Raw genomic sequence first — 72089 nt, forward strand, 5'->3', positions numbered from 1 at the left:
TAATCTTCTTTCCCGATGCCGATATTACCAAATTTGGTTGTTAACACCATGTCATGAAACCTACTGCAGAAGATAGGGTTTGCATGCAGTTGAATGTAGAGCATACTATATACATACCAGCATCCAATCCGTAGGAGTTTGCTTTGCTGTCTAGAACATGGTACATTTGCGAACATATAGATAACTCTTTGATGTAAAACAAATTGTGAAAATAACTAATATAATGTTATGGATGTTGTATGCTTTGTCAGAATGGAAGGTATCGGGGATAATCACGATGCATAGGATCTTCTTGGTTCTGCATCTCTTCCATAACCAGGAAGTGCACACACTTGAGCCATTAGTGTCACTTACAACATTGGATAGAACAAGAAGGACGGTGGAGACACAAGTACGTGCTGGGTGCATCTCTATTGAAGAATAATGAAGCAGCGGCAATAAGGGGGAACTACCATGATTGGAATAACAAAAAAACATTGCTGACTACAAAACTTTCCATGGCCAGGGTATATATATGGCTTCTAAAATTGCCGGTGACATTCGAAAGCGATGCATCAGCCAAGTAGGGCAGACGACCATCGAATCTACCACACGAGGCTAACCTAGGTCACTGGAAGAATACTTTCAAGTCTTGGCCATCTCTCGAAAAACCTACTCCTGATAAGAGCTGGACCACTTGGTACCAATGCGTATCGGCTAGTAAGAAAGTTCACTGGGTTGAAATTGGAATTGGCCAAGCACTCGCTCTCACCATAGCCAATTCTGCTAAGGATGAACCTCTGATGGCTGCCGCCACCTACTTCTGGTCCAACACCATCAATGCTTTCTTATTCAACCAAGGGCCGATAACTCCAACTTTAATCGACATCACCATGATTACTGGATTAGATGTAACTTCATCAGCTAACCCTATGAGCATGAACACCAAGAACCAATTCGACTTCAAGACCAAAAGCATAGGTGGCTGGTCTGGCTATGTGGCAGCATATATAGGCCAAGGGTCTGTTACCCCTCGAGAGCATGTAGCTTTCTTGCTCATGTGGATGGAAAAGTTCCTCTTCTGTGGATCCAGTTGTGGCCCTACAACCAACTGGCAATTTGTAGCCGAAGCCTTAGAATCAAAGAAAGAATTTCCTTTGGGCAAAATCCTTCTCGGCTATCTGTACCAGATGTTGAACAATGCATCGGCTAAAATAGCCGTTGGCTCAATAGTTGGAGCAGGTGGACCATGGTGGCTGCTGTAAACTTGGTTAAACCTGATAGTCATGAAGGTTGTCAATCGGTCCTCTGTGACAGAAGCTGAATTCCCATTGCTAGAGCCGATTGTGAAAGATGACGGAGAAGAGCGCACCCATTGCAGATGCATGTCATATGGAGAATATGCATCCACACCAACCGATGCTAGAGCGAAGCTATCGGCTGAGCTACTCAAGGACTAGTTCTGCAGCTTCTACGAATGTTTTAAGAAAGATGCACGAATCTGGTTTCCCTACGAAGACTCCGCAGACCTTGAACTTCCATCAGACTTTAGATTTGTAGACATTAACCATGCAAAATTCCAAAAATCCAAAGAAATTCTTATAGCTGCAATCAGCCCATGCATCCTCCCTGTCGGCATTCACCAAGGAAGAAACATCCAAATCTCCTACGAGTTTTATCACCCAATGAGTTCGGCCAGACAACTTGGATTGGGCCAGCTCCCAATCGGCTTATTCTTTGCCGACAAGATTCAGTGCCGAGGACAAATCACTTCCACTCTAATGATGGAACGGCTACTTAACCTACCAGGACCCCCTCTGGGCAGCATTGATAATATTGAGTTGGCAGGATTTAGAAGCAAAAACTTTGACAGATGGTGGGGTGAATGGAAGCTGCATCTATTTCATCAATCGGCTTCAATGTATATGACAGATCTATTCCTTGATGTCATGCCCCAGGTAAACTTTGTCATTACTAAATCGCATAACCAGTTAGCCGATTCATTACTTGACTAACCTCTTGCTCCTGTTTTGCAGACAACAGAGTCCTCCCCTCCTCATCAAAGTAACAGTGGCAAGAACATTGGATATGCTTTAGGTCTAATTCCGAATGGAGGTGGATTATCTCCCCCTTTCATCGGCTACCATGCCCCCAAGACTTCAACTCTCCTTCACAGCCTAACTACGGAACCAGCCGATGCAGGCAAGAAAAGGAAAACCATATCATCAACCATGATTATCTTAGCCTTGGCTCCAAAGAAAAAAACCAAATTCAAGAAAACTCAACCACAACCAACTGATATGTCGACTGATGATTTGCCCGCCTTGGATCCATCTATTGAACAAGCATTAGATGAAGAGGAAATTCGTGAAGATGTTGACCAAGCTGTAGCCGAAATGAGTGACACAGAAAGAACACCATCGGCTTCACCCAAGCAAACGCCTCCAATTCCTGCTGCCCCCGTTCATTTTACAAGAGTAAGTACCTCTCTCTGACTTCTTCTGAAATTACCTCACTCTTCGGCTAATTACCCATAGACTTTGTGGTTGCAGAAGAAGAAAACTTCTGTGAAGAAAAAAACATCATCAACAATTGTTAAATCGGCTCCACCAGTAAGATGTCCTTAATTCTTTTACTTAATCAATCTCAACCGATTCTTCTTCTGAATCGAGTAAGATGTCATAATCGGTTGAGATATCCTAATCAATCATACATCGAGTTGCATTGTCGGAATCGGCTGCATCGGCTTACCTAGCCCGACTCAGACCCAGCCGATCCTAATCGTAGCCGATCTGGACTCCAGCCGATTCCTGCTCTGTTTCCGAACTCGATCTCCGCTTCCGACTTTGCTTCGATCTAATCTTCTTTCCCGATGCCGATATTACCAAATTTGGTTATTAACACCATGTCATGAAACCTACTGCAGAAGATAGGGTTCGCATGCAGTTGAATGTAGAGCATGCTATACACATACCAGCATCCAATCCGTAGGAGTTTGCTTTGCTGTTTAGAACATGGTACATTTGCTAACATAGAGATAACTCTTTGATGTAAAACAAATTGTGAAAATAACTGATATAATGTTATGGATGTTGTATGCTTTGTCAGAATGGAAGGTATCGGGGATAATCACGATGCATAGGATCTTCTTGGTTCTGCATCTCTTCCATAACCAGGAAGTGCACACACTTGAGCCATTAGTGTCACTTACAACATTGGATAGAACAAGAAGGACGGTGGAGACGCAAGTACGTGCTGGGTGCATCTCTATTAAAGAATAATGAAGCAGCGGCAATAAGGGGGAACTACCATGATTGGAATAACAAAAAAACATCGCTGACTACAAAACTTTCCATGGCCAGGGTATATATATGGCTCCTAAAATTGCCGGTGACATTCGAAAGCGATGCATCAGCCAACTAGGGCAGATGAACATTGAATCTACCACACGAGGCATCTGCAGTGCCCGCCAAAATGGCTGAGAGTTGTAACTTCCCTGTGGACTACGCTTTGGTGACCTGTGCTCTACGTGCTTGATGAAATGCCACACAAGAGTTGTGCCATTTCGTTCCTGCATGCGGCTACATGGACAAACAAGTTCCCCGTCCTTTTCCTTCCCCTGCACTCATTCTTGAGGCTTTAACATCCGTGATCAATTGAAAGGACCAATTAACGAACAATATATCCTTAAGGCCTAGTTCACATGTTTCCCTGTGTCAGCCTCTCCTTAGTTTCCATTGTCTTTTGTTTCTCATTGCTTTTAATCAAGTATGCATTTCTTGCCTAGCTAAAAATTTCAGATTTATCCATCAAAAGCCTTGAATTTTACAACTTTAATTTTTGTTGTTTGATGGATTTATCCTTCAAAATTTACGGCACCACATACAATCATTTTTTGACCACACATTAATGTCAACTTTTTCGAATGTTTATGAGTACTTGAATAAAATTGTTATAAATAAACTATGCCAAATCATTTATGCAATTCATTGGTATTTTAGGGAAGGACATGAAGAGTACAGCTGCAACCATTTGATACCTCTTCTCAATATATAGAAGGCAACCATTTGAAATAGAAGGTAATGCACAACATATACATGTGCGAATGTCCATATGATTTAGCTATTGAGAAGGAAAGAGCCCAAAAATATTGCTTGATCTGTTATGATGAAGCTACTTAAGCAATATACAGATATATTTTCGGAATAGAAGGCGTTGGGAATTGTAGTCACACTATCCCTATTCATGGTTCTACGGGACTTCAGCCGTTGTGTCGCAATCATATATGAAAAGCCACCACAACAAACAACATCACCCAGTGTAAACAAGGTTCGAGGAGCATGTGAAGTTGGAGACATCTCCAAAGTACTAAAGAGATTATGTAGAACATGTGTGCTCCAAGGATATCTAGCAGAACAGCTAAAAGATGTGCATGCAGTTCCGGCTTAATTAAGCGAGTTTGGTGTTGTGACAAGCTGGTTGGAGTACTCGTATTTGATGAACATCCTCGTTTTAAAATTTTAATGATCAGAAGAGTGAAATATTGAGTAGATGGCAGCATGGCTATGCATATGTGCTCTCTTCCCATACTTAAAATTAATGGCCTCTATTGCATGTCACACTACCGCTGTTGGTTAGGGAGTATCTACCTGGTAATAAACCCTTTACGACAAAGATGAGTTAACCGCAACTAAGGTATAACATGTTCCTTTATTAGCAAGCTTTCTAACATGTCCACATAGATGATCGTAGTTAACAAGAACGGAAAAGGTATCGAAGAGACCATGTTGTGTAACTGCTTTTGCAATTACCTTACACTTGCCTGAACATTTTACGGAGCAAAGAAGAAGCACCTACATAACCATCAACACTACCTAGCTCACACCGCTGCCCTTTTTGATGATGATTTCTTGCATTAATTTGATCGAGAAATTTTTAATATTTTTTATGGATTTGTCCATCAAAGTTCGCATCATGACTTGGGACCATAGTTCGGTCACAGATTTATTCCTATTTGTTTCAACTGATCATGTCATCATTCTGCCAAGCATCACAGAAACAGATTTTCCTGTTAATTATTTGTTCGGATAATGTCTGGTTGGTGAATTGACTATAATGCCATCTTCAATGCAAAATACAGACATTGGTGTTGATAAAAGGGTTGCCACATCATTAAGAACCTATTGCGGCGCAGATAGGTTGGTAGCTAAAGGAAGAGCTCGGCATACATATATACGAGCATCCACCAGAGTTTGCTATCTAGATTGTACAACGAGATTTGTCTGCCAATGAAGGAAAACTGCCTTATCCAAACACTTTGAACAGATGATGATGTAACGTATGTTATTTACTTATATCCACATATTTTTTGAATAGGAGGTATGGGGGATTTTAGGCACGCATTGCACACTCTATGGTCTGCAGCGTAGTTCATCCACTGATAGGCTTCACCGATGGACGTCACTGCCAAAGACAATATAGGAAGGAACAAGATTGTGACAAGAGTAGGAAATTTTCAGACAAGAGTAGGAAATTGTCAGACAGATTGTAGCTAACAGAAATGTAAAGCAGCCAAGAGACCAGATGCACCTATTTTGGTCCATGTTGTGTTATTGTTTTTGAATGGATCACACACTTGCCTCAACATTTTGTGCCTGAGAGAAGAAGCACCAACATTATCATCAACACTAGCCAGCTCACACTATAACTATTATGAAACCCCTAATAGGGGATGCCCTCGTATGGTCCAATTTATCTAAGTCTTTTCCCACTCTCCTGATCTCTCACACGGTTCTAAAATTAAAAAGAACTACGTTATTCCCCGCAAAAAAAAGAACTACGTTATTAGTATCCAATTTTAATTTTTTTTAATAAACTGGCACTTACATGTGGGATATAAAGGCAAGTTTCTAAATAAACCGACAGCTATTTCATCAAGCAGAGCTGACCAGGAGCAGACGAATCGATTTTATTTACCAGCATCTACAACCCCTTACTCTCTCTCTCCCTCCCTCTCTCTCTCTCACTCAATCTCTGTCTCTTCTCGACTTCTCGTCTTTCTCACGCTGTGCAACTACTGCCACTGAATCATCCTACAATCCCGGCATCCCTACCGATGAATCCATCTAGGCAGTCACTACCTTCACCGCTCTTCTCTTACCCAACAGAATCAGCAACATTATTTGGTTTTGTGTCCAGGTTGTTGATCAAGAATCCAGGCAGTGTGGTGATGGAGAAGGACACTGAGTTGGTCGCAGTGAAGGCCTTGGGCGTGGGGATGGAGGAAGCCAGGCGCGCATGGGAGATGGCATGGGAGACCATGGCTGTCGGTTGCTGTGTCTTCATCCCTACACTGTATGTTCTTGTGATGTGTGACATTCTTGATCTATGGTGGATTAGGATATTACTATGATGTTGATCTTGATGTGTGGATTGGGGGGATTCTTGATTTTTTTTGAAAGGAACACAGCAGGGGAGGCCCCCGCTGTAAAAGATTATTATTAAAAAAAGAAATAAGGTTACAAAACAACAAATTACAACAAGAGGATCCATTCTCTGACTACATCTTGATCACTCACTTTCAACCTAAACAGCAAAAGAAGGAAGTCCCCTTTAAGAAGTTGCCTCCAAGAGGAAAACAAAGGTAATCTATTCTCAAAAAGGAAACCATTCCTTTGTTTCCAAATATTCCAAGCCCCTAAAAGGAACTTTTCCATGAATCATTGCACATTGTAATCATGTTTAGCCTTAATGATCATAATGGCCAAACCGAGAGAAGTATCCCACAAGATACCTAAATGATTGCAATAAGGGGATTCTTGATTTTTAATGTTCTTGATCTGATGTCGAGGAGTGGATGTGGATTCTTTCATCTAATGTTGCTGATTAGGTGGGGTGACAGTGGGGGGGGGGGTGGATGAGGGTTTGGGATGCCCGAAGCATCAACTCGATGAGCCAGCTTTTTTGAGCCGAGAAGGCCCATCAGTGCCTGGTACGGTCCAAACTGATTGACCCAAACACATGTGCAGATAATTATGTAATGTATGTCATATTTACATATTCTTGGAATGGGAGGTATCGTGAATTGTAGTGACAAATTGCATCCACTAGTTCGTGCCACGTAGTGCATCAACTGATCATGGGGTTCAACAACGGATCACCATGGCCAAAGACAACATTGGAAAGAACAAGATGTGACAGGTGAAGGTGGAGTGGTTCAGGTCCCAATGGGTCATGTCAAACGGCAACAATCAACGACAACTACAGTGTTTGAAGGTGACCCTAACCTAGCTAGCTATGGTTGTCCCTGGCAAGTTGTTTGGCTGTAACACTGTTGACATCCAGTGGCCGATGTGCTAGAGGGCTTCTGACATCCGCTTAAATGCATGGTAGTTACATGTGTTTGATGAATTGACACATGTGAGATGTGCCAGTCCATTTCAGCATGAAGCAACATTGAGGAACACATCAGCTATTACCCTTTCCCCTTTCTGTCTTTCTCTAGGCCATAACTTTCATAATATATATGAGGACTATATAATCAAGGAAGAATTTCCATAAGTCCATGACCATACCCATCTAGTCAAGCGATTCTCTGTGTGTTCTTGTTGCTATTCTGTCAAGTTGCTAGACTACCATGGCTTTCTGAGGTGGGCGGCAATAGGCAGCGACGGTGGCGTAGCTTGTCCTCAATCAGAGATGTGCACATATGTACAAAGTAGGATAGTGATGAGCCTATGTGTACAAAGTAGGATAGCGTCGTGACGACGTTCATGTTTTGAGGCTTCCGATATTCGATCGTCACCTCGCAACAGCTACACCCACACGTCTAATTATTGTAAACTATGTTCTCAAGTATATAGTTGACCTAACCACGAAGGTTTTATCCCTACAAGCAATCAGAAAAACTCACAAGAACAAGAAAAAAAACACAATCTGAATTGTAGGTAAATGATTAGCACTCGAAACCGAGGTTCCACAAACGGATCTTGTCAATGGCAAAACTATGGCATATGGCGGCAGCCTAATCTAATAAAACCTTACTCTAATGATGACAGCTACAAAATAAATATGGCTAAGGACGTTCTAGGGTTAACCGTAGGGTGCACACCTCCACAAGATTATCCAACGACACAATTAGCTAAAATCAGACTCGAATTGGAAGATGTAAGTGACTTATTTTGCAGATTCCCGGTAGCTTTGGAAAAATTTTGACATGGGACCTGAACCATTTAAATGTAGACTCCATAAGCTTTCTAACAAGTACCCATGGGCCTTGAGAGTTCTTCTGAATCAACAGCTAGATCCATTTGAAGTTGATACTATAAGGAGGCCGGAATCCTAAATCCAAAACGTGCAGAACTTCCGCTCTTGTTTTCTGTGGACCAAAAGTGACATGGTGATGAAGAAGTGGACTTGGAGAATGTCTCATTTCCAATCAACTTATGTGATCTTCCATACATTCCTTGTTCTTGGTCTCTTTGCCTTACCCAAGTAACTACCTCTGTAAACGAGAACAAGAACAGAGAAAACAAAAGGTGCAGTAACATTTGATTAAATATATATCATGTAAATCATAAAATAGAAAGCATGCATCTTCGTTTGATGAATACATCAGGTAGCCATGGTCATATCCGAGCTAATGATGTCCTCATTAGATCGACTGCTACCTCCTCATCTTCCCTATTGTTAGCTATATCGATCTCACCCTCCCCTTCAACGGAAACCACAATGACCATACTGCAACACAGCCTTTTGGTGCCGGTTGGGAAACCCCCTTAGGTGTCAGTTTTTCCAACCGGCACCACGGAGGCGGCACTGATGACATTGGTCATCGGTGTCGGTTCTAAAACCGACACCTATTACACATATAGGTGCCAGATGAGAATCCCACAACCGGCACCAAAAAAAAATGGCTCAAAGCATCGGCTCGATTCGCCGATGCATCGAGCAGCTCCCCATCACCCAAATCCAAGAACACATTTCTCACAACCAAGAATCAAGAATAAATTTCACATTTCTCACAATCAAGAATAAAGAATAAATTTCTCACAATCTCATCACCATTCGTCCCAAATCCAAGAACGCACATTCATCATCATCCATATACCAAGAATTAAGAACATATCTCACAATCTCATCACCATGCATCCGACAACAACACAGAGAGGCCGAAATTACAAAACCAAAAATCAACAAGGAAAAGAGAGTAAATCATGGTTAATCCTCCCACCAGTGCGTCGACCGCCATGCACACCAGCCCGATCTGGCCGCCCGCCACCACCGTCAAGGCCGCTCACCATGGGAGGCCGCCGGCCACCACTCCACTGTGAGGTCACGCATTGACTGCTCGAAGGAGAAGGTGACGAAGCGAATCCGTGAGACCTCCCCGTCTCCCTGTCGTTGATGATCTACATAGAACCAAAACAAAAACACATAAATCCCTGTCAAATCCACGCAAAACAACCACCAAATCAAGCTCTCGACACAGATCTAGTACCAACGAAATCAGAACAGTATGAGAAAAAAAAACTCCAGGATCACAGATCCGAGCAAACCAAGAAAAACTAAACCAATTCAGCACAGTTCCAGACCCATCGAAATCGAGAGAGAAGAGGGAGTGAAGGAAGGGAAAGGAAAGAAAAAACAATGGGAAGGGCGACGCCGCCGCGCTTGCGGCGGTGTGGAGCACGGCGCGCTTGCGGCGGTGTGGAGCACGCCGCGCTTGTGAGTGGGGACGAGAGGGAGAGAGTCGCGGGAGTGAGAGGGAGACGACGAGAGAGATCGAGTTGCGAGGGGATAAGGACGGGCGGAGATGCGGAGTGCGAGAGAAGAAACCTTATCTCCTCGTGTCGCGAGTCATGGTGGGGCCCGCTGGCTCAGCCCCGGCTCGGATCGATTCCTGGGTGTCGGTTCTTTTAAAAAAACCTTCACCTATAATATCTTATAGGTGCCGATTTTTAATTAACCGGCACCTATAAGATATTATAGGTGCCTTTTTTTAAAAGAACCGACACAAAATAAAATAGGTGTCGGTTTTTATTTAGAACCGACACCTATAATTACTTAAAGGTGCCGGTTTTTTTCGATTTCAACCCGTGGAGGTGAGAAAAGGCTTATAGGTGCCGTTTTTAGCACTACTGGCACCAATAATGGTGACACCTATTTGATGTTTTGTAGTAGTGTGAGCTGATTCCCAGCGGTGGTACTAATTTGCCATGTACATATGCTAGACCCAGATTTCGGTCCAAGATATAGTAGATTGGAATGGATAGTTTTATTCATGCTTTCATTGACTTAATTATGAAAAATGAAGCTTTTAAAATCGCTACCAAAGGTGTTCTATTTCAAAACGGGCAACATAGTATATATATAATTTATAATTTCGGTCAACATTGAAATGGCTCTTTTGTGTTGTCTCTCTTTTCTCCTTTTCTTGAATACACAAGTGAATTGCTTATCATTTCGTTATAAAGGGAGTGAAAAACAGGAACGGGGATGGGAGCAGCGTGCATGTACCCTTACTCAACCACACACAAGCCTTAGCCTTTACATGAAAAACAACACAAAGTGAAAACTCACATAAGCGGGGCTTGCAACCTATCTCAAGCAGAACTACAAATTTATGTTTGGCAATATCACATATTTGTATTGTTAGGGGGGTGGGGGAATTGTATGGGTTCATCTTGGCTTAAGCGAATTCGCTTATGTGGACACACTTAGAAAACTCACGCCACACTTGGTGGATATATATATATATATATATATATATATATATATATATATATATATTCGGGAAGTGCAATCAAATAATTTTAGCATATTTTTATGACAAACTTTGTAGTCCATGTGTTGTAACAGGAGGTACCAATTTCTTTATTGTCAATTTTATGGCACCGATGTACTGAGAGATACTAAACATTGTAATATAAAATATATGACACCCTCCTGATAGCTCATCAAATGTAAAATCACTCATTTTTTATACCTATAAGTTCCACCTGCTTATACGAACACAAACATGCAATGTTTTGCTGGCCTAGGAGGTCGACGAAATGTTGTGAAGTTACATTAACACTCTGATACCTGGGTTTGCATTAGTAGGTACGGTCTGTTCCCATCCTAAAACTTCTGGAGTACATGGACATCATTTTATTTTTGTAAGGAAATAGGTATATTCAACATGATGTAGCTATATATGCTCACTAAAATTCTGTCCTATATGATGTTTGGCTGATAAACACCTTCTATATTCAATCCGTATTGAACAATACAAGTTATAAATAGCAAGTGCCTATTTGATCCTCTAGTATACACCACACATATGTAGCACATACTACACACCAATCACACATAATTAGATGCCATGGTCGAATGAATATTCCTGTGTTGCACTATACGATGGTGCATACACGCCTAGCTATTAGGAGTAGAAGATATCAGTGATTTGAGTTGCATTAACCTCGAGATTTGATCCACATGTTGTTCTACCTGAGTAGTTGTTCTACAAGCAATTAGAACCCGAACTTAACCTGGGCCAGGTTTTATGCGGGGTAGTTATGAGAAAGCAACTGTAGAAAAGCATGACCAAGCGCGTTGTATGTCCTGGAGTTGGATAACCAGCTGATTTTAAAGTGCTTCATGATGTGGACATGCATCCTATCGAGGCTAGACGGGCACGGGGAATTTCGCCTTTTTTGGTCTTCATAACAATGGAGTGACAGTGCCCGCACCCAATTTATACTTAATGTAAATTTGTTGTCACTATATATATCCCTCGTAATTTAATACATAATATATATTTGCTACACTGATTTCATATTTTTTTTCTTATATATATGTGATAAGATTAGAGATACAGAGTATCTTTTATGAAAATAGAGATGAACATATAATGTTTGGTTTTCTAAAATTTAACTTTTTTAGCTTAATGGAAATATTTGATCAATCAAAATTTTCATAGCACCGAATATTTCTTTCTTGGTTGGGTTAGACCTTACTGTCCCCAAAGAAACATACTACATACACATACATAATATTGTCGAAACGACAACTGCATACGTCGAAAGACGTGGTTACTCAACAGTGGTTGGAAAAGAAGTAAAGTGTATTAAATTAAGAATTTTTCTCGGGATCCCCCTATTACATGGCCCTAGGGGGCTATTTATAACCCCATTACAGGTCCTTACTACTAGGGTTTGGGTTATATAGAGGAATTTACATGGTTGCCCTTATGAAAGGGACATTTACATGGGTATACAGCGTAATTGAGGTATATGGGCTCTTAATGGGCCGTCTGGCGAATGCTGGCCCAATGGCAACTGGGCTTGAGAGGCTAGGATGGCCTCCTCGGTCTTCATGAGGCCGAACTTGCTATGGCGAAGCCACCCTCCTTCGTCATACACTCTTCACCTTACAGTGTTCACCCAAGACGCCTCTGTCCTTGCGAAGTACCAGCGCGATTCCCCGCCCTTCCCCGTCTTGGTTTCATAGTCTTCACCGTGGGGGCTTCGCCCCAACGAACTTGACGCCTCGGGCTTGAACCCTCACTGGTTGCATGGTTTCGGCAGGTTTGGTCGAAGGGCCTCATGCCATACCGCCAACACATAATATGAATATTTCTTTCTTAGTTGGATTAGTGCTTGCTCTGCTTAACTAATCGTGCCAACATGGTGGTGAAAACAACATGAAAATTGGTCGCTACACTCTGCAGAAGTTTTACAATGCAGGCCAGTTATCTGAACTGGTGGCCAACTTAGCATAGCAATTTTCTGGAGTCCTTAGAAAATTAGCCAGCTTGTCCCGATGACGACTAGAGCACATACATGCGTGGTAGAAGTGAAAAGGGTGGACTGACTATTGACATTAACATGAGGACAAACATTGTTTTTATTTCGGCTTTAATTTTGATGTTGTTGGTACATTATTCATGGCCGAGTGAAACAGCGCCACTACTAGAAACTCACCTAGCCCTGACAGCCAAAAACCGTCAGCGAAATGCATAATCACGTCAGGAAAATACATCCTGACTTTGAAACTGTCAGGAAAATTCCGTTAGAACTATCATGAAAATTCTGTCAGAGCTGGCTAGCCAGCGAGAATATATATGCTAGCAGTAGCTAGCATGTATAATAACTACCAAGCTCGGATAATCTGCCGTAACAAGTTCGAGTAAGAGATCAAGGTAGGATATCGTGCATATTCTCGGAATGGAAGGTATCAAGCATCCCAACGGAACAAGCGGACTAGGAACTACTATGCTTGACAAGTAGCTTCCACTAGCTGCCGATCGAATTGCAAAAGCTTCATGCGTGCTGAAAATTAGGATGATGAGGTGGAATTGCGAGAGGATAAGACAAGTGCAACTTGTGTAGTTTTAACCTATGCATTGGATATTGGAACCTACCAGGATCTATTGTGTAGTTTGTGGACCGGATAAAGAAAGAAGGTAGGGTAACAGCCAAGCTAGCTAGGTTGTTAGCATTTTTCAGCACAGACTATTACAAACTCTGTTGGAGAATTTGAGATATCGAGAGGAAGAACAGAACGAAGAACAGAGGAAGAACATAGTATCTTGGGAGAGAACAAGAAGAGGGTTTTATTAGACTTGAGTTTTATGATTCAATTTGATACCCACTCCTTCTCTCTTGCGGTATTTATAGCATATACCGGTACAACTCAGAGTTAAGCCCACTCGGGCCCATTTAGTCGCACGTTGGGCCTTGGAACACACTTAGGCCCCTTCCGCGCCATCACCTTGGTACGATTGTTGTTGTCAAGTGGAGCTACAATATGAGATGGCGTAACACTAGGGGTGGAAACGAGCCAAGCCGAGCCGGCTCAGCTCGTGAAAGCTTGGTCAAGAACAGGCTTGGCTCTTCTCGGCTTGATAAAGAGAACGAGCAAAAAAAAGCAGCTCGGCTTGGCTCGCTTCAAAGCTCGAGCCAGCTTGTGATGTACAGTTGCAAGTAAATACTTCAACAAATTGTTGATTTATTTGCCTCAATCTTTCTGTGATTGAATCATTGATAATAGCACACACTACACACATGCACATCAATTCATCACGCATATACTACATCAATTAATCACGCATATACTACTGAGCTACATGCATCACAAAAATGAGAAAAATACATAACGAACCTCTTCATCTGCGGTAGCACTGGGGTCGAGTGTTGCTTGGCGGCTGGGGAGGGAGGCCAGAGCCAGCGCAGCCGCGTAGGCCGTATGGGAGGAAGGTGGCGTAGGGGAGGGAGGCCGGAGGCGGCTGGCCGGCAGCACAGAGGCTGCCGCATCGAGCAGCATGCCGGCGCGACCGCTGGGAACTAGGGAGGGAGGCAGGGCAGCAGGCAGCAGTGCAGGGGAGGGAGGCGGTGGGCCGGTGGCCGGCAACTCCTCGCACCACCCAGTCGCAAATCGGTGCCGCCTAGGGGAGGGACTCGATGCTAAGGAAGGGGAATAGTTTCTGTCTGTGCTAAGGTAGGTTAGGGTTTCTCATTGGGCCTGGCAAGGGGAATTGTTAATGGGCCAAAGTCATTTTTTCACAAGCTTGACAAGCCTACCGAGCGGCTTGCAAGCTAGCTTAGGCTCGACTTGATTTACAAATGAGCTCTGGAGGCGCCTAGGGCTCGCCTCGTTTAGATTTCGAGCCGAGCCGAGCTTTGCGAGCTCGAGCCAAGCCCGAGCTTTTTGTCCACCCCTACATAACACAGGCTAGAGTGCGAACTCGAAAGGTTTCGTTGATCCGAAGCCCTTGACACAGCCGATCAATTGACCAGGGATACCCTTCATGTATATCTCCATGCTTTTCTTGTCATTATATTATAGAAAACCAGCATCCTAGCTTAATATGTTTTTTTTTTGAGAAAAGGTTCATATGGTTTGGTTATACTTTACTCCGAATTGATATGTTGGTAGTAATGAAACAATTTGTGATATATTTCGAGTCTTAACTTGAACTCTTCTGGCCCGATTCCAATTGAAATTATGCAATTTAACGAAATAAGCTGAAATAATACAAATTTCCATGATTTTGTTATGTACTTAATACTGTTGCAATATACAGGTGTAAGAGGGACGAGGTTTAATTTTACATCCGTAGCAAATTAATGGGTGGCTGGTGACCTCTTCCTATATTTAGCTGACAGCAACTCAATTGAGAGTTTCAGACATCAGTCTAAGCAGCAACCGCACACATAGAACTTGGCAGTGTACGTACAATGACGGAACAACCCAAGAGATATTGCTTTCGGATCATAGTAGCCGACAATGTCGGCTATATACGACCCGTCGGGATGAAAGGTATCAGGGACTGCTCATAGGCCAAAATTAGAAGTTCAATAATGCCTTCATAAATCCGTGGATCTTGAACAATTGAATGCAGGATTGTGGCAGATAAATTCTGATGTACTACACATGAGGAGCTATACTGATCTAAATGAACAGCTTGAGGATTGATATGGACTGGTTCACTACTGGATTAAGGTTGTGTTCACCATCAAGGGTTGGAAACCCTTTCTCGATTGCATGCAAATTGAAACGGTGGATTACCGCATGATTATTTAAGTACTAAAAAACTTGAAAATGGATTAATATAATTTTCTAAAGCAACTTTTCTATATACTTTTTTCCAGAAAAAAATAGTAGTTCGAGAAACACGCTTGCATCTAGAAATTGAGAAGATGGAGTAGCACTACTACATAATGGGTTTTCTTTGACGGCCGACACCACTGCCAGTAACCAAAGGTTGGTGAAAATATAAACTTTTTGCTGTCGGGTGCCTCCCCGTCTATGAAATTCATTTTTCACAAGTGGCCCGCTTACATTGGCCATCAATGTAAAAGAAACTTCACTGGTGGAGAAATTATGCTGATAGCCTGTGATAAAGATTTTTGGGAAAAAAATTACACCAAAACTGTCCAAATTCATATTCCCATTTCAAAATCTCCCCCAAAATTCCAAATCCACATTCCTGAAAAAAAAAACAAACACAAAAATCCCCAATCCCAAATAACAGAAATTGTCATCATCGTCCTCTGCCCATCGTTGTTGTCATAGACTCGCCGAAGCCATCGTCGCCATCCTAAGCTCCGCTGAAGGAAGGTCCACCTCGTCCAAGTTCGATCAAAACCCTTGCCACATTAGCCGTCTCTGTCCTGCCCTCATTGTGGCCGTTGTCATCGCCCGCCGAAGCCCAAGCCTGAGCTGAAGCCGCGTGCACGACCACCACGGCCACTGCCATCACTGCTCGCACCCTCCCCACGCTGAATCTGCTGTCCACACACTGCTGGCTGCGCTCATCTGACGGCCGGATCCACGGCCTGCACCCCTCCCACGGCGGAGCAGAAGGAGGCAGTGCGTCGGGACGGAGGAGCAGGGGCAGTGAAGGTTGCCCGAGAGGAGCGCAGCGGCCTGCGTCTGCGTGGTGGATGGCGGGGACGAAGGTGCGGGCGGTGGTGGTGCGAGCCATGAGGTCGGCGTCGGGGTTGGTGAAGGGCCTGAGGTCGGAGGCACGGCGAGGGTTAGGTCGGATCGGCGAGGTAGGACATGAGGCCATCAGGGAGGTAGAGGTAGGTCTTGGACTTGGTCCACGACGGCTAGGGTTTGGGGCGATAGGGTTTCCGCCATGATTGCGGGTGGGAAGGAATGGGAGGAATGGGAATAGTGGACTGGTAGTGGTGGTGGTGTTGGTTTGGAATGAAATGGACATAATTTTTTATATAGCTATATTTCTTTTTGTAGTTGACCCCCTTAACAGCCGTTAGCGGCCACTAAAGAGGTCCACTTGCAAAAAAAGACTTTTATTTTTTAAGTGGATCTCTTAATTGAGAGTTAGTTGATGTCCGGAATACCTCTAAAATACTTTTACAAGCATGTGTTTATTAAACCCATATGGCCAAACTATAAAGTTACTGTGAAGTAAATTTCCGCCGCTAATTCACTGTACGATCTACATCTGGCATTGGCTACCATGGCGAGTACGACCTTCAGCTTTTAGTTTGACAGCCTCGATTATTGATGCGTACAATTGGATTGTACGTAGGTATTAGGTATGGGCAAAGTCATTTGATTAACCAGATTAATTACATGGATGCACAGTACCACACACGTTTCATGCAACTACTCCAGATTCTTCATATGGGACCTTAATTTGGAGATCCTAGCGCGCGCGTACGCGCCAGCAATTTAGCTGGCGCACGCTAGTTGGCCCCGTCCCTGTGTGCCCCTTTCTTTTTTTTTCCTTTTTTTAGCACTTTTTTTCAATGCGTTTTCTTTCTTTTTTTCATTTCTTCCCAATTTGTTTTCAATCTTTCGCATACCTCTTTACAAATGTATAATTGATAGTTTTTAATTTTCACTTGAAAGTTTTTAAATTTGAGTTGAAAGTTTTCAAATTTTGAGTTGAAAGTTTACAAATTTGACATGAAAGTTTTCAAATTTGGGTTGAAAGTTTTCAAATCTGGATTGAAAGTTTTAAATTTGAGTTGAAAGTTTTACAAATTTGAGATGAAAAGTTGAAATTTTTCAAAATTTGACTTCAAAAAATTCAAATTTTGAGTTGAAAGTTTTCAAATAACGAGCTGAAAGATTTCAAATCTGAGTTGAAAATTTTCAAAATTTATCTTACAAATTTAAATTTCGAGTTGAAAATTTTCAAAGTTTGAGTTAAGTTTTCAAATCTCGAGTTGAAAGTTTTCAAATATGAGTAGTTAGTTTTCAAATCTTGAGTTGAAAGTTTTTAAAATTTATCTTGCAAATTTAAATTTTGAGTTGAAAAATTTCAAAGTTTGAGTTGAAAGATTCTAAAATTTGACTTCAAAGTTTAAATCTTAAGCTGAAAGCTTTTCAAATTTAACTTGAAAATTTTTAATCTACTAGTAAAAAAATCTTCGAAAAAAAGTAAAATCTTATCTTAATTAGTGTCATTATCTAAAACTAACTTAGTTAGTTAGGCTTAACTACTCCTGTCTCTCGTGAAAACGCTCGCGACTTGCTGATCTCGCGCGTGCGCGCGAATTAGCCATCTCGCTTAATTTGTTTTTATTTTCAGTACTTCACTCGTGTTTAATATGATGCAATTCCCATCTACTCCATTAAATCTAGATTTAAATCTACATATATTTAGTAAATACTAATCAGTTCGTTTCAAAATATAACAATTAGTACTGGACTAGGCAGCACTAAGTATATGTCTAATTCAATACTACGTAGCGTAGAGAGTATGTTTTTCTAAGTATAGATGATTTACGTTTACAATACTATAATTAACGAGGAGGAAGCTCACAACAATTGTACAGCATGACGATAGTTTTAGAAATTCAGAGAATCATTTAAAATCATTAAATACAAGTACAGTACTATGATAGGACTGGTGGTTACCTAGCAGACTTAATAATTTTTTTATGTGTGTGTATATAGTAGTACTGTATTTCCTCCGTACTCGTAAAGGAAATCGTTTAGGACAATGTTTAAGTCAAATCTTAGAAATATAAATCATGAATATCTCTCAAGTTGCTAAGTTTGAAAATGTAAAAATTATATGAATAGATTTGTCTTGAAAAATATTTTCATAAAAATATACATATATCATCTTTAAATAAATATATTTTTATAGGAATAAGAAGTCAAAGTTGTGTTTTAGAGACTGTGTCGTTGTCCAAAACGACTTCCTTTACGAGTACGGAGAGATTACTCCCTAATTAATGTCATCCCTTCATTTCCAGTAATTTCGTATTGATCATAGAAAGGATTGTCATTTCTGATAGGTACTTGCAGATATGGCGTATTTCTGAGTCTTTTTCCTCACATTTCGTATAAAGGTAATCGAATCCAACTCTTCCACTCGGCGGGCGTTGGGTATAGCTGAAAGCTGTTCAGTACTCGCTCCGTACCAAATAAGTTGATTTTTTTCCCGTCCAGTATATATATACTAATACAAAAAACTTTAATATCCAACTTTATCAAAATCCCAATACAATTATTTTTCTCTTTATCTATTCCCGATGTATTTATCACATACTTTCTCAAACTCCAATATATGTGAAAACTATATTTTTCCAAGCTTTACACCATTTGTAAAGAAAACACTGAGATGAATTCCCAACGAACACAATATATAAATCTATTTGCATTATAAAATAGGTAAATGCTGTGATGAGGACATTCTTCTTGATCTTGGGCCGTTGACTTCAGATGCATTCTACGTACTGGAGCTCTGTGCTGTTACAAGTTGTAGTGTGGCAGAGAACTCCGTTCCCTCGGTCAAGGCTGAAATGCCGTCGCCCCACCCAACCAAATAAAGGATTGGGAAAGTTTTCCCTAGCTTCCGTGGAAAATACGTACTCCCTCTCCTCCATATTATATGTACGACGCAGTTAACTTTTCGACCAATGTTTAACCATTCGTTTTATTCAAAATTTTTATGCAAATATGAAAATATTTATGTCATGCTTAAAAGAACATTGGATGACGAATCAAGTCATAATAAAATAAATGATAATTACATAAATTTTTTAAATAAGACGAATGGTCAAACGTTGTAAAAAAATCAACAGCGTCATACATTAAAATATGGAGGTATAGTACTTTGTGAACTATTGAATGACGTCTGTTTGGAAAGAGTAATACTCTCTCCGTCCGTCTCAAAATATAGTAATATAGGATAGGATTAGCCATACCACTGTCTAGATTCGTAGAATCTCAGGTCCTAAGTTATTATATTTTATAACAAAGCTAGTACTTAATTGGAGGTTTGGAACACAACCACTCGAGAATCTAACTAGATTTGTTAGTTTGAGCCAAAATGTTATTTCACATTAAGAAAAAAAAACTCACTCAGCGATAGGTGACAACAAGAGAGCAAGATGCGTTCGCGAGAAGTAAGCGATGCAGTTGTTAAGTGTGGAAAGAGTGGAATGAAGTAAATGCAGCAGTTAGCATATTAGTTTCAATCACACGCACTGCTACCAAACCACTGGCATCATCACTAATAATTGCAATAGTTAGGTTATGAAGACTTCAGAGTTAGAACTAGTCCAAGTCAATCTACGATTGCAAAGTCTTAGATTATAAGTTCAGTGCTGCATGAATGCCCACAGTAGATGCTATATAGCAGCTGCAGCTAGTAGAGACGCAGTATTTCTCATTTCGCACAACAGAATACCAGCAAAGAATCGAAGATTATCCAGGCATCGCTCATGAAACCATTCATCCACAGAGCAGCTGCTTTGCTATGTCTCGCCGTAGCAACTGCGGTGCGTCTCTCCTCCGTCACAGCGATGTCCTGCCAGAGAAAATGCGGTGACATCGAAGTTCCTTTTCCATTCGGCATCGACGGTGATCAGCCTAGCTGTGCCAAGCCGGGCTTTGAGCTGAGCTGCAGCAACAGCACGGAGAAAGGTGTACCGACCCTCCTCCGCAAAGTGAAACCCCTTAACCGGAGCGTGGAGGTGCTCGGCATCTCGCTGCCGAAAGGGCAGCTCCGGATGAGGATGCGTATGTCCTCTCACTGCTACAACACGACCACTCGTGTCATGGACTGCGTCGACAACGGGTGGATGGACTTGACGGGGAGTCCATTCACCTTCTCCGACAGCACGAACAAGTTCACGGCCTTTGGGTGCCAAGTTCTTGCATATCTTGGGGCAGGCGAACAGAGGGACATAGGAAGCAACCTAAGAATTGGCTGCGCGGCCAGTTGTGGCAAGGGTGATGATCTTGTCACCATCCATGGTGGTAGATGCTCTGGGATAGGCTGCTGCCAGACGGCTATCCCAAAGGGGATAAAGTATTATAAGGCATGGTTTGATGACCGCTTCAACATGTCTTCCATGTACACATGGAACCGTTGTGCCTATGCAGCGCTCGTGGAGGAGTCCAGCTTCAATTTCTCCATGATTTATGATTCATCATCGAAGTTCAACAGCGATACCATCTCTAGTCAGCCGCCATTTGTGGTTGACTGGGTTATGGGAAATGTATCATGCAAAGAAGCTCGTAAAAATCTAGGTACCTACACATGCATCAGCAACAACAGCATTTGTTTGGACTCACAGAATGGACCAGGTTACATTTGCAACTGCAGAAAGGGGTTCCAGGGTAACCCTTACAATAAAGGTCTTGACAGCTGCCAAGGTGATTATTTACAACCAAAACTTTTGTGGCCAGAATACATACATAGTGCTTTTACTTCTTACAAATTTGTACTAGCTAGTATAATATGTGGTACATTTAGCAATGAAGTATACGTTTCTACATATCGGTTTATTTAATTTGAGCTTAGTGTAAATTTATACTACCTTGTACATGGATAGGGACAGATCTAGTAATAGAGGGGACTAAACATACTTGGGATAGTAGAAAAGCACACCAGGCTCTCGTGGTCCGAAGGGAGGGCTTGGGGACAGGGGCAGTGGGTTTGAGGCCACACGCACTGCCTCCACATTTGATTTGGCCCTGACCAGGGATACCAAATACTAACTCTAGATCGCAATCGAGAATGAAATATCTTCATTCTTGGAAGTGTAAAGACTAATCAGAAAATAATTGACTTTACTTAGTCATCTGCAAAAGGTTGGATGCACAACTTGATAAATAGGAATCAACTTGGAGAGTCCATGTGATGGGCAACTTGGTAAATTAGTAACTTGTTCCACTCCATTTTTGTTAACATGATAATGAGTTCGTCTATCAAGCAATAGAATTTTATCTGGTTAAGAGGTATGTATATATATTTACCCAACTAGTTTTACTAGTTGGATTGGCAAAGAAAAAGCTAATGTGGGTGGGTTGGCATATTCCAACTTATCTTTAGTGATGATTATAAGCCGTTATAGCATATTAGAGACCAATAATTTGTTGGTAAAAAAATTATATATGTGTCCATAGCAACTTAAAAGCTAATATAACAAAGAAACTATACGTTCAGAAACTATTCAAAATCAACTCCAAAAATTTATATATGTGTCCTTGGCAATGATTGATACGTTGTTGTGTAAATGATGAGGCCTCATGTGCCAGTTATTACCACCCGCACGCTTTGTGTTTGTTTAGTTCATCAACTATAGCTTACAACCGCTAATATTTGAATGAACCAAGTTTCTTGTGGGTTAAATTGCAATTGTCACCCTAAATCCTAATTGACTGGGATGAACCAAATTAAGAATATGCAATCCAATGCATTGCCATTTAGTTCATCATGATGTTTTTTTCTTAAGAATTGACATTATATATTGACATAAATTTGTAATCTGGATGTAGATATTAATGAGTGTGACGATCCTAAGAAGTACCCCTGCTATGGTAAATGCATTAACAAACTTGGAGGATTTGATTGTTTCTGCCCTGCGGGAATGAGAGGAAATGCATCTGTTGGACCATGCCGGAAAGATTTCCCACTAGGAATTGGTAAATATTCAAATCTACTACATAATTCTTGTATAAATTAGATGTACTTTAATGTTCAAATAAAAAGAATTTGGCATCCTTAAATTCTTTTAAGGACAAAGTCCAAATATCCCCCTAATATTTGGATGGAAGTCCATCTATGACCCTAAACATAAAAACCGAACATTCAACCCCTTGAACTTTGCCATACCATCCAAATTGTCCCCTAAGGTGTTTTTGGACGGTGGTTTTTTTTATATATTTTGAAAGCTTAAACAAACAAGTAACAACTTTGAATAACTAATCTGACATATTTGCATATCATCAGTTCTAAGTCAACAATTTATCCATATATAGTGATGTCATACTATTATTACATTGGTACTTGTTTATAAGTGAGAGCTAACAAAGAGTAAAAATAAAGATTTAAATCAAATTTTTTATATATATGTCCAATGTTTATTTCATGTGACAAACTCATTCAACTTATATACAAAACAGATAAAAACCACTATGCAAAACCGCCTTAGGGGGCTATATAAATGGTATTGTAAAGTTTATGTGGTTCAATGCCTGGTTTCACAGTTCAGAGTACTAGAGGGACTTCCATCTAAAATTTAGGGGGTTATTTGGACTTTCTCCTTCTTTTAAAAGGTTCTTAAAAATGTTTGCTTGTGTAGAAAGTGTCATAGAATCTAATATTATAGAAGAACACATAAATCAGATTTGTTCTCTAATCCAGCAAACTGGAAGATAATCTATAGTGGCTATTCCTGTAGTTCATCAGTTTCACATGTGAAAGAGGAATCAACTAATGTTACAGCTATTATTTGATTCAACTTATCCTTGATACTTTAGCTTACCATTGGATGTTCATTGAGGCAATAGACAAAACTAATATTGGTCTATATTTGTAGGTATTGCAATTGGTTTGGGTGTTGGTTTCGGAATTCTCCTACTTAGCTTGTCTGTGGTGTTTATTATCCGTAAACAGAGAAGCGGCATCCAAAGGCAACTACGGAAAAAATATTTTCAGAAAAACAAAGGCCTTCTACTAGAACAACTAATATCTTCTGACGAAAGAGCTAGCGATAGCACAAAAATTTTCTCCCTAGAAGAGCTTAAAGAGGCAACTAATAACTTTGACCCAACACGTGTTCTCGGTAGTGGAGGTCATGGTATGGTTTACAAAGGTATCTTATCTGATCAACGTGTGGTGGCGATAAAAAAACCAAACATCATCAGGGAAGAGGAGATTAGCCAGTTTATCAATGAGGTTGCAATTCTCTCACAAATAAATCATCGCCATATTGTCAAACTCTTTGGATGCTGTCTTGAAACTGAAGTCCCTCTATTGGTGTATGATTTTGTACCTAATGGTTCACTAAATCAAATTATTCATGCTGATAAAAGTAACAGACGTTTCTCATTGTCCTGGGATGATTGTTTGCGAATTGCTATAGAAGCAGCAGGTGCTTTATATTACCTCCACTCTGCAGCATCGGTATCAGTTCTACATCGTGATGTGAAATCATCTAATATACTCTTGGATTCAAACTACACCGCTAAAGTTTCAGATTTTGGAGCTTCAAGATTGATTCCGAATGACCAAACCCATGTTTTCACAAATATACAAGGGACATTTGGATATTTAGATCCTGAGTACTACCATACTGGGCATCTCAATGAGAAAAGTGATGTGTATAGTTTTGGTGTAGTTCTTTTAGAGCTGCTTCTAAGAAAGCAACCTATTTTTGACGATGGCACTGGCACAAAGAAAAATCTATCAATATATTTTCTTTCTGAGATAAAAGGAAAGCCTATTACAGAGATAGTTGCCCCTGAAGTTATTGAGGAAGCAATAGAGGATGAGATTAATATTTTTGCCTCAATTGCACAGGCATGCTTGAGGCTCCGAGGTGAAGAAAGGCCAACAATGAAGCAAGTGGAGATGTCATTACAGTCTATAAGAAACAAAGTTTTGAGTTCAGGCAGCACTAGTTCCGAAAGCAACCATGAGATAGAAACACCCTTATGTGAAAGTTACGTAGATCTGCATCAAACTATGGGTGTTGATATCAATGGTATTGCTAATTTAATATCTTCAAATTGCTATAGCTTAGAGCATGAATTTATGTTATCCGCTAGCTTTGGAAGGTAAATTGTGTTTGTCCCGTTGTTGAAATGTTGATAGATGTTCTTATAGTATCATTGTGCATTTGCACAATCTATCAGCTTGTCATAAACAAAATGTTGAATGTACATTCGTGATACATCATTAAAAACTTATGTCAATACACATCATGTGTTTTATTTCTATGCTACATGCTGAACCTCCATTGAGTTTTGATGACAAATTTGATTACAATACCACAATTGTTTCATTAGTCACTTAAATTTTTTGTAGTTCAGAATTAACATATTTGTTTAAATATATCATGCCTTTTTATACTTTATGTGTTGTGTACCACATGATTTTACCTCTTATGTTATGGTCACAAGATTCCTAGGTTTGTCCCAGAAACAATTATATCGTACTTGGTAATCCTACTATTTTTTGCAATATTACGTGCATTGTGTTCACATATAACACATACTGAGTTACTTGGTAATGTGATTCTGAACTTTTTCAATTGGATATTTGAGACTACTAAACCATTTTCCCAAGATTTCCAGCCCTGTCATTATGAGTGTCACATTAAGCATGAAAAAATTATTATAGTCAAAAGACGTGACTAGTGGTCGTAATATGGAATATTTCCAACAAGATGATTCATTATTTTTCCATTTGCATATTTGTACAATCCCTTTTTATTGTCTAATATCTTTACACCAACTTGAGATTGAGAGATCCAAAATCAGAGGAAAATATGGGATGTAACATTGGATTCACTACAATCAGCTCCCATCTTAATGGTTTACTTATGTGCCAATTCGAGTAAATTGGATACTTGCTGCAAACCCACATACCACTTTGAGCAGACTTGAAATTTACTTTTTGAATATTTCCTAACACCAATCTAGATCTCTATATTGAGAATACATTGCTTGAAGAAATTTTTATCCGATAGCTAATAACACGTTTTCATGGGTGCTTCTTGAGTCATTTTGCTAAAGGAGAGGCCAGGAGGTGGGGTCAGGGGTTGGCTGAACCCCTGGTTTGGCCAAACCCCTGGTTCGGCCGAACCGCCTCTGGTGCCTCGCATCCTGGCCTTCCACATGGATATCCCAGATGACTCCCCAATGGCTGTTACGCCCGGTTATCGCCCTGGCTAAAAGGAGGTATATATGCATCCACGCTTCAACACACACAAACTTGAGCCTAGAGTACAACTCACTTATAGTTTTATTTTTAGTATGTTAGCTTAGTAGAGAGTGAGGGGATGCTCCGGAAGGAGTGCCCCCAAATATCAAAGTTTCTCCGAGAAATTTTAGTATGTTGGCTTTGTTGCAATTTTCTATGATCGTATCAAATACCAACATCTAGATCATATCTTCACCTTGCATCGTGTAATATTGAGTCGATTACAATTTTGCTAATCTAGTTTTTGGTTTGTTTTATTCTAATAGACTAATAAAGTACTAGACGAAGAGGAGCAGAACATTGAAATCGTTTTGTCAATTTCAGTACAATGAATTCACACAATAAATTGTAGGAGCCAGAGCTAGAGTAATAATAGGAAAAATAATTCATTGTATTTTGAGTGGTTGGAATATCTTTGTTATGGGTTCTAGGTTTCTCACACCAATTGGATGAATTAGATCTAAAAATTACAGATATTGTTAGAGGAGGGCATGATTGGATTGCACGCAATTCATTGTTCAAAAGGCACAATTGGTTCGATAGGAGTACAATGCTGCTAAGAATAATTGTTTTCTTTTTAAATAACCTATGGCTGAAAATTATGATCTTGAATGCTAAAGGATAATGCGATGTGGAGTTAAAATTTCCATTGAATTTTGTATTTTTTAATTACATAGAATTTCAATATATCATTAGCCGGCGAGCCCGGGTGGCCGCCCAGGGCCACTAGGTGGTGGATCCACTAGTGGATACACATGGATATAATAGTTTTTGCCTTTAGGTTTGCTCCATGTAGAAAGATATCCATGTAGTTAGCTCCATTGTGTTCTAAAGTTAGCTAGGGACAGAGATGCTATGTTCATTTTGCATGAGAGGGCTACAGAACAAGCTATAGGTCGAGTAGCATTTTGAGTACACCAAGATAGAGCTTAAAATCACGCTATTAGAATGTTTGGTCTAAAGATTATCCGAGGCCTTGCTGGGTTGGTACTGGGCTAGTTCCAAAGATAGTCGCCAACATTTATCTCATTGAGTTCCCTGTCTGTAGTTTTGAATAAACCATAGACAATATGTTTTTGATGCATTTGAAGGTGTTTTATTTAAGTGAAGTTGAATACTTTTGAGAATGAAATTAAATGTTGATAACAAGAAAATTATATTGTTTCGAATGTGGAATTCCGCATTTGAAACATTATAATTTACTTGTTATTTTGCATCTGCCACTTGCAATTTGTTTTTCAACCTCCGGTTTCAACCTGAGACATAGACGAAAAAAAAAAATGGCCCACTTTATGTTGAAATGCTGGATGACAGTTAAGATGGGCTGCAGTTGCAATGTGTTTTTCAATATCCGGTTTCAACCCGAGACATTGACGGAAAAATAACAAATAGCCCAGTTTGTGTTGAAATGCTGGAGGACAGTTAAGCTGGGCTGCACTGAGGGCGAATTATGCGGGCCAGGGCCGTCGATAGAGGGGTGCGACGGTGGCGATTGCACAGGGCCCCTCAATATTTGGAGCCCCCACTTAGGAGTGGGCCACATACCTGGCAGCTGCCACTGAGAGCGAGAGGCGAGAGCGCAGAACGGCAGAAGCTTGCTGCAGTCCGAGGCGTCGCGATTCACCGACTCCAACTCATGAGCGTTCAACGTTTGGATGGCTGCGGAGACGCGAGGCAGCGCAGGCGCAGGCAGGCAGCAATCGCCAATCGAGCGGGCGAGCGGGAGCGGTGGCGTGGCGCGCTCACTGGCGGCAACCAGCGAGGGGGAGGGCGCGCCGGCGAGGCCACAAGTGGCCAATGCAAGGGCTCGAGCGTGACCGGCAACCACGCGAGACGAGCGCCGAGCAAGTGGCTGGCCGGCTGCTGGCTGGGTCCGTTGCCTCGCTGGGGCCTGGATCATTGATTTATGCATCTCCGCACTTGACTCTGTCTCTGAATGTTTGAACGTCAAGTAATTTGACGAACTACTCTTTCATCTCATCTCTGATTCTTTTCTTTTGTTTATAAAACTGGAACTCAGGAAGGCTTTATTTCCTCAATTGCATCAAATACTCGTCTTCAAGAAACACTAGAAGGATGTTGCTTTTCAGTAGAACATGAGGTTAGTAGTACTATGTTTTCTCCTTTAGTATTAATAATATGTGTATAAAATAACACATATTAAAGTTATATAGTTGATTGAAAATATGCTTTGTTTATATTAGTTATATGAAATTTCCAAAATTTAGGCCCCAATTAGCATTTCTTTCAGGGGCCGTAAATTCATGGAGACGGCCCTGATGAGTGCATCTATGCTGCATGAGAATGACACGTTCATATCCATTGGATTTCCACGAACTCTTGCCATGTCATCATTTCAGATAGATTCGGATCGGATCGAATTGTATATTTTCCAAAATTTATTAGCTCTTCTATGTTACGATGACATGGACATGGTAATTAATAGCTGTCTAAAAAACTGGCAATCCGACCAATCTGTTGATGTGGAGGACTTAACAAATATTTATTGTGACCAGTACTAGCACAAGTTAAAATTGAATATTGATGTACGATGGCAAGGATGAAAGAAATTGCAGAAAAATGATTTAGTCAATTATTGTTTTAAAGGAATATCTTCTAGACGACGTATATTCCAAGGTGTGTGTACCATGTTCAACCGTTGACTTGCCATTAGGAATTTAGTATTGTTGACTTGCCATTAGGAATTTAGTATCTTTTACTGTATGTCTGTATAGTTGATGCGCACAAACTTGGTGAATGAATTAAACGGGACCAAACAACTTTAAGCAGAGCAAATGCATGCATGTTCTGTTGACAGCATATTACATGCATTGTGCTTTTCATGAATCGCAGAGGAGTGAATGCATTTGATGCAGCTCTCTGTGTTGACATCATCCTTTGGTGTAAGCTATGAGCCTCACAATGAGACACAGATACTGCAATTGCAATTAGATAAGTAGCAGTTAGAAACCACAAATGGATTGCCAGATGACAGAGCACACATCCACAATTTTTTAAGGTATAACTGGCGGGTATTATCAGGGAAATCGCTTGAGTTGCTTACATACGTGGCGCTGCCCAGTAGGAATGGAAGGAATCAGGCATATCTCCTTGTGCTATCTTGGACGTCACAGTGCATCCGAGCTGAAATCGGCAAGAACAAGCATTGCATGGGTCTCTAATGTAGTTAGATTCATTGTCTTTTACACCTATCCCGAGAGGATATCAGAAGAATCAAGATCGACCCTAGTAGTTGGTGCATTAGCTGGAGGTGTATTTATTTATGTAAAATCAGATTACTTTGAGAATGGAACAAAACTTTCACCGGATGAAAAGTAGATTGTTTTCAATGTGGAACTCTTGCAAGCATGTCTACCGGATGAAAAATAGGTTGTTTTCAATGTGGAACTCTTGCAAGCATATCTACATGTTACAATACAGTTTAACCCCAAGAGCAGATAGACAGTTTATAATACATGGGCCATATGGGCAGGACCATTGACCAAACAATTACACCATATAGGCTTCTCGGATATGGGAGGCAGCAGGAACGACTCGATCCAAGAGCAGCGGCGGAGCTGCAGTACTATCATCGGGGTCAGATGACCCCGATGGCATTCGATCAATCAAGTGAATTATTCAGTATTTTATAGCTAATGACCCCAGCAGCAAAAGCTTAATGACCCCGACCAGCCGGCTAAACTGCTGGAGCTCATGAAAGCTTAAAGAATACAGCTTCTTTCTTTGAAAGCACAATTTGTTAGCTGTGTTATGCTACTGTCAATCCACTACTAATGCTGCAATTAGACATATTTGATCTATTAACCAACTATTTATTTTAGCTATGTGCTGTGTATATAGGCCTTTAGTTTTGCTAATTAACTACTAGATGTTAGTTGTGTTTTTTAAGCTACTCACTCCGTCTCAAAACATGTTACTTCTAACATTTAAATTTGCTTTAAAGTATAGCTATTTTCAATGAACCATCCCATCTCAATGAATCACAATATTCCCCGATTTAATTTTTTCACCTACTCTTTTTTTAACCAATCATAATTATTTCACACCCTAACATTAATCTCTTAAAGAGACGTAGGTAGTTATATTTTGAGACAGAGGGAGTAATAGAACATACTTTTATGTCTTGAAAAACACATGGTTGTTATGCCGGGTTGTATATAGCCTCAACTTTTAATTTTTTTGAACCTTAAAAACCTCATAAATTCTTATAGAATAGACTTTAAACATTTATTTTTCGCAAAATGAAACAATACCAACTTACTCATAGCTTTAGCTCCAAAGGAATTTTGAGCTAAAAATATCTAGCTTCGAGAATAATTAGAGTTTCAAACAAGACGTAAGTATTAAAAATCATGACCCCGGTGGCTCAAAATCCTGGCTCCGCCCCTGTCCAAGAGTGGAGAGCATGAAAGTGGTGCTGCTCATGCACTAGTGCTATGGGATATTGAACTATGGTGATCGGTCTGCCTCTGCCCTCAATCTGCTTCCAGTTACCTTCAGAAGCTAGCAACTTAATTCTGCTAGAAATATGGCACATCCGGTAGTTTGTGTTATTGTCGTGCTTTGGGGGGCCATGAACCAGACCATAGAAACGTCTAGGTTAGCTGCAGAACTGCATCCAAGCGCAGTGGAGATGGATTACATGAAATATGTATGCAAGGATTAATTGATGAAATCGGCTATGTTCCCCCAACTACAGTACCATGCTATTACTGATTAGTCACTCTTAATGATTAGGCAGTAGTGTGTGTGTATATATATATATATATATCTATACCTATACTAATTGGGCACTTTCTACGAGCTCTCACATTACCTATACTAATTGGGCAGTTTCTACGAGCTACCTATACTAATTGGGCACTTTCTACGAGCTCTCACATTAACCAGAAAAATCCAACCGTTGATTTTGGATAAATCGTGGTATAATAACCATTGATGTAGAATATAACCTGCGCATAACTATTCTGATGGGCCACGTTAAAGCCCATCCAATGAGCGAGCAAGGAGCTGATTCAACCCGTTCAGATTGGACCCAATAACACGCACAAAACGTGAAGCTATCCAATGGCTGATAAAATTGACCGATGGTTCACAAAATTTCTATCGCCTGCAAAATAGCAAAGCTGGATTATTATATTCTATCTCCAATACTTATCTCCAGCACCTAAGAATAGAGAGAAACAGATAGAGTTGATGGCAGCGGCAAGGAATGACACAAGATAGTCGATCTGGACTCCAACCGGAGGCATCAGGGCAAGAAAAAATCGTTGAAGTTTCAAAGCCAACTCTAGGGCACACCAGAGATGACCTTCAGATCCTAGGTATTGTTTTTCCTCAATCCAGATTGGTTTCTCATCCCAAACAATATCAAACCTTTTGGGCTGAGATTTGCCATTGTCTGAACATATAAATTTGATAGGTCATAAATCAAGATGCTGGTCTTGAAATAAAAAAGATCGCTTGCACATCCGCTGCCGTGCATGCAATCTTCTGTCGTCACAATCCTCCATCGCATCTGCAATCTATGCAAGACACAGGTACCCATCAATTTCGCATAAACCGATCGATCAATTCTGCATCAATTTTGCATAAACTGATCATCTATTTTCGCTACCCTACTGAATTGAGTTGACGCATCTAAAGGAATGGGAGACCTCCAACTCTATCTGCTAAACGAGACGATGATTAGGGATCAAACTTAGATCAGCGCCTGAATTATTCTTTGAGTGCACAGGATAAATTTTTATCGTCAGTCAGACATGATTCTCACGGCACCATCTAATGGTTGCATGTATAGAGGCTAAGGCAAGCAGATGTGTACGCAGTGATGACTAAAGCGTGATAATTAATTGATTGGGCACAAAAAAAGGTAGCTCTCTTTCCGATCAAGCTTGATATAGGCTGATACAATGATATGGCCTTCATTTTAATGCTCCCTCCATTTTTTTCTTGGTCGTCGAGGGCTTTATACAGAAAAGGGTATTAACTACTCTCTGTTTAATAGTTGTCGCCACTAACTTTTTGACATGAAGGTTGACCATTTTTCTTCTATAAAAATATATCACTCATCTAAAATTAAAATTATATGCTGTCACTTATTTTGTTGAGATATGTTTTATAATTAAATATACTTTAAATATGACTTACACTCCAGCATATTTACACTTTTTTTTAATAAAACGAGTAGTCAGATGTTATTGCAAAAGTTAACAACGTCATCTATTATAATCGGAGGGTAGCTAGCGCTAATATTGATGTCCGGCAGTTGAGTCCGATGAACAGAAAGAGATTCATCTGTGGTTGATCACCTCATCTGTAATGTACACAGGTACCTCTAAATTTGCATATTCTATTCAGCACATTCTCACATGCATGTTCTATTTGCCTAATTCAAGACATCCATGAATTTGTTTATTTTGATTGAAATAATAAATTGTGCTGCTAATCTTATACCTTTCGAATATCTGTTTTCTCATAACTCTTAAGTGCAATCGTGCTCATGCTCACTATACAATTTGGGTTATTTGATCTTAATCTTGAAACAAAGAATATATATTGAACAATATTTTTCTGAATAAAAACTAACAACTAATAACTAATTTCCAGATGTGCTGTCCATATTACCCATATGCGTATTGTATACAGTCCGTGGCATATTGTTGATATTTGCAACAGTATATTACTATATTGAGAAGTTCGTGTTAGACATAACGTGGCAGGGTGATACCAAGAACTTTCCAGGATTTGTTTTTTTTTCTCTAAAACTAAGGATTGATAGATACAGAATTGTATCAATTTTGAGTTTATCAATTTAATTTTGAAATTTCAAACTGATGACTGCAAACTATAACTTACATTTCCATCCTAAACCCTTAATTCGTAAATGATTTTGAATTCATAAATATGGAGTACCAATCTTGGATTCTCAATTTAGCTCCCTATATTAATTTAATTCTAAAATTAATAATCAGAAAGATGTAAATGACATGATATCTTTTTTATTCTAAGTCGCTATAAATAACCAACATACTTAACATAAAAACTTTTTATATTTAATAATAACAGTAATAGTAATAATAATAATAACCCGTGCAATGCACGGGTTGGCGACTAGTATATATAATCTGCGAACGACCAAATATTTAGCAACATGGATACGTTTCTGCTACATTATTTTTCTTGTATTTGCTGCTGGTTCTTTACTAACCAATAATTCCAAGTGCTTGATAGCTGACAATAAATTTCTGTTGTTAAATATGTAGCATGCACCTATTTGAGCCCATCAGACTTAGCTAGTAGAGTGCACAGCGACACAAACCACGCATCACTATGCAAGTTAGCTTTAAAAGGTGGAGCCCTCGAGCAACAGAGTGCAACTGTATATACCTACCTGTTCTTAATTTTGTGGAAGGCCCTACACTCGCAGAAGATACAGTAAGTTACTTCCTCCATTTGACAATATAAAACTTTTCACCATTACCTACATTCATATATATATATGTGTGTCAATGAATCTAAACACATTAAGATTCATTTGCATATATATGAATGTGGGTAATGCTAGAAAGACTTACATTGTGAGTGCGAGGAGCAAAGCAATCAAGGAATCTGAAATATTTTAGTTAGAGTGTTATAAAACCGGTACGAAATCATCATCGAAAAATAAACGCAGAAGAAATACCATAAGATATCCAAATATGATGACGACACCGAGGCACGATATTTATTAACGAGATTTAGCCCAAACCTACATCCCTAGAGCACTGATTACGAGCGATCCTCCCCGACCCAGCATATTACAATGTATCAGAGTCACAACGACTCATGGCCGAACACCGCCGGCTGTCGCTCCCACTCGCTATGCTAAATCGCCATATGGTTACAACAAGTCCACCCGTATATTTAAGAGATATTCTAAGATAGAGTCCGGCTCTTACTCTAGTCCTACTACCTGTTATAACTTCAGGTGCTAAACTGTAACCGACTTTGTATAGAAATTAGGCACAAATTCTAACTTTGAGTCATGAGAGGGTTGCACGACAACAGGATGACATAAATTGCTTGATGAACTAGTAGATATTCAACCAATGTATACTGTGACACTTGCTTGGCTTCTCGGAATGGAAGGCATAAGGAATTTGAGATGCACTACACAACTCTTTCGTCAACCATCAACCATGAGCAGCGGCAGCTTGGACCGATCAGTATGTAAGAAGAACTAACCAATAATATGGTCCTCTTCGTCCATCAGATCAAGAGCTTGAAACATCGGTGAGTCCACTCTCCCATTATCTCTCTGTACCACCAGAAGCTGAGGTGAGAAAGGTGCAGGGGGAAAACTGCATGAAGTGTGGCACAAACGGGATAATTAGACCAAAATTTACGCGTGATGGTTGATGCTCTCAGCTTCGTTCGACGAACTCTTAGGCTACGCTGAAAATGACTGTCCATCGTTAACAATATTGAGCAGACCACTAGGGCCAATCCATTTTCACGATCTCCTCAACTGTTTCGTGCACGCCTGGTATTTTTTTTTTAAAAAAAGAACCACACATGATGGTGCAACGTGTCATATTGATATAGCAGAACAAATTATAAGACTGTGACACATCGCCCATTGTGAGAGAGCGACAAAAATATGGCATTCCACAACGATCGAAACCACCCACATTGTTTACGAGGGAGAGAGCAAGAGAGAAGGATATATCCACACCCCGTGTGTAGTCCCGCCAACGTGGCTTGTGGTGGATAGAAAAGCACCACCGCATGAGAACAGACCACTAGAGAAGTGGTTTGTGGGTTAGGACCTTCAAACGACACCTCCAACTAGGATGTGACGCTGAAGGCACCGCCGTTGTCTATCTAGAAACCAGGACAAAGTTTTCACTCGAAGGATTTCTCGAAAGGGAAGAAGACACCAGAACGACGCCTCCAAGGAGGTTGCCGTGCCTGAAAGTGCCGCCCCTGCTGGCCCAGAAACGGACTAGGCCTTCGCCTGAAGAAACTCATGTCCTCCCGTGCAGCATCCACATCGCACCCAACAGCCACCACTATCCAAGACTAGTTTGATGCATGTTGCCATTGCACCAGCACCACACCACTAACCGGCCACCATGCAGGAGGTTCCTTCATGAGGAAGGGCCACTGTCCGGCATGTCATCACTGTAGCACTGCCATTGCCCACCAACACCTGCGCCAGAGCCCATTGCCATAGAGGAAAGTTGCTACAATCAACACCACACAAGTGAGCATTACAGCCGCACTCTCCCAACAGCATAGGCCACTACCGTCGTCCCGTCAGCATGAGAGGAAGGGTGTAGGGTGGGGCGAGGACTGCCACCTCGCCACCACACCTGGACGGCACTGCAGCGGCCCCTCACCCCTCCCCCACCACCATTGTGCATAATCGCCGAGCTGATTGCTGTGGAATGCTGGATTAGGCTGCTATGTATGAGGAGAGTGGCCACCATTGTAGGATCGTAAAGGGCCTTTTCCACCCCAAAAACTAGCCATTGAGGTGAGGGGCTCTCCCACTTATATCTTAGGTCCTTTGCCCTTCCATAACCAATGTGGGACTATTCAACAATCTCCCCTTCACACATTGGTGTCCCTCAGCCCTTCACCGCCCCTTCACCGTGTATAGACCCCACAGAATAGGCCTATGGTCCATCAGGTATATGGGCCCCGCAGGCACCCACGGTCCATCAGACCTTCACACACTGTGTCCATCGGGCCAGAGATGTTAACCTAGCCAGGCTCTGATACCAATTGTAGGATCGTAAAGGGCCTTTCCCACCCCAAAAGCTAGCCATTGTGGTGAGGGGCTCCTCCACTTATATCTTAGGTCCTTTGCCCTTCCACAACCAATGTGGGACTATTCAACAACCGTCGCTGCCACACACGGAAGTGTTGCGGCCGCTCCTCCAAACCCACCACCGTAGGAGATGACCAAGTCACGCCATGCCATTATCGCTGCTCCTCGATGTTCGTCGTCTCTAGAGGTCGTTGCCGAGCCGAAACTAGCACAAGAAAGTGCCGGATGCAGTCTCGAGGTCACTGGATCTGGCAGCAACTACCGCCCCGTCCACATCCTCCACTCCGCTACTCCATACATCGCAACCTCTGCCTTGCGCTGGCCAGCCTCTCCTCTGCCTAGCCACCTTTGCCCGTGTTTTCTCCGTTTCACTGTATGCCGGTCCAGCTAGGGGTGGCCTAGATCTGGCTGGTGTAGGATCGAAACATCAGAACTAAGCCAATCAGAGGAGGGGGTGAATGGTTGGTATGCCCAAAAACCCAAACTTTTAGCGGAAATAAAAGTAACCCACAAATTTGATGGAGATCGGTCTGACCAGAGTAGTCCTGTCGGTTTGACCGCGCCTGTGCCGCCGGCCTGACCGATGAAGATTTGCTCGGTCCGATCGTTTCGAGATCGCCTCTGCTCCCTGACGCCACCGCCGGTCTGACCGTAGGTATTCCGCCGGTCTGACCACCATGATGCCGCCGGTCTGACCGCCGGTGAGTTGCCAGTTAGACCGCCGAACCCGATGAAACACAAATCGAAGAACTCTTAAAGTAGATGGCAACTTTATTGCTTCTCTCTGTGTTTACAAAGTGCAACAACAACACTCCTTACAAAAACTACGACTAAACTCGAAACCCTAACTAAACTATCAACTCAATTGCTCTCAAAAGCAATACCGGGAAGCCTCACGCTCCATCTCTATTTATACATGAGATAGGCAGCCTAAAGCCACGAACCAAACTCATACTATAAGTACTAATCGACCTAGGAAACCTTCTCGTACAAGAAACAAGCTTTACATAACCAATTTTACCAAATTTGGAATCCTTCCAAATTCGACTTCGCATTCCATAAGCACACAATACCTCTATCGTATGGCATATGGAATCTTCACCAACCATGTGCATTGAACTCTAGCCTAAGTATCCCGCATGATATCTGACTATCACGGACGTCGTCTTATCTCTAACCCGACTCCCGATCCATCACCGCAAATACTCTCCCGAGGCATCAAGTCACCTACGCATGAAACAAACAAAGAAACCATATTCCAAGACCAAGCTATCTCCAACTTGACTCATTAGTAGCAAACAACAGTATTACATACGCATAGTATCCATCTAGAAGCCATAATCATAAAATAATCACAGATATCCAAACAAACAACCCGAAACCGAAACCGACACAGTGTCAGCCGGTCAGACCACGGGCTGCGCCGGTCTGACCGCGCAATACACGCCAGTCTGACCGGCACACCCTACCTGGTCTGACCGGAGCAGTTCCTATTCACCCTACCTGGTCTCCCTTCCTGGTAGCCTTATCGCCCCGTCTGGTACGGCATCCTTAGGGAAGGAAGATTCCTCTTCTGCCATCCTTGCAGCCCTGTGGCTTGACGTAAGGCCGTTTGGGTGGCGACGAGGTGGAGGAGAGGAGAGGGGGGGGGGGGGGGTAGGGTGCAGCGCTCGCTGAGTGGGGTTGCTTGGTGGCTGTTATGCTGGGGTGAGGTTAGGTGTTGTCAGGATTACAAGTCCGCTAACTACACTAACTACACTAACTAACTAACTTATAGCCCATTAAGCCTGCCTTAGCATGCCTTCTTCACTCTTATAGTGTGAGAACTGAGAACCCATTGTTAATGAATCTGGAGTACCTATTCCTTCTGAATCAGCTCTGATAATGATTGGGTTGTGCTTTTTCTTACCGAGAGCAAGTGCTCTTCAATAAGTAGCAGGCAACCATTTGGGTCCATCAGTCTGCAGCAACACCGTAGAGCACAGGACACTGCAGCCTGACACCTAATACAACCCAAAATAATGTCTCCCCTAGTTCACGTTCATGATGACAACGGCTCCACCGACCACAACTGATACAGCCCAAAATTATCTCTCTGGCATTCAAATCTGCACTAATATCAACACTTTCAGGTGCTATATCATCTATGTTTTCAACACAACAAATGGTGTATCATTTGTACTTCCAAGTAAGGAGTTATCATTTGTATTTCCATCAACTACAATACTGTGTTAAAACTATTTAGTCAACCCTAATGATTAAGTATAGTACTATATATATGTATATCTGCGAATAACCAAGTATTTAGCAACATGGATATACATTTCTGCTACATCTTTTTCATGTATTTCTTGCTGATTTTACTTACCATAGAAAAATCCTTGTTAGCTAACAAGACACTCTGTTGTTAAATATGTAGCATGCACCTATTTGAGTTGATCAGACTCAGCTAGCAGAGCACAGTGACAGAAATCATGCATCACTATGCAAGTTAGCAGGTGGAGCCCAGTAGCAACTGAGTGCAACTGCATACTTGTTCTTATATGGAATGCCCTACAGTCGTAGAGGAGAGTAAGCTAGGAGTGCGAAGTGCAGAGCAATCAAGGAATCTTAAATTCTTTAGTCATAGACGTAAGATTGTTGGACAACAGCAGGGTGACATAAATTGCTCAATGAACTAGTAGATATTCAACCAATGTATACTACTACACTTGCCGAGCTTCTCGGAATGAAAGGCATAAGGGATTTGAGATGCACTACACAACTCTTGCGTCAACCATCAACCATGAGCTGCGGCAGCTCATCATTGTTATGAAGAACTAACTAATAATGGTCCTCCTCTTCGTTCTTCAGGTCGAGAGCTTGAAACATGTGTGAGTTTGCCCTCACCTTATCTCTCAGTACCACGGGAAGCCTCTGCCTAATGGTCACTGCAATGGGTTCTTCATCGACAAACTGGACTGAGGTGAGAAAGGTGCAGGCGGAGAACAGTGTGAAGTACGGCACAAATGAGATAATTAGACAAAAATTTACACACAAAGATTGATATTGTCTGCTTCTTTCGACAAACTCTTACGCTACGCTAAAACTCTCTAACAATATTGAGCAGACCGCTGGGACCATTCTATTATATTGGCGGTATGGCATGAGGCCCTTTGACCAAATATGCCGAAACCATGGGAACAGTGGGGATTCGAGCCCGAGACATCAAGGTTAGTTAGGGCGAAGTCCCCCCATGGCGAAAACTATGGAACAAGGACGGCGAGAGGCGAGGGATTGCGCGGGTACCTCGTCAAGCCAGAGGCCTCTTGGGCGAAGGATGCAGGGCAAAGAGTATATGCCAAAGAGAGACGACTTCGCCATAGCAAGTTTGCCCCCGTGAGGGCCGAAGAAGCCTTTCCGGCCCATCAAGCCTAGGGGCTATTGGGCCGACGATCGCCCGACGGCCCATCAGGGGCCCGTGAACCTCAATTACACTATGTACCCATGTAAATGTCCCTTTCATAAGGGCAACCATGTAAATTCCCATGTATAACCAAAACCCTAGTATTAAGAACTTGTAATAGGGGCTATAAATAGTCTCATAGGGCCATGTAATGGGGGGATCCCAAGAAAAATTCTCAAATTAATACACTTTACTTCTTTTCCAATCACTGTTGAGTGACCACGTCTTTCAACGTATGCAGTTGTTGTTTCGACAACACATTACATGATCTCCTCTACCGCTACGTGGGCAGAATTACAGGTCCGCTAAGTAGACTAATTTACTTACTGCCCATTAAGCCTGCCTTAGCATGCCTTCTTCACTCCTTTTTTTTACTTCAATGGTCCATAACACGAGGGTGCGCATGAGCCTGAAGTAGCTATGCATAATGAATAGGCCCTGCTAATGGATAGGATAAGTCGGGTCGGGTTGAAGTTAAGTGTTTACGGACATGAGGGATGAGACGGTCCCTGATATGGAATATTCCCCTAGGATCCGGATTTGTTTGGTCCCTCAAAAACCAACCCAACCCACATTTTCTCTAGCGTATCTATCGACCATCTCTTAAAATGTAGGATCGTCCCATAAAAAAAAATAGAGATGAATCTAATTATCTCACCTCGCACTCAAACGAAACACATGCTAATGACTGGTTTGTCTTTTGTCATATCGAGAGGAAGTGCTGTTCCATAAGTAACCAGCAACCATTTGGGCCCATCAGTCTGCAGCAACTCCATGGAGCGTACAGCACAGCCATACACCTCACACAGTTTTGCAATTTAGTTCCACATTAAAAGTTGAGGCCACAAACAACCTAGTAAAATTGCAGATTCTTTCTTTACATGGATCAACGTCTGTACTCGCTAAGCTTGGGGTGAGTACATAGTAAGCAAGAAGACGTACTGCAATACTTGTGATGCATGACTGCACTACAACATCGGTAAATATATTGCTTCGACTGCTGTAAATAATCTGATGTGTATACTGGTACATGCCGAGCTTGTTGGAATGGGAGGCGTGTGGGATTTGAGATCCATATGCAAGAGTTCAGGCTCTATCCATGGTCCTAGTTTAGCTCGTTCCTTGCGTGCTAGACTGGAACTTGTCACTGATGTTGCACTAGGAGAATGGAAATGGTGAACCGGGTAGTGTCTCCACTCTCCATCCTTTGGGTATCCATGAAACACAAGAAAGCAGCCAAAATAATTTGTAATACAGGCCACACATCAAGTTGAAACACCGGAGACCAATTGATAAGTTCCATTACGCTACATCGTACCAGTGACAGTGGTACTACCATGAGTAAAATGTAGCCATTCATTCATATGGGTACTTTTAGAAAAGTGATATGATAATTTAAAAAGTGATCATACACCGTATATTTGAGGGTAATTTAGTCCATATATGTCACATTTTTCTTCTGATATTATATCTCCCCTAGTTCATGTTCATGACAACAGCGGCTCCACTGACCACAGCTGATACAACCTAAAATAATCTCACTAGCATTCAAAACTGCGCTAGTATGAACACTTTCAGTTACTATATTATCTAAGTTTGGAAAGTTCTGCGAGTCTAGTTTTCAACACAACAAAATGGTGTATAATTTGTACTTCCGAGTAAAAAGTTATGACATTATTATAGAGTAAGGTGTGCAGGCAGCTATGAAGTGGACGAATCTCCAAGACTCTTTACCTTTTTTTTATTTATTCGATTTTTAACGGTCATATCTATGTTAAAGTACAATGTTATTAATTTCAGTGTCGTTATCGTTAAAGTAATCCTACGAGTCGAAATATTAAGTGTCTTTCTCCCTCTATATAAAGGGATAATATGTAAAAGAGGAATTTTACGGTCTAGCAGGAGAGGAGGTACCAAAATCATGTGCGTCCATTGGAACCCATCCGACGGCTGACGAACGTCGGTACCGCCAGGTACCGTAATGCCGATGGGTGGTACCTCCCCTCCATCCATGTTGTGCTGATTAAGTGGAAGGGCAAATCTGGAATTTCTCATCGTACATCCATTTCTGAAGCTCGCTCCTTTAGATCCATCTACGCCTGTCCTACACCGCGGCGGCGTTGCGGCCCTTCCTCCGCCTCCACTCTCCCCCTGCGTCCCCACTTCCCAAGTCCCCAGGCCAGATCCGGCCGCCATCGACTTTGGGGCAGCGTATCTGGACAAGGACGGCGACGGGAATATCTCCTCGAGCTCGTGGGCGGGCAGACAACGACCACAACGAAGATGCGGCGCCAAGGCATCGAGCTCAGCCGGCGTATGCGGCGGACTCCTGGGTGACGGTGACCTCGGGGGTGGTGGGTTGATGTGGGGGATGCCGGCTCAACTACTTCCCGGTCTCTCTCCCCGGTGCTAGTACTGTGGAGGCGGCAACCTCTCGGATGGTGGCGGCGGCGGCGGCGGCGGCCAGGCGGAACCTCCTGACCACCCTCCCCTGGTCCCCCTCCTGATGACGCTGCCACTTCCTCCCTTCTCCTCAGTCCGCTCCCGACTCATTTGGAGTGAAGCCAAGGTCAGTAGCAGCTGCCAGTCCAGCGCCATCCCACTAAGGTTTGTGAGCTTATCCCAAAATCACAACTGGAGACACAGGATTGGATCATAGGGACGCTTATATATATTTGTCGACATTACAAACTATTTGTGCAATAATTCTTGATGATAAATGCTCAAGGGTTAAGCTTATATAAATTGTAGTTGCATGAATCATATTAGCAACTCATTGGCTTCCTTTGGATGAGTTATAATCTATAATGTACCTTTTGGCTTATTAGCTTCATTTGGATTTTAATTTTATAATGCAAGCTCATTCATCTAATTAGAGCTTTATAGTTATATACGGATATACTAAAAATTAGAGACAACTGAACTAGGTTTATTTAGCAAGAACTCAAGATGTTAACAATCTTGTTTATGTGCATTTTACATCACTGTGCTGATCGAGCTTTGCATGAAAGCTTGTGTGGGTTTGTATTTAACATACAACAATTGGCAGGAGGGTTGGTAAGATAATGCCCAAGAATTTGTCAGTTTTGTTTAGGCATGTGAACTTTTATTTGACAGGCGAACTAGATTTGTGAAATATACTCATCTTTCTATTCAGTTTGATATTGTAAATATGCCCAGGATTCCAACCTTAAAGAGTGTTGATTTTTTTCATGTTTTGGCGGCATACATCAGAAAACTAATGATGTATTGTATGCATGGTTGTTAGCTCTTACATGTTAATGTAAGGGTTGTTTGACAAAAAAAATATGTCGCAATGTGAGCAGGGTCAGTTTGCATTTTGCCAAGGTGTGTGTTTGGAGGCTGCAGTCTCTAGGCATATGTAAGCTGTGATGTTTTGTTCTCAAGAAGGAGAACAAACCTTGTACAAAATAGCAAATTAAATGAGGCAAGCTGAACAAGTCAGTTATACATGACATATATATATATATATATATATATTGCAGGTTTTATTATTGTACCCTGTAACGTTTATGGGAAACAGGAGGAATCAAGAGTTTGAGCTGTTCATTGTACATATATACTGTTTAGTTCGTCACCTCCAGTTTTGCCTACAATTTGACCATTTGAGTGTTACTCAGAAAGATAGAGCCGACACCCGGCATTGTAAAGGATTTAGAGACTCACTATGGTGCTCTCTAATAGGAGTATAAAACAATCTGAACCATTGATCTCATTTGATCGATGGGTTTATATCTATTTATACCACCACCTTAGTTAGCGGTAGTAGAAACATGAAGGGTCATTATTGTCAAAATAAAAGCGTTGAGGGGTATAATCGTCATTTAGCAATTTACTAGACTTTTTTTTCTTTTTTTTTGACATTTCGATGAAATAAGATCGATACTAGCGCAATAGATGATCATAGATGGATTTAGCTAGGAAAAACATAAATGACAAAATAACTCCAAATCATCATATTTGTAAATTACTAATTTGCCTCTAATAATGCTGGTAATATAATACTAGTAGAGAGCACCGAAGCATCCCTTTAGGGGTAGGGGTGGGGTTGGGGGATCAGGCTCCTCTACCTTCAAAGGCATGTCCCTTTGTCACTAATATGTGGGTCCAATAAACCATGGGCCCACCTGCCAGTGACAAAGACATGGTGTGCCTTTAAAGGTAGAGGATCTTAATTCAGGGTGGGGAGCCTGGAGCATTAATGCCTAAGTTTACAAATGTTGGTCTACTGGTCTATAAATACGAGGCAACACAAATACAGCAGAGCACGCAGCAAGACAGCACGAACCACTGCACAATTTAGCTTTAGAAAGTGAAAGCTACAAGCAAGTATAAGCAAGGCCACTGCAATGTGAGATGGTTGCACAATGACACGAGGGAAATTGCTTCAGCCTCAGTATATATGCAATATTATCCAATATATATGCAGACTAGCACTTGCCTAGCTTCTCGGAATGGAAGGCATTAGGAACAGGAGATGCAGCATGCGTGTCTTTACGCTGTGGATATCAAACATAGGCAGCTCAGCACGGTGGCACACAAGTGTGTCATGGTACTGCTGACCATGGACCACAAAACCGAGAACTTCGAACATGGTAATCAGTCGACCATCATGACATCTGTGTACTGATTCAAGCTAATGACAATATTGCCGGATGATATGCTCCTGTTTGCTGTTCCTGACCATGACGTCCAGACGTGAGAAAACAGTTGCATGTAAGGATTGATATAATCATCTTATTTCCATCATCTCCAGTACCATGCAACAACTCAGTTGTTGTAAATTATTCAAGTAGTAATACACACTACTACAATAGACATTTTTCCGTGCGGTCAGAAACAGGTTTTCACGTGCAGTTAGCCCTACCGCAAGCGCCGAAGGGTCTACAACAATCGCCATGCATGCGGGTGCGCCACCCGCACGCGAAAAATATGGGTGCTTATGTCACCCGCACGTAAACATAAAAAATCAAAAAAAAAAAAAATTCGAACAAATCCAAAACCCTAACCCTAACCCTAGAAGTCGCTGCCACCGTCGTCGCCCGCCTCCTCTGCCAAACCGGCCATAACCGCCACCGGATCCGAGCAGGGGACAGCCACCGCCGCTGCTAGATCCGGGCAGGGGGCAGCCGCCTCCGCCGGATACGGGCGGGGGGCGGTCGCTGTCCCCCTCGTCGCCTTCCACACGCGGCCGACTCTGCGCGCACGCCAGCCGCCTCCGTCCGCCTCCGACCGCTTTCCTTGAACCCTACGCAGCCGCTCCCGAGCCCGTTGCTCGCCGCCCCGGCCGCCGCTGCTTCTCCCGATCCCACCGGCGCCATTACCGCGCAGCCGTTGCCGTCGCCGTTGCACTACCGTGAGGATAAGAGAGCGGATAAGTGAGAATGAGAGGAGGAGAGGATAAGCGGTCAGTTATGGTTTACTGTAACCTAACGAGGGTCTCGTACATGTGCTATCTGTGTAACAGCCCAATATGAAGAAGTCGAGAGTGTTAGTATCCTCTCCATAACAGAATATAAGAAGTTTTGAGGTTGGACACGATTATTAACAAATTTAGTAGAGAATTAAATGTAGGGAGGTTGTAATTGGTTGATAGGTGAAGGTAGGTGGGGAAATTGAATGGTGCAGAGTTAAAATTAGTTGAGAAAAGAATGTTGATGGAGAAGTTGGTATATTCTGAGGTAAATTCTGAGTATTAGAAGTTGTTATGTTTTGAAATGGAGGACTTGTAAATAACAAACCAGGCTGTTCCTAAACACCTAAACCGTTGCATAGAGTGATAAACAACACTTTTAATACATCAGTTATTGAAGTTTTTGAAACCCATCTCCTGCATCCACTTGCATGTTAAAACTCTTGATAGCTGATACACTACTAAAAAATCGATTTTCACAGTCGAAACCCCCTCCAAACTCTAGACGGGCCATAATTACATCCGCATGAAAAAGTATTTGGATGGGGTTCGGTTAAGGTCACCTGTGTGGAGATTATGGATACCCCATACCTACACGGCATGTATAGTCCGACTGGGTAAGGGATGCCATGTATAGATAGAATATCTTTAAGAGGACTCGGGTTAAAATCTAAACTTGTATGTCAAGGAAATATCCGAGATCCTAGTCAGTTACGATTGTATTTTATCTGTAACTACATATTCCGTTAGGGATATGGACTGTATTTTGTAATACGAACCCCTTCCCATATATAAGGAGGGGTCTGGGTGCCTCTAGGAGCACGATTTTCTCCCAGATCATACGATCAATAATACACTCGGCAGATCAATCCCCGGATAGGAGTAGGGTATTACTTCTTAATTAAGAAGGCCTGAACCTGTATAAAATTCCTTGTCTCTAAACCCATCCACTTTTCCAGCTTGATAGCCACCCCTTTTAATATTGCCGAAATCTTGTTTCAACAGTTGGCGCGCCAGGTAGGGGTAGCGTCAAGTTCTTCGCCGACTAGTGCGATGGGTTTCGTTTCCGGTATCGACCACTTCGTCTTCCCTCCCGGGCAAGCGTTCCGTTTCGGCAGCCTCGACTTCATCACCAACGACTTCGGCAAGATTTCTCTCCTCGACTCGGATTCGAACCAGTCGGGAAGAGGGCAAATCTCCGCCTCTGTTCGGTATCCCGAACTCGGCCGAGGTCTACCCCAAGATCATCTCTGCCGAGTTGGCTTCAAAGCACTCGGATGAGATCCAATCTACTTAAACACGACCCAAACTAGACGATGGGGCCTATCCGCCAATCCTGATGAAACTCCCCGATGATTTGGCTGCTGTCTTCACCACAAGGCCATCTTCTCCCCGTAGGCCTAGGCGGGATCCGGCTTCAGCCCCGGTCCGGCCTAGCTCTACGGAAGTCGGCGTCATACTCCAGACACTCGTCACGGTTTCGACGGAACAACTGGACGGCTACCTCAGCTCCCCCGGGGTCGACTCGCGGCCAACAGAGATCGTGGAGTACGATGACTTCGGCTACCGCTACGACTACCGCAAGCTCGACGACTTCGACGAAGGCTTTGAAGACAACTACACGCCTCTCTACTTCGGCATCTTTAGGGCTGACAATGAGACGGAAGAACAGCGCAAAGCCCGAGAAGCAGAAGAGCTACGCATACAACAGGAAGCCGAACGATGCCGACTAGAAGAGGAGCGCCAAGCACAAGAGCGAGAACGGCTGCAGCATGAGCAACAGGAACGCGAACGGGCCGCAAAGGAGGCTGAGGACCGGCGACAACGGGCCTTGGACGCCGGGCGACGAGCACGAGAGTTCATCAGGCAGCAAGACGTCGACGGAACTGCGGTTTTTCGCACCCCTCAACAGAACGCGGTTGCAGTGATCACCCTCCTCGACACCTTCCTCAAGGAAGACAGACTCAATCAAGTTAATCACGTCGTCAACATCTTGAACCAGACCAAGACCATGATCGCCGCCTCGGTCCCGGTTAACTCTACAAGCGTCCGCATGCCGACTGGCAGCCGAGTTCCCCATCTTCGATCTCAAAACTATCACCAACCGAGCCTCAGCGTCGCCGGCGTGGGATCCTGTCGCAGGAACAGGGGTCACGACGAGCGATCTGTCCATTCGCCTCCCGAATGACACAGGGAGCGCCGAGTTGAACGGCCACGCTCCCCACCTCATAGGCGCCCCATCGATCTTTGCGATACAATCAACCAGCGTCGCGCAGCACGAAGCTACGCTCCCCACAATTCACCAGATCGCCACGAAGACGACGTGGATGAAGTCGCTTCCTTTACAAGCGACCTGCGTCGAGTGGATTGGCTAGCCGACTTCAAGCTGACTGGAATCGAGAAGTATGACGACACCACTAACCCGGAGTCTTAGCTCACCGTCTACGGTCTCGCAATTCACGCAGCAGGAGGAGACAGCAAAGCTATAGCAAACTATTTGCCTGTGGCCCTAGCGGATTCTGCCCGGTCCTGGCTTCATGGGTTACCCCGCAGCACAATCGGATCATGGGCGGAACTTCGCGACCACTTCATCGCCAACTTCCAGGGTACCTTTGAACGCCCTGGTACACATTCTGATCTCTACAACGTCATTCAGAAGTCTGGAGAATCTCTTCGAGATTACATCCGACCATTTTCCGAGCAATGCAACAAGATCTCCGACATTACCGACGATGTCCTCATCGTCGCCTTCACTAAGGGAATTCGTCACAAAGACCTAGTCGGCAAGTTCGGGCGGAAGCCTCCCAAGACGGTCAAGCAGATGTTTGAAAAAGCCAATGAGTATGCCAAAGCCGAAGATGCCATTATCGCGTCCAAGCAGTTGGGCACCACTTGGAAGCCAAAGAAAGATACGCCGACTACAGGAGGGAGTGGAAGTACCAATCACAAGGATCGCAAGTGTAAGCCCGAGGAACTTGTGGCAACTACAACACCATCCTCCCGACAACGTTCGCGCGTCAACACTTTTGACAAGATCATGAATTCCCAATGTCCGCATCATCCCAATTCTAATCACGCGGCCAAAGATTGCTTCGTCTATAAACAGTTTGCAGAACAATATGCTAAGAACGCACGTAAGGCCTCTGACGGAGATCAAAGCACGTAAAAGAAGAAGGATGATGACGGTCATGCCCCGACTGGTTTTCAAGACTATCGCAAGGAACTCAGCCACATCTTTGGCGGACCCCTGGCTTATGAATCTAACAGAAAGCAAAAGCTGACCGAACGAGAGCTCAACGCTGTTCAGCCCGATACGCCCCAATTTCTTCGGTGGTCGGAGACGACAATTAAGTTTGATCGCTCGGATCATCCTGACCGAGTGGTCCACCCGGGGCGGTACCCCCTAGTACTAGACCCAGTGGTTCGCAACGTCAAGCTTCGTAGATCCCTCATCGATAGTGGCAGTGCACTCAACATCCTTTTCGCCAAAACCCTGGACGACATGCAGATCCCTCACGCGGAATTAAGGCCGAGTAATGCGCCCTTTCACAGAGTCATCCCAGGGCTATCTGCCACACCACTCGGCCAGATCACTCTTCCGATTACTTTTGGTACTCGGGAGAACTTCCGCATAGAAAATGTTTGCTTCGAAGTTGCTGATTTCGAGACAGCGTATCATGCCATTCTCGGATGCCCGACGTTAGCCAAGTTTATGGTTGTCCCGCACTATACCTACATGATGATGAAGATGCCTGGTCCTCGAGGAGTCATATCCCTGCGGAGTGACATCAAGCAAGCCGTCACATACGACAAGGAAAGCTGCAAGATGGCCCAGACCCGCGAGATCACGCTCGCCCGAGAAGAAATCCAACTAGCTGCGTCCACAGCAAGCGAAGGAGAAGTGCTTGCAACCAAGATGCCAAAGAGCGGAGAAAGCGACGCCAAGACCAAGAAAATTCCTCTAGATCCTTCTGATCCTACTAAGACTGCTGTAATAGGCGCTGAGTTAGATTGTAAATAGGAAAGCACGCTCATCACCTTTCTTCAAAATAATAAAGATATCTTTGCGTGGAAACCATCTGATATGCCTGGTATTCCTAGAGAGGTGATTGAGCACTCTTTACATGTTAAGGAAGACGCTAAACCAATCAAGCAACGACTCCGCCGTTTCGCACAGGATAGGAAGGATGCGATCAAGGAGGAATTGACCAAGCTGTTAGCAGCAGGCTTCATCATGGAAGTCCTTCATCCCGACTGGCTGGCTAACCCAGTCCTGGTTCGAAAGAAGACGGGACAATGGCGCATGTGTGTTGATTACACCGACCTCAACAAGTCTTGCCCCAAAGATCCCTTTGGGTTGCCTCGCATTGACCAGGTAGTTGACTCAACGGCCAGCTGCGAACTACTCAGTTTTTTGGATTGCTACTCAGGATATCATCTGATCCGACTGAAGGAATCCGACTCCTTAAGAACTTCATTCATCACGCCTTTCGGGGCCTACTGCTACATCACCATGCCCTTTGGATTAAAGAACGCAGGAGCAACTTATCAACGCATGATCTAGAGATGTTTTTCAACCCAGATCGGCCGCAACGTTGAAGCTTACGTGGATGACGTAGTCGTCAAGACCAAGCAGAAGGATGATTTGATCACGGATCTAGAAGAAACCTTTGTGAGCATCCGCACTTTCAGGATGAAACTAAACCCTGAAAAGTGCATCTTCGGAGTATTGTCAGGGAAGCTGCTTGGATTTATGGTGTCCCATAGAGGCATACAAGCCAACCTGGAGAAAGTCAATGCTATCCTCAACATGAAACCGCCAAGCTCCCAGAAAGACGTTCAAAAGCTGACTGGTTGCATGGCGGCGCCCAGCCGGTTTGTTTCACGACTCGGCGAGCGGGGGATGCCCTTTTTCAAGCTGTTGAAGAAAACAGACAATTTCCAGTAGGGACCCGAAGCACAAAAGGCCTTTGAAGACTTCAAAAAACTTCTCACTACTCCACTAGTCCTAGCTTCACCACATCCGCAAGAGCCGCTGTTGTTATATGTGCCGGCGACTTCCCAGGTTGTAAGCACAGTCCTAGTTGTTGAGCATGAAGAAGAAGGCCATGTTCAAAAAGTCCAACGACCAATCTATTTCGTTAGCGAGGTTTTGGCTGATTCCAAGACAAGATATCCTCAGGTTCAAAAGCTATTATATGGTGTTTTAATTACCGTCTGGAAACTATCTCACTACTTCCAAGGTCACTCGGTCACGGTGGTCACATAGTTTCCACTCGGGGACATACTTCATAATCGTGAAGCAAATGGGCAGATCGCAAAGTGGGCCTTAGAATTGATGTCCTTGGATATATCCTTCAAGCCGCGAACTTCGATCAAGTCCCAAGCTTTAGCCGACTTTGTCGTCGAGTCGACTGAGTGCCAAGAAGACATGCCCGAGGAGAAGATGGAGTATTGGACCATGCATTTTGACGGGTCGAAGAGGCTTTCAGGCACTGGAGGCGGGGTTGTTTTAATTTCCCCGACTGGAGAAAGATTGAGCTATGTATTGTGGATACGTTTTTCTGCGTCCCATAACGTGGCGGAATATGAGGTGCTGCTTCACGGATTAAGGATCGCGATCTCCTTGGGAATTCGGCGTCTGATAGTTCATAGAGATTCTCAGTTGGTTGTTAATCAAGTCATGAAAGAGTGGTCCTGCCTCGATGATAACATGACCGCCTACCAACAGGAGGTACGCAAGTTGGAAGACAGATTCGATGGATTTGAGCTCACCAATGTTCTTCGGCACAATAACGAGGCAGCCGACAGACTGGCTAATTTCGGTTCAAAGCGAGAAGCAGCCCCTTCTGACGTATTCGTTGAGCATCTCTATGAGCCAACCGTACCAAGGAAAGAAATAATTGAGGCTACGAACACTCAAGACGTAAGCATGATTGAAGCCGACTGGAGAGAGCCCCTCATAAGATTTTTGACCAAACAAGAACTCCCTCCAGATAAAGATGAAGCCGAGCGGATCTCCAAGCGCAGCAGACTCTATGTCATCCATGAGACTGAACTGTACAAGAAAAGTCCATCGGGAATCCTGTAACGCTGTGTGTCTTTAGAGGAGGGGAGGCAATTGCTAAAGGTCTCAGGGGCTACTGTGGAGATTATGGATACATTCAGGCATCTATGGTAATCACGCTGCTGCACGAACCATTGTTGGCAAGGCTTATCGGCAGGGTTTTTTCTGGCCTACAGCTGTGACCGACGCCGACAAAATTGTCCGAACATGTGAAGGTTGTCAATTTTTCGCCCGACAAACTCATCTGCCGGCTCAGGAGTTGCAAACCATCCTGTTGTCTTGGCCGTTCGCGGTTTGGGGGCTCGACATGGTCGGCCCGTTTAAGAAGGCTGTCGGTGGTTATACTCATCTCTTTGTAGCCGTTGACAAATTTTCCAAGTGGATCGAAGCCAAACCAGTCATTACAGTCAAGGCAGACATGGCTAGAGATTTTTTCATCAACATTGTGCACCGGTTTGGGGTACCTAATCAGATCATCAATGATAACGGAACTCAATTCACCGGCGGAATATTTAAAGACTTTTGTGAAGACTTCGGCATCAAAATTTGTTATGCCTCCGTAGCGCACCCCATGAGCAATGGACAAGTTGAACGTGCCAATGGTATGGTGCTCTAAGGAATAAAAGCACGAGTTTTCGACCGCCAGCATCCCTATGCCGGCAAGTGGGTAGAATAGCTACCGTCTGTACTCTTGTCCCTGCGCACCACTCCCAGTCGGGCTACGGGCCAGTCGCCGTTTTTCCTGGTCTATGGAGCGGAAGCAATGTTGCCAAGTGAGGTGGAATTTGAATCTACGATTTCGTAACTTCAGCGAGGAGCGCTACGGAGAAGACCGAGTAAATGACCTCAACCGACTGGAAGATGCCCGTGAAGCAGCCTTAATTCAGTCGGCTCGGTATTTGCAAGGGATGCGCCGTTATCACAATCGCAATGTTCGATCACGAGCCTTTTTAGTCGGCAACCTGGTTCTGAGAAGAATTCAGACTACACGGGATCGCCACAAGTTATCTCCCTTATGGGAAGGACCATTCATAATTTCCGAAGTCACTCGGCCAGGTTCTTACCGACTCAAGCGTAAAGACGGTACTCCTGTCGACAACTCTTGGAATATCGAACATCTTCGTCGATTTTATGCTTAGGCATTACTTTTATATTTCCCTCTTTGACTGCCAACATCAAGTTATTCCTTGAGTTACCAATCGGGGGCTACTATAATAATAATGGAGTGTGATTTTTATCAATTCAATTTGCTTACTTGATTTATCATTGCCTTGCTTGATTTTTTTGGCTTAGTCAATGAGGACTGAAAGTTTTTTAATAACTTTTGCAGGTTTTAGGCTCAATAAGGTTTGACAAAAGCTTTTAAGAAATCAGGAGCTAAGTTTGAAATATCAGGCATAGCATAAATTCATCAGTACTGTACAAATTGTGCCTCCATCATCATCATCATCATCATCATAATCATTGTTATCAATCAGTATCAGTTTTTTCATCATCGGAATTATCAGATCCAGTCGGCCGAAGGTCGTTGTCCTGGAATCTCTCAACTGTATCAACGGCTATCTTATCGGCGGCTTTCTACGCATCATTGATGAGGTCAAGGGCGGCCTCTTCGCTCGTCCCGTCTACAAAGCCATCAATGGCGTCAATGTCAATCTTCGGGTATAAAGACTTGGTCATTGCCAATGCCAGGCTTGCTCCCATACTTCCAGCTTCCTTGATATTCTTAAAGTATGTATCCGGAGCAATTCTCAGCTTGTCGAAGATTTTCGGAAGCATCAAATGTTCTCGGACCATTGTTATTGAAGAACATGGCTTGGACGAGTGGGGTAGTAGCAGCGTTGGCGACTTCATCCCTAGCCCTTCAAGCCTCTTAACTTTATTGACCAAGACATCAAATTGAGCCTTAGATTTAATCTTGCAATCTACACAAATAGATTTACATTAACGAGTGGGCATAAAGAAAGGAATGATTTTTGCAATATGGGTTACCCGTACCTTCAACATCTTTTAGAGCCAAATCCCTTTGTCTTGCCAATTCAGTCTTGTCATTCTCCAGAGCTTGGATCCACTTTTCCAGCTCGAATATCTTGGCAGCTTGCACTGCATTGCTTCTTGTTGGTTGATATCACATGCATGGCAGCATAAGTAAGTTAGACGGAGATTGTATTACCTTTTGACGAACCGCTCAGTTCGAAGTTGGAGTCTTGAAGCTCGGCGATCCGATCCCCCAGATCATGCTCAGTTTTCCTAGCAAGCTCCTTAGCTTCGTGCAGCTGGTTTGTGGTGGCCTCAAGGGTTCCAAGATGGGGAACTAACCTATCAAGAGTCGCAGTCTTCGCCTCGTTCCTGAGATGGATTCTCTGCAATGCGAATTTATCGGCATTTGAGCAAAGTGGCAAACAGGATTATTGAAGCTGTGTATAAGGAGACTTACATTTACGATGCGAGTAGCTTGGCCGAGTGCCTTTTTCAGCAGGCATACTTCCTCGTCTTCCTTTTGCTTGTTTATCACAATTCCCTGAGGTTGCATGTCGTCATCCCACCACTTGACTAGAATGGGTAGGCGAAAATCCTCACCTGATTGTATCCGAAGAACCTCTTCCTCATCACCGGTCATTGGACCTTAGATGGTTATGGATAATGAGTGAGGTAGTTGAAGAAAGTTTGTTGGATCAAGATGGGTTTGGAGGATGTTTTTACCTGTGATAATTTCCGGTCGGGAACAAGTACGTCCTTGTACTTTAACAGGAGAGCTGGACCCTGGATCGGCACTGGCATCCTTTTTAGGAGGGCTGGTGGCTTGAGCTTCTACTTCAGGAATATCCTTATTTGGTTCTGTACCCGACTGGTTTCCAGTCGGGGGCTCCTGATCAGCATTGGCTCCAGCTTCGGCAAGTTATTGATTTCTACATTGTCGGTTGCAGGCTGGTTGTCACTCGGGCGATTTTCTGCAGTCGGCCCGGTTCCTTTTGAAGAATCCGCCTCCACATTAGTCAACTCAGCGTCCTTTCCTACGAGTTTGAGTTATGCTATCAACGCTATTTCAATAGTGGGTGAGTAGCAATACAAAGAAGATGGCCATATGATTTGTACCTGGAAGATTTTCTGATTTTCGGCATAGGACGACTGGAAGATTTCTTCTTCGGATTAGTTTGCCTTGGTAGTTTTCCAGTCGCTTCTTTGTTGCTAGTCTTCACAGCATCGTCGCCCTCATCATCACTCAGAACCAATTTCCTCTTATGAGAGTCTGACTGGCTAGTTGATTTCGCGGTGTTTGGTTGAGTATCAGACCGAATTTTTGGTCCTCCACTCGCCTGACCAGCTTGCCGGCGGGGTGATCGGCGTTGAGCGGTTGGAGGATCCGACTTCATCAAAGAAAATTCCTGGGCATGATATTTCAAACTTTCAATTAGCTTAACAGAAGATAAAGGCATACTTTTGAGAAAGGCTAAAATGTTTGAATACATACCGGTGGAGGAGGATTGAAGGCGTTATATGGCACCACTGGCAGCAAATGCGAATAACTGACCACGATAGCGTTTGAGAAGATTTTGTACATTCTCTCCTTCATGACCTTAAAATCAAGAGGGTATGGATCTTCATGGTTTGGGTCATGCTTGCCGTCAAATTCAAAGGCTGTACGGGATCTCTCTTTAATTAGAGCTAGCCGGCTCTTGATAAAATGCCGGGTGATCTGTTCTCCTTCCAGACCTTGCTCTTTTAGCTTCAGCATGCGATCCATCAGGACAAGTGCCTGGGCTGCTTCCTCTCCCATTGGAAGTGAGTTCCCATTGGAAGTGAGTTCCAAGTGTCCTGATAAACCGGAGAAGACAGGAGTACTCGGGGAGCGCAGGCTCAGGGTTTTGTAGATAGAACCAATTTGCATGCCAGCCTTTGTTTGAGGTTTTGAAGGGCATGGAAAAATACTTTTGGCCATGGAAAAACACTTGCTCACGACAGTTTAGCCTAATGAATTCTTTGGAATTACTACGATGCAAATAAAAAGGTGCCCAACAGAAAAGTGTTATACTAGTTTTGTAAGTCTTTTTAGGCTGCAAAAGCTATTCGGGTTTTATTGAGATGACTGGTTTTTGAATAGTTATTCTCTCGGCATGTTATATGCTTATTTTGATTATGGCGTGAGTTATAGCCTAGGCTATTTAGACTCATCAATTTTCATGATATCACATTTATACCACATTTGATGGATCTTTTTGAGTTTTTACTCGGATTTTCGTCTTATGTGCTGATCTATGGACCTTTAGAGTATTTTCTACTCGGGCCTCTTTATATCTTCATTTTTGGTATATTACGGCTAAAGCAGTTGGATGGATGTTATTGACACCTTGACTATATGTTTAGTTTTTAACTAATCACATAGTCGGGGGCTACACCTAATTAGGTGCATCTTGTCGATGCACCCAATTTTTTCTATTTTCAGCCCTTCACAGTCTTTAATTTTGGTACTCGGGAGATCAATACAGAAGAAATTGAAGCACTCGGATTATCATTTTACATTCTGAGAGAAGGTTATTTCGTCGACTTTAAAGGTTTCAGGGGCTACCGTGGAGATTATGGATACCCCATACCTACACGGCATGTATGGTCCGACTGGGTATGGGGTGCCATGTATTAGATAGAATATCTTAAAGAGGATTCGGGTTAAAATCTAAACTTGTATGTCAAGGAAATATCCGAGATCCTAGTCGGTTACGATTGTATTTTATCTGTAACTACATATTCCATTAGGGATATGGACTGTATTTTGTAATACGGACCACTTCCGCTATATAAGGAGGGGTCTGGGTGCCTCTAGCGGCACGATTTTCTCCCAGATCATACGATCAATAATACACTCGGCGGACAATCCCCGGACAGGAGTAGGGTATTACTTCTTAATTTAGTAGGCCTGAACCTGTATAAAATTCCTTGTCTCTAAACCCATCCACTTTTTCAGCTTGATAGCCATCCCTTTTAGTATTGCCGAAATCTTGTTTCGACAACCTGCAAAAATGATTTTTTGTCAGTGGAGCGTAACGGCCGTCCACCCTTCATTATTTTTCCCCCAAAACCATGTGCCCACAGTTTCACAACTCACCATTTCAATCACACTCCCTCCTTTCTCTCTCTCCCACTCGCCACTCATCACTCCGCCAGCATGCTCTCTCCCATGGTCCCCTCAATACCCCCACCCTACTCTCTCCCCCATCCCCGTGCCCCATATCTTCCCCACCCTCTACTCTCTCCCACTCTCTCTATATGGTGGTGCGGCGGTGCCAATGGCCTCAGATGGCAATGGCAACCGTATCAGCGGCGGATCCACAGCCGAAGAGCTTAGGAAGGGCGGATCCGCCTCCAGTGGCCTTGGGAGCGGTGGATCCACCCTCGCACGCCATAGAGAGAGGAGGTGGAAAGGTGGTGCGGCAATCACGGCAATGGTGGCGGCTGGCTCATAGGCTACGGTGGCGGCACCCAACAACTGCGTGCGACCTAGGGTATTAGACTTATTCTATTTTTTTCTAAAAAAAATGTTGCAAGCGGCTTCCTTAGGATGCCTGCCTGCCTGCGGAAACAGGTTGGCCGCATGCAAAGATCATTTTTGTAGTAGTGATATTACATTTCGTTCAAATAGGACTTCAAAATCTACTATGTCTTCCGTTTACCGTTATTTATACCCGGTTTCATTCACCATTCCGCAACGAGCAACAATGGAACGTACGCTCTTGCATATACCTTCTTGGAATGGTAGGCATGTGTGACTTGAGATGCACTCTAGAGGTATCTGTTCTCGAGCCATCACCCAGTGTGGGCAGCTCCTGCATCTGGAGATTGAGACGTTGGAACTTCATGATCTGTCCAGTATCAATCTGTCATTACCATAAGAACCTAACCACGGGATATTCTAATACTCTAATATGGATAGCTCGGACTGCTGCTGACCTGGTGCTGTAGACCTACCTCGAATTGCAGAAAAGCTGGTTTACATTGAACATGGGTGCAAGGATTAAATTATAAAGTTTGCATTATCTCGGCCAACTCCAATACGATGTTAAAAAAAGTTTGTTCATCATTAATGATTGGACAGTATATATATTATCTTTGCAATGACGAAATATTGAGCAATCACGTGACAAAGTTGTCAAATGAATAGTTTTATTTTTATCATCTTAGAAACAAGTACTGATTGTATAGAGTAGTAGTATTTAGTTGAAGAGCATTGCTATGGTCCGGCAGAAAATACCGCTCAGTACTGGTACCGCACGGTACCAGAGCGAATTCCATCGGTGGGCAAGATGGGAAATGTGTTGCGCGCGTGGTTAGAGGACGAAAATCGAGCGGCGCCGCAAGGGTTTATCCTCTCCGTTCCTTCCCCGCAGCTCATCCTCATCTCGTCTCTTTCGAATTGCCTTGCATGGCGCCAGCGTCCTCTCCATCTTCGCATCGCCTTGCACGGCGCCGGCGTCTCTCTATCTTCGTTGCGCCGTGCACCTTCGCTGCGCCGCGGCACCGTCGTCTCTCCCTTCGCCGTGCCACCGGCGTCGCCCTGGACTTCGCCGGAGAAGCTCCGCCAAGCACACCGCCCTTGACTTTGCCGGACAACCTGCGCCAAGAACAAAACGAATCGCTGCTGCAACGCTCGGTTTCAGATCGGATCAGAAAGAGAGCCCTAGGATTTCTCCTGCCTCAAACCGAATCGAGCTCTCATGATATGCGAAGTTACGCATTTGCCCTTCCACGTCTCCACCAACTCATGGTACCGCTCACAATCAACCACGGTACCTCGCGGTACCCTCATTTACAGACCATTCGATCCTCTCGAATGGACGGCCCAGATTTCGTACCACAAGGTACCGTGCCTCCCTGCAGGACCGTAAAAAAGCTCTTAGTTGAAAGTTTCTAATTTGTGAGAACAGGGAACGTTAATGAAATATCGAAATTAACAAGTTCAGTGGCACATTTCATTATTTCTAGTTATGAATCTCCTGAAAGCGCTTTCCCATATCTCCTTGTGGCATATCCTCCTTAGAGCAAATACTGCTAGCTCTTATCCAAGAGTCCTTTGTACATGCTCAAGAGAAATACATTAAATCGATAAGCGAAAAAGTAGAGATGACATTATAACTAATCCACTATACATGTTTATTGTGCTAATCCTATATATTTATAAAGTTTGTCTCTACTAAATGTAATTAATGTTAATTTTCTTTTCTCTCGTGAAGCCACACCATTTCAATTATTTTTAGCCTTTGCATTATTCATCAAGGGTACAAATTACATCTTTTATCGCTCAAAAGCTACACTATACAACTAATCATTTGAATAATGATCAAGTTACTAAATATATAAGCATATAAAGAAAAATCGTATAGTACGATATAAAACTTTACAACTCATATCTGTTATTTTGTCACATACTTCTTCTGCAGCGATCCACGCGGTACTCTTCTAGTATTAGATGAGCTTATAGCCGATAGTTAGCTCAACTATTAAACTTGCGCATATAACATGACAGTGCTTCTAGTATAGATGTATTATTATGAAAATATTTAAAGCAGAGCCCACATGGACGTTAAAGTCTTTAATAGCTGACATTATATTTCATTCACATAGTCCTCGAAAATCTGGTATACTTTTCTTGTGTCATTTATGGCCGATCGATTTTATTTACCATTTTAATTTCATGCCAGTTTTACATTTAAGCCGTCCAGATTCAGCAGCTTGATTGCAGATTACAAAGCCACAGCGGATGCACCATTACACAATCTACTAGCTTTTAAATGTGGAGGCCAGCTGAAGGAACCGGATAAATTAATTTGCACAACAAGTTTTACTCCTATCCGGCAACAGCTACTGGCTTAAGATCGAGTAAGCTAGAAGTGCAAGGTGCAGAGCAAAAAAACGGAAACATCCATTTTACACTTGCACGTCTGTCTAGCTTCTGGGAATGGAAGGCATGATGGATTTGGGATGCACTACGCAAAGAGTCCAATCTCCAGCCTTCATCCATGGACACCTCGTCCATTGATTCCTGGACTTCCTCCTCTACTCGCACGCTGAGAATTCAGAACATGGCTGATAGTGATCAGTCCACTGTCGGCGCACTGGTGTGCGTATCACCGGAAGCTGGCCTGAGGATTCCACACAAAATGTGGTGATTCCTCTTCATGCTCGTTATGATGGCCTCCTTCGGACAGGCTGCGGTCAGGTTGATCTGGAGAAATAGCATGCGCGCGACACTGCTCTCTCAGACTACTAACTGGATGAAGGATGCATGGCACATACGATACACGTCTCGTTGCCGAGCAGCAGAACTAACCTTGAGATTACAAGAAAGGAAGTGAGGCAAGCTGAACAAGCCAGTTTTAAATGGCGTATAATACAGTGCTTCTAGGTACCTTAGAATAGTTATGACGAACATGAGACATCTAGGTACCTTAGAACACCCTTGTCGTGAACAAACTAAAGGATTTGGGGGCAGGAGCAGCTTGCAGCACGTGTGCCACAGTTTAGAATCAACATGGTTGGCGCTCTGTCAGGCTTCACTAAAAATTGTGGAAAAGTAAATAAAGTGCATTAATCTTCAAAATTACGGATCCCCTTGGGGTCTACTTATAGTTTTTACAGTGCAAGTTTATACAGCCCTATGTCTCCCATGTATTAGGCAATTTACATGACCGCTCTTACGATAGAGACGTTTACAAGGGTAATTATAGACAATCAACCCATCTAACCACCGTCAGGTCTCTATAGATCGGTCCAGCTAGGCATCGACTTTCTTCGCCTAATGGCAGAGGTTCTTCGCTGCGCCCCCTCAGCAGGGAGTCTGAGCTTCGCCCTCAGCTTGATGCTTTGCTTCTTCGGTGCTTTGCCTCAAGGCTGGGTAAGCTGTTTCGGCGGGGTACGTTGGCCGAAGGCCCTCTTGACATGCCTCCAAGAAAAATCATGACGGAAGATCACACATCCATGTTGCTTTCCTGGTAGGAAACGTTGGCGAAGTTGACGGGAATGGTAGACCTGTGTGAGCTTCGTAGATCATCCATGGTACACTCGCACCTACCTATATTTGATTCTCATACTGCTACTTATACAGGCTTGCAACGAAAATGTGGTAAGCAGAGAACAAGGTCGAGCTATCCCGCTGGCATAGAACATTTTTTTTTGAAGGGATGAATTCTTAGCACTGGATATTCTTCATGTACTTGACATGCAAATTAGTCAAGGTATCATGATTCTTTTGCCAAACTCATCTTCAAAACCTGATTTCTGATGGTTCAGCTGAGAAAAGTTAAGGAGAACAAAATGTGCCTACAACTATTATATATCAGTGTGCTAGAAATTGAGGAACAACTACATTGGTCGGTGTGTTCATCTTCTAGTTTCCTTCTAAGTTGGGCTGTCGCAGTGTAATACATTTTTTTAATACATGCCCCTGTATAATCTAAGTACTTCTAATACAACATCAATATTTGAACTATTTGAATAGCTTCTACTTCAGACTCAACATGTTTGTTGAAGTCCTTCAGAGCTGACAATGTTTTTCATTCATGTAGTTCTCGAAAATCAAATAGATTTTTTTTTCTGCTGGTTGCCTATTTTACTATCATTGTAATTCTTTGATAGCTGACCATACATTTCTTTTGCTGAATATGTAGCACCCACCTATTTGATTCTGAGCAGATCAAACTCCGCTTTGCAGAGCACACAGCCACACAAACCATCATTCATTATGCAATTTTAGGTGGTTGTGTACAACTACTTTGGATGTAGAGGCTGGTTTTAATCCATTTTCTAAAAAATAAAAGCAATTTAGCATTTAAAAGGCGGAGCCCAGGAGCAAGTGCAACTACATACCTGTTGTTATATATGTGGAAGGCTCTACACTTGCAGATAAGAGTAAGCTATGAGTACACGGCACAGACAAAGAAATCTGCAGTTCTTTAGTCAGAGTCATGAGATGGATGCACGACAATAGGAGGCCACAACAAAGCACTATACATCCAGTTCATATGGATGCCTAGCTTATGGGAATGGAAGGCACGAGGGATTTGAGATGCACTACGCAAGACTCCAGTCTCCGGCCTTCTTCCATAAGCAGCACGCACCTGGCATGAAGAACTGAGTCATGGTCATCCCCCTCAACGGTGATATCAAGAGCCCATCCTCTCAATAATTCTATCACTATTAAGCCACTAAGTAGACTAGCAGTCCATTAAGGCTGACATAGCATGCATTCGCCATACCGTGCTTCCTTTCTTTTTTCGTTTTTAAGGATTTTCTTAGTTAATGTTTCCTAGCCTCTCTTAGGGTAATCCCATCCCATAGTGTCCGTAGGTAGTGTCTAGAGAAGAAAGAGGGCAATAAATATCCATTTAGGCATAATCCTCTCCAATGTATAGTGCCTATGGCTGTGTTTGCGGAGAAAACAAATTAAATGCCTTTGTTATGCATGTGCAAGGATCAGCTATGGCAAAAATCCTAAAGATCAGATATGGCAAAGGGGAGGACGACACAAAGGTCAAGATATCTAGAAAAATATCTAGGGTAAGAAACGACTAATCACCTCCAATGCTGCTTTGGCTAGTATTTAGGGCCTTGATGCACACGCCGATCTAGTTTCCTGCATGTGACATTGTTTCATCTTTTTTCTTGCTCTCCGTTCTTTAATTACCATGCCACATATGCATCCGAATTTTGATCGGGTGGCATCCCGATAAATTCTATACACACCAGCTTACGTGGTGGGTTGGGACTGCCGTTAATGGTACATTTGAATCTGCTCTTTAAACTGCTTTGTAATCTTTCTTGCCTAGAGCAAGTGCTGGTCAATAAGTGGAAGGCAACCATTTGGGTCTATCAGACTGCAGCAACAGTTTTGCAATTTAGCTCAAAAAGTAGAGTCAAATTCTTCAGGGTGCAGACTTGTTATTTGCATGAATGGCTGTAGTCGCTAACCTTAGAATGTTTAATGTACATAATAAGCAAAACGATCACAATACACCCGATGCATGTGTGGAGATTATAGGCACTAGATATCTACATGATCAATATACCTGGCTGCTATTAGGAGATGGACCATGATCTGTGATATTTGTAATTGTACACATTTTAATTGCTAGAGTTTCCTTGCCTGTTTGGACATGACCCTAGGTTCTAACTAGGTTATCTTTTGTAATACTAAAGAAAGTTTATGCCGAGTTCGGTCGGGTTTCCTACTTGTACCCTTACCTTCTTTTTTTTAGATAATGATGTACCCTTACCTCCTAACCTATATAAGGGTGGGGAGCCCTTGAAGAGTATATAGCGAAACGCACCGAGATCGTCAAATCAATACAATACCAAGCGAATATAATCACTAAACATGAATAGGGTATTATCTCCCATTGGGAGGGTCTAAACATGTCTAAACCTTTGTCTTTGTATCCATCCAGTTTTACAACTCGTACACTACCCTTTTTATTATTGCCCGTATAAAACATCAATAACATGATTGCACCACAACGTCGGTGAACTGCTTCATCCCCCCATCATATAAGACAGTGTGCATATACTGCTTCATGCCAAGCTCGTTGGAATGGGAGGCATGTGGGACGCGATCCACTATGCAACTCTTCGTGATCCATCCATCGTCCTCATTTGGCTCTGTTCGTGCGTGAAGGACTGGAGACAATCCCCGATGCTGCACGGTGCACACGGAGATTGGAAACTTGGAATCTGGTGGTGTAGTGTACGCCCTTTGGGTATCTTCGAAACACCAGAAGTTGGCCAAGGAGATGCACCTGTTATATCCCTCTCGCACTGCAGGTCATTGTCGGCAGACCAAGGGACGACCAAGGGGAGAACCAGATATGTAATATGTTGATGTGCTCGGCCCATTTCGACCAGCTTCAGGGACAAGCTAAAATTCTCTTCGCATTATTAAATGACAATGTAGAATAGTATAGGTATTGTTTGTCTACCAGCCAAAAAAAAGGAAATGTAATCAATTAAGACGGTAAGTAGTAGTAAATATTTATGAAGGCAGGTTCCATAACCATTGGTTAATTAGAGTGGTAAGCAGTACTTTAAATACGTCGATCGTGAAAAAAAATAATATTTGATACCTTTTGTATCCATGTGCGGTGTGGTCCTTCTATAGTCCACGAATTGGAGGGAGTATATTATTATGAACACTAGCCGTCAACCCGTGCGTTCCACGGGCTATATTATTACTCTTATTATTATTTGAAAAGTATCAAGATGCACTTGGTTTCATATAAAAAAGATGTGCTTGTTTTGAAGTCGATCTTGATTAGAGTGCTTTTCCATATTACATCCCGAATTCTTAACTAGTAAATATCATGGTATACTCGGTTTTAGAGTCCCAATTATAGATTTTCCATGATTTAATAGTTTTGTTTTCTTGATTTAATCACCGCCTATTTTTTTCGCAACTGAGTCTCAATTGAGTAATTTTGTTAATTCCGTAGTTCTAAAATTTAGAATAAATAATTTGTACTCGGTACAGAGTCAACTTTTACACTGAAAAAACTGAAGATCCATGATATTTATATCTCCAGTAAAAGATGAGCAACATGATTTATTCTTTCACTCAAAAGAAGATAAAACATTCAGTACATCTTCAATATGTCACATAGAACATGCAATTTCGATAGAATATATATATCAAAATAAGAATTTTAAATGTCTTAAATAGAACATGCAGATTTGACGAAATAAGTGTGTAGATTACAAATATATACGGAACCCACGGATGAATCTCCATGTTCCTCATATGCTTGCAAGTCCAGTTTTATGCATGGTCTCCAAATTGGCACCGAGCAGGATGAATCACATACCAATGTTCTGATAGGTCAAAATAATTTCGTGCGCTACGTGTGATCGTCGTTGTAATGCATGATCGATGTATATACAGAACTACAGACGTACTTACATTAATTCACGTTGATGATTTTCCTGGACGTAGGCGGCATCGGCGTGCTTCATCGTTAATGTCAGCTTTCATCGCCATGGCAGTAATCGAGATCGTCATCGATTAATGAAAGAAACCGGAATCGCACCGGCCGTCTTGGGCGGAGTCCCAGCTTGTATCCACAAAAGTTTGTTACAGATTTTTATAGCCCAAATGTACGCAAGATTGGCTGGGCTTTGAAAGCCCACGTATGAATAATGATCTACGGTCACGATATGCTAATACTTTTAATCAAAGGCCAGATCTTTCTAATTAACGTGAGAGCTCGTAAAAAGTGCCCGATTAGTATAAGTAAGTATATAGATATTTAAAGCAGAGCCCACAGGGACGTTAAAGTGTTTAGTTCATAGCTGACAGTATATTTCATTCATATAGTCCTCGAAAACCTGGTATACTTTTCTTGTGTCATTTTCTGCCGACATATTTTATTTACAATTTTAATTTCCTGGCCGACATGACATTTCTACCGATAAACAAGCACCTTATATATTTAGGCCGGCCAGATTCATCAGCTTGATTGCAGAGTGCAAAGCCACACGGGATGCACCATTACACAATCTAGCTTTTAAATGTGATTAAATATGGAGGCCAGCTGAAGGAACCGAATAAATTAATTTGCACACCAAGTTGTATCCGGCAACAGCTACTGGCTTAAGAGAGTATGCTAGAAGTGCAACTGTGCAGAACAAGCAAGGCAATACATCCATTTGGGAATGGAAGGCATGAGGGATTTGGGATGCACTAGACAAGCGTCCAGGCTCCAGCCTTCATCCATCGACACCTCTGCCATTGATTCGTAGACTTCCTCTTCTAGTTGTGCAGGGGTTGATGGTGATCAGTCGACCATGTGGTGATTCCTCTTCATGCTCGTTGTGATGGCCTCCTTTATACGGGCTGAGGTCAGGTCGATCTAGTTAGAAAATCGCCTGGTGAAAAGCAGCATGTGACACTACTCTCTCGGAGTACTAACTGGAAGAACTAATTGGAAGAAGCAGGGCATATAAGGCACACGTCTTGTTGTCGAGCAGCAGAAGTAAGCTTGAGAATACATGAAAGCTAGTGAGAGGCAAGCTGAACAAGCCAGCTTTAAATAGCATATACTCCCTCCGTTTCAGGTTATAAGATGTTTTGACTTTTGTCAAAGTCAAACTGCTTCAAGTTTAACCAAATTTGTAGAAAAATAATAATAATATTTTCAACTCAATATAGATTTATTATGAAAATATATTCAATTATTGATTTAATGAAAACTAATTTGGTATTAGAAATATTACTATATTTGTTTATAAACTTAGTCCAATTTAAAGTAGTTTGACTTTGACCAAAGTCAAAACGTCTTATAACCTAAAACAAAAGGAGTATTACAGTGCTTCGAGGTACCCTAGAATAGTTATGAGGAACATGAGACATCTGGAGTTTTAGCTGTTCGTCGAAGTACACCCTTATGTCGTGAACAAACTAAGATTTGATGGCTTTCCACATCAAGACGGAAGAACGCACAACCATGTAGCTTTCCTTATAGGAACTGTGTGGGCTTCCTAGATGATCCAGGGTACACTAGCACCTTCCTATATTTCATTCTCATATTGCTGCTACTCATACAGGCTTGCAAGTCGCAAGGAAAATGTTGTAAGCAGGGAACATGGTCGAGCGATCCCGATGTCATAAAACCTTTTTTTTTTCGAAGGGATGAATTCTTAGCACTGGATATTCTTTCATGAACTAGACATGCAAATTAGTCAAGGTATCATGATTCTTTTGCCAGATTCATCTCGAAGACCTGCTTTCTGATGGTTCAGCCGAGAAAAGGAGAACAAAATGTCCCAGCAACTATTATATATCTGTGTGCTAGAAATTGAGGAACAACTACATCAGTCAGTATAGGTCAACCTGCGTAGACATGTTTGCAGTGTATTGAAAATATCCCACATTCCTACCCCTATCAAAGCCGTACATGTGTATGGGTACACTGTTGGAGAAAGGGTTTTCACCTACGGATCATAACCCCCTTATATAAAGATGTTAAAATAACCGGGACTAAAGGTTCATCTTTATTACCGGTTAGTAACATTAACCGGGACTGAAGAGGAGAATCTTTATTCCCGGTTTGGTATTACCAAGTCCTTCAAAGCTAACAATGTTTTTTGTTCACATAATTAATGCAAATCTAGTAGATTTTTTTTTGCCGGTTACCTATTTTACTAATCATTGTAAATATTTTGTATCTGACCATACATTTGTGTTGCTGAATATGTAGCACCTATCTATTTGATTCTGAGCCGATCAAACTCTGCTTTGCAGAGTGCACAGCCACACAAACCATCCTTCCTTAGCTGGTTCTGTACAACTACTTTGGATGTAGAGGCTGGGTTTTAATCCATTTTCTTAAACATAAAAGCAATTTACCATTTAAAAGGCGGAGCCCAGGAGCAAGTAGTGCAACTACATATCTATTGTTATATATGTGGAAGGCCTTGCACTTGTAGATAAGAGTAAGCTATGAGTGCAAATCGCAAACAAAGGAATCTGCAGTTCCTTAGTCAGAGTCGTGAGAAGGATGCACAATAACAGGAGGCCATAACAAACCAATATAAATCCAATTTGTAAACATGTCTAGCTTATCGGAATGGAAGGCACGAGGGATTTGAGATGCACTACACAAGACTCCGGACTCCGGCGTTCTTCCATAAGCAGCACGCCATTGGCGTGAAGAACTGAGTTATGGTCCTTGTCCTCAATGGTGATAACAGGAGCTTGGAGCATGGGCGAGCCCATCCTCTCAATAACTTTATCATCATTAAGCCATTAAGTAGACAATGTGACTAGCAGTTCATTAAGCCTGCCATAGCATGCATTGCCATACATGCATGTTTCTTTTTTCTTGAAAAAGGGATTGCCGAGTTAATGTTTCCTAGCCTTGTCGAGGGAAAACCATCTCTTAGGGTAAACCCACCCACGGTGTCCGTAGGAAGTGTCTAGAGAAGAGAGAGAGCCATAAATATCCATTTAGGCATAATCTGCTTCAGTGTATAGTGTCCATAGCTGTGTCTACAGATGAAACAAATTAAATGTCTTTATTGTGTATATGCAAGGATCAGCTATCGCAAAAATCCTAAAGATCAAATATGGCATAGGGGAGGACGACACAAAGGATCAGGATATCTGGAAAAATATCTAGGGTAAGAAACAACTAATCACCCCTAATGCTGCTTTGGTTAGTATTCAGGGCCTTGATGCACACGCTGATCTAGTTTCGTGCATGTGATATTGTTTCCTCCTTTTTCTTGCTCTCCCTTCTTTAATTACCATGCCACATCCAAATTTTGATCAAGTGGCATCATAATAAATTCTATACACACCAGCTTACGTGGTGGGTTGCGACTGCCGTTAATGGTACATTTGAATCTGCTCTTTAAACTGCTTTGTAATCTTTCTTCCCTAGAGCAAGTGCTGGTCAATAAGTGGTAGGCAACTCATTTGGGTCTATCATAATGCAGGAACAGTTTTGCAATTTAGCTCAAAAGTAGAGTCAACTTCTTCAGGGTTCAGACTTGTTCTTTGCATGAATGGCTGTACTCGCTAACCTTAGAGTGAGTACAGTACATATTAAGCGGAATAATTAATTATTTGTCACTCTTAGAGTGGTGATAAAGGATTTGCCACTGAATCCACATATCATAGACACAAGAGGGTCCACGTGTCATAGACAGTGAGTGGTAAATAAACAATTACCACATCTTAAAAGTGGCAAAAATTTAAATGTCCCATAATAAGCAAAACGACCGCAATACACCTGATGCATGTGTGGAGATTATAGGCACCAGGTGTCTACAAGGTCAATATATCTGACTGCTATTAGAAGATGGACCATGGCTGTGGTATTTGTAATTGTATACATTTTAGTTGCTAGAGTTTCCTTGCTGGTTAGGACATGACCCTAGGTTCTAACCAGATAATCTTTTGTAATACTAAAGAAAGTTTATGCCGAGTTCGGTCGGGTTTTCTACTTGTACACTTCTTTTTTTAGATAATGATGTACCCTTACCTCCTAACCTATATAAGGGTGGGGAGCTCTTCAAGAGGATATAGTGAAACACACCAAGATCGTCATATCAATACAACACCAAGCAAATATAATCACTAAACAGAAGTAGGGTATTATCTCTACTGAGAGGGTCTGAATATGTCGAAAGCTTTGTCTTTGTATCCATCCGGTTTTACACCTCGTGCACTACCCATTTTGTTATTGCCGGTATAAAACATCGCGATAACTTGATTGCACCACAACATCAGTGAACTGCTTCATTCCCCTTCACATAAGACAGTGTGCATATACTACTACATGCCAAGCTCGTTGGAATGGAAGGCATGTGGGACATGTGATCCACTATGCAACTCTTCGGGATCCATCCATCGTCCTTGTTTGGCTCTGTTCGTTAGTGAAGGACTGGAGACAATCCCCGACGCTGCACTCGGAGAGTGGAAACTTGGAACCTGGTGGTGTGTGCGCCCTTTGGGTACCTTCGAAACACCATAAGTTAGCCAAGGAAATGCACCTAATAAATCCCTCTCGCATGGCAGGTCATTGTTGACAGACCCAGGGACGACCAAGGGGAGAACCAGATATGTTGATGTGCTCAGCCCATTTCAACCAGCTTCAGTGACAAGCTAAAATTCTCTTTAACATTAGTAAATGACAATATTTTTCCAGACAAATATAAATATGCCATTATGATGTTTTCAAACTTATAATAAACAACATGGCAGCGCACACAGCGTGACAACTCAGACCATTGTGTTATTTGGCTTTAATAAGTGGAGGACCCAAGCAACTGAAATACGGAGTAAATGGCATCCCCTAAAAAAAACTGAAATAAAATTTAGACATTGTTGTTTAGGTGGATAGCTCTGCTCAGTATGCGAGGAGTGCACGGAGCAGAGAGTAATCAGTAAGCAAGGATTATAAAGAGCAGAGTAAGCAACACGACTGCAATGTTAGATGATTGACAACATAACATGCCTAGCTGTTCGGAATGGGAGGTATGACGAACTTCAGGATTTGAGAAAGTTCGCAAGTTTGTAGCATCCAGCCTTCACCTACGGGCAGTTTGACCATGTTGTGAAGAACAGAGTCGATCATGGCCCGTGTTTAGTTCTTTGGCTAAATTTTTTTTGACGTATACGGACACACATTTGAAGTATTAAATAGACTAATAACAAAACAAATGAGACGAAACTATTAAACCTAATTAATCCGTCATTAGCAAATGTTTATTGTAGCACCATATTTGTCAAATCATGGCGTAATTAGGCTAAAAAGATTTGTCTCGCAATTTACATGCAAACTGTGTAATTGGTTTTTTTTCGTCTATATTTAATGCTACATACATGTGTCCAAACATTTGATGTGATGGAATTTTCGGAAGTTTGAAGGTAACTAAACATGACCATGATACCCCTCCTGGAGGTTAAACTGAAAAATCTCGGAGGTAGTGAGTCCATTCTGTCTGTGTCAGCATAGCAGTACAAGCTGGCTGCAACATAACAGGGTCAAGTTATTTCGCCCAAGTCCAATGACACGACGAAACCCCCTGTCTAATGTTTGTAGTATTTGTATTAATATTGAGCAATCACGAGGGTAAGCAGAAAATGCGGAGTAACTAGCTTGGTTGGTTGCAATCCACTGGATAGTGTGATGAACACACTGATGTAAGGCACTAATCCGAAGTTACCATTTTATTTAAAGAAAAATTTTACCATCCAACATTGATACCTCGAGGTAGTATAAATTTTTGGTAACTCGAGATACTTTTTAGTATACCTCGAGGTATCAATGTTTGTTGTTAAAATTGCTCTTATTTAAAAGTAGTTAATGTACTCCCTCCTTCCCTAAATGTTTGACGCCGTTGACTTTTTTAAACATGTTTGACCATTCGTCTTATTTAAAAATTTTTGTGAAATGTGTAAAACTATATGTATACATAAAAGTATATTTAACAATGAATCAAATGATAGAAAAAGAATTAATAATTACTTAAAATTTTTGAATAAGACGAACGGTCAAACATTTTAAAAAAAGTCAACGGCGACAAATATTTTTGGATGGAAGCAGTATTAAAGTTACTAGGGGTGCAAGTTACAGAGCAGGCGAGAAAACTGCAGATCTCTGCAACCCAAAGTTGTGAGACGATTGCACTAAGACAGGAGGTAAATTACTTGAGGCTGCATACATCCAACTTATACAAATTCACTTGTCTATCTACTTGGAATGGAAGGCATCAAGGATTTCACCTCCACCAGATTAGTCTCTCCAAGCTGCACACTTCACCCAAGGGTGGGTTGTCCCGGCAGCGGAGAACTGAGTCATAGACATCCTCCTGAACCATGTTGGCTGGAACTTGGACTGTGTGATCAGTCCAACCTCTAAGTATCTCCCTACCTGTAGAAGGCATGGATGAAGTCGGAGGGTAGGAAAGTTGACTAGGAGAAAACCTGCATCAGAGTATGGCAAAAAATTTGTTTGCATTAAATTTGCTTGCAAGGAATGATATATTCAGCTTACTGCGACAAACTGCATGTGTTTTAAGTACCACGTCAGAAACTGCTTGACCGTTGTTATTAAACATAGGAACAGAACATGCAGTATTATTCATGCAACATTCTTCTTGTTTCGCATAACAAATGACAGTAGTTCAAAAGAAAAAGAAAAGTGATTTTTTACGGTCCAGCGCTCGGTACTGGTACCGCTCGGTACCAAAAATTGAACCATTGAATCCGGGATGGGTAGGATCAGGAGAGAAAATGAGCAAGGGTGAATGCGCTCGTAAATCCCAGCGCTGCAGGCAGCGGCATCATCGATCCACGCGGCGGTGACATTGAAGTCATCAATCCCAGCGGCGAGGACTCGTCGATTCCAGCAATCTAGGCAACCGCCGATTGAAGTCGTCGTTCCCGGTGGTGGCAGAGTTGAAGTCCAGGCGTTGAAGTTGTCGATCTAGGCGGCGGCGAGGACTCGTCGATCCCGGCGGAGTAGAATCCCAGGGCCGACTGGCTGAAGAGTAGGAATCCCGACGCCGATGGGCGGCAAGAGCAGGAGTCCTTCTCGGCGCATACGGGCAGAGAAGGAGGCTAGATGCAAGGCAGGCGGCGGTGGATCGCGGTACATTGTTGCACACAAAATTACACTTTTGCCCTTCCACCTCTGTCCTCCGCGAGGTACCGCATCGGGGACAGAATTGGTACCTCAGGATATCAAACTCTACCAGCCATTGGAATTTTGGTACCTCTCAATATTTTACACTCGAAAATATGGTAACTCATAGTACCTTCTCAACGATCATAAAATAAATCCAAGTACATACATGTGGCAGAGCAGAAGGTGTACCAGACTGTTAATGATGTAACACAATATGTACACAAGTATTTTCTTTACAATAAGATAGATCGGGAAATGACAAGCTATGTTGAAGGTAGAAAAATACATCATGCAACAATTTAACAGCATGACAATCATAGTTTACCGTGGAAGACTTCCGGATAACAAAAATTCTTCCTGCAGGCTATAGCAACCTGGAGATGCTAAATTAGCCATACTGTTGATTCCAATCCCCATAGCTTGATGATAATCTACATGTCCTTCTGATTGTGGAGTCTGCAGCTCATCGCTATCTTCTGGAGAAACTGTGCCTGATCTGAAACCTTTATTTCTTATAGATTGTAATGACATCTCTACTTGCTTCATAGTTGGCCGTTCTTCACCTCTAAGCCTCAAGCATGCCCGGGCAATTGAGGCGACAATGTTAATTTCATCCTCAGTTGCTTCTTCAAGAACTTCCAGAGCAGCTATCTCTGCAACTGGCCTTCCTTTTAGCTCAGAAAGAAAGTAAATAGATAAATTTTTCTTTGAACCAGATTCACTGTCAAAAATAGGTTGCTTCCTGAGAAGCAGCTCTAAAAGAACAACACCAAAACTGTAGACATCGCTCTTCTCATTTAGATGCCCGGTATGGTAGTACTCAGGATCTAAGTACCCAAATGTGCCTTGGATATTTGTAAAAACATGGGTTTGATCATTAGGAATCAGTCTTGATGCCCCAAAATCTGATACCTTAGCGGTGTAGTTGGCATCCAAAAGTATATTTGAAGATTTCACGTCGCGATGTAAAACAGATACTGATGCTGCAGAGTGGAGGTAATATAAAGCTCCCGCAGCTTCTATGGCAATTCTCAAGCACTGATCCCAGGACAATGTGAATTCTCTCATACTTGGATCAGCGTGAATAATGCGATTTAGTGAGCCATTTGGGACAAAGTCATACACCAGTAGAGGGACTTCGGTTTCAAGACAGCATCCAAATAGTTTTACAATGTTCCGATGATTTATCTGCGATAGGATTGCAACTTCGTTGATGAACTGACTAATCTCTTCTTCCCTAATGATGTTTGGTTTTTTTATAGCTACCACACGCTGGTCGGACAATATGCCCTTGTAAACCATACCATGCCCTCCACTACCAAGAACACGTGCTGGATCAAAGTTATTTGTTGCCTCTTTCAGCTCTTCTAGGGTGAAAATTTTTGTGCTATCAGTAGCGCATTCATCAGATGATATAAGTTGCTCTAGAAGAAGGCCTTGATTTTTTCGAAAATATTTTTTCCTTAAT

General features: G+C 42.5%; 2 protein-coding genes and 2 long non-coding RNA genes across 4 annotated transcripts in view; 2 read left to right on the forward strand and 2 right to left on the reverse strand.

Moving 5' to 3' along the window:
- Positions 1-9012: 9012 nt before the first annotated feature.
- On the reverse strand, positions 9013-9762 carry LOC127771822 (uncharacterized). Its single transcript, XR_008017214.1, has 2 exons — positions 9479-9762; positions 9013-9389 (listed from the first exon to the last, which is right to left on the reverse strand). It is a non-coding gene; the product is annotated as an uncharacterized LOC127771822 (long non-coding RNA).
- Positions 9763-20160: 10398 nt separating this feature from the next.
- Positions 20161-24526, forward strand: LOC127771688 (wall-associated receptor kinase 5-like). The gene is made up of 3 exons (XM_052297613.1): positions 20161-21114; positions 22240-22386; positions 23283-24526. The coding sequence occupies exons 1-3, from the start codon at positions 20178-20180 to the stop codon at positions 24524-24526; spliced, it is 2328 nt and encodes a 775-aa protein (XP_052153573.1). The 5' UTR covers positions 20161-20177.
- Positions 24527-30829: 6303 nt separating this feature from the next.
- LOC127772128 (uncharacterized) lies at positions 30830-31670 on the forward strand. The gene is made up of 3 exons (XR_008017287.1): positions 30830-31014; positions 31113-31230; positions 31322-31670. It is a non-coding gene; the product is annotated as an uncharacterized LOC127772128 (long non-coding RNA).
- A 39125-nt stretch (positions 31671-70795) lies between these two features.
- Positions 70796-72089, reverse strand: part of LOC127770032 (wall-associated receptor kinase 2-like) — a 3545-nt gene continuing 2251 nt past the window's right edge. The window contains exon 3 of the mRNA XM_052295700.1: positions 70796-72089. This exon is cut by the window's right edge and continues 97 nt beyond it. Coding sequence (XP_052151660.1) covers positions 70943-72089 — 1147 coding nt within the window. The 3' untranslated portion in view covers positions 70796-70942.

Source organism: Oryza glaberrima, chromosome 4 (genome assembly GCF_000147395.1).
Source record: "Oryza glaberrima chromosome 4, OglaRS2, whole genome shotgun sequence".
In the NCBI taxonomy this organism is placed as follows: Eukaryota; Viridiplantae; Streptophyta; class Magnoliopsida; order Poales; family Poaceae; genus Oryza; species Oryza glaberrima.

Excerpts from the sequence above, each read along its gene's own strand:
- LOC127771688 (XM_052297613.1), top strand. The coding sequence starts at position 20,178 with ATGAAACCATTCATCCACAGAGCAGCTGCTTTGCTATGTCTCGCCGTA. Across the intron at positions 21,115-22,239 it reads AGGTCTTGACAGCTGCCAAG|ATATTAATGAGTGTGACGAT; the intron begins GTGATTATTTAC and ends ATCTGGATGTAG. Across the intron at positions 22,387-23,282 it reads AGATTTCCCACTAGGAATTG|GTATTGCAATTGGTTTGGGT; the intron begins GTAAATATTCAA and ends CTATATTTGTAG.